The sequence below is a fragment of the Emys orbicularis genome, chromosome 17, assembly GCF_028017835.1.
Source record: "Emys orbicularis isolate rEmyOrb1 chromosome 17, rEmyOrb1.hap1, whole genome shotgun sequence".
NCBI lineage: Eukaryota > Metazoa > Chordata > Testudines > Emydidae > Emys > Emys orbicularis.
The window spans coordinates 23,419,747-23,480,694 of NC_088699.1; the positions used below are offsets into that span (position 1 = coordinate 23,419,747).

Below are 60,948 nucleotides of genomic sequence, written 5' to 3' on the forward strand. Positions count from 1 at the left end.
GGTGGTGAAGCACTGGAATGGGTTACCTAGGGAGGTGGTGGAATCTCCTTCCTTAGAGGTTTTTAAGGCCCGGCTTGACAAAGTCCTGGCTGGGATGATTTAGTTGATTTAGTTAGATTTAGTTAGCTTTGAGCAGAGGGTTGGACTAGATGACCTCCTGAAGTCTCTTCCAACCCTAATCTTCTATGATTCTATGAAACCCTCCTTGTTTTTTGCAGCGCTCCTGAAATGAACCGCCGGGCCCTGAAGCTGAAGGAGGAGGGTGAGAGTAAACTCCCTTGCGGTGGGCTGTAGCAGGGGCAACGCGAGCGCATCCCTGGGCAGTGGCACTCGCTGTGAGCGATGCTGGAGAGCCAGAGGAAGGGGTCCATGCATGGGGCCGGCCTTCCCCTCTGGGAGGGAACTGCTGTTGTAACGGAGACCATGCCGGGGGAAGGGAAGGGCGCAGGCCGTGGGTGACAGTGAACAAAGGGAAGGGGCAGGGGGAGCAGAGGGTAAAGCAAGGGGAAGGCACATTACAGTGCAGAGCAGTGGCTGCAGAGGCCAGAGACAGTGATTTAGGGAGCTCCAAAACGGGCCAGATTATTCCCCCTGGGACAGGTGGGGACCTAGATCTGGGATGTGGGGGTGTTGGGGGAGCTCCAGAGCCGTTGGGGGTGGCCAGGGGGCTCTGGGTTGGCTGTGAGGAGGGGATCCAGATCTGGTGTGGATGGGTATTGGAGAAGCTCTGGATCCATTGGGGAGATCTAGGGGGCTCTGGGTTGGATGTGAGTCCATGATGTACTGCACCCAGCGCCAGTATTAGCACTGATAAGTAACAATCCCACACGGGGACGTGTATCTCACCCTGTATGCAGCACACCCTGGGTACTGGTGAGCTTACCTGTCCACATTCCTATCAACACATCCCGCTGCTCTTTCCACGCTGCTGTTTGACTCCATCTGACAGCCCCACTGAGCCCCTGCGTCCCAGCCAGCCGGGGAGTGGGCAGGCCTCGGCAATCCATCAGCGTGATTCCCCCGTTGGCCGGCGGGAGTCGCTGTTCGTCCCTGGTAGCTGCTCCCCACCCCAGGATGGCTGTGCCAGGACTGCTGTGCCCAGGAGCAGCCTGTCTGATTCAGCGGCGTCTCCTTTCCCTCCCCTGCAGAGTGCGGGCTCTGCCACCGGGCTGACTCCGACCCCGACACCTATGGGCAGAAATGCCAGTGGGGTAAGCTGTGTGTGCACGAGAACTGCCTGGTGAGTAGCTCTCCCTTTCCCCGGGGGCTGATGGTTCTCCCGAGGGGCCGGGCTGATCCGCCTGCATCTCAATGACCCATTCGACGAGACTCCCACCACTCACCTTGCAGGGTCCCGGGGTGGAGTCCTGGCCCCACTGACATCCATGGCAAACCTCCCCCAGAGCCAAGTTTTCACCTGCTATTATTATACTGCACCTCCTTGGGCCACCGCTCAACGCTCCTGCTTGGGTGCATTCAGCCCTTTCCTGGATCCTGCAGCACAGAGAGATGGCTGCTCCCTTGTGATCGTCTCTAGGCTGCCCTCCTGTGTGCCAGAGAACGTCCCGGAGTTAATCCCTTTTTGAACTAGAGCAGATCTCGTGGAAACGTGTCCAATCTTGGTTTTAAAATTCCCAGGCATGGAGAGTCCATCCCAGAGCCTGGGAAGTTGCTCTGTTCATCTGACCTCACTAATTCATCCAGCCAGCCCATTGGCTGCTTTTCTCTGCATCACCCCCAGTTTGCCTCTCTCTGCCTGATGCTGGGCTGCCCTGACCTGGCTGTTGCATTCCAGCTGTGATCTCGCTGTGGCTGTACGGAGAGGAACGGCCATCTCTTTGTGCTGTGACCCCAGACCTTTGTATAATGCTGGCTGGCTTCTCCTGCTCTGAGCTCTTGCTCCTCACGGTCATTCCTAGACCTTCATTGTCCTCATGAGCGGCTTTGCTCAGACGTGGCTGTCACATGAGTTTCTAGGTGCAGCCCGTACCGTCCTTGGAAACATGCATTACAGACCCGTCAGTGACTGCCAACCCGAAGGGTAAAGGACCCTATTTAGCACCAGGCCGCCTGGCCTCCTAGAATTTCTACCGAACTTGTTCTGCTGCCCATTATTATTATGACCCCTTGTCGCCAGCTGCCTGTTTTCACGCCCAAGCCGATTCAAGTGGATTTTTGAATGGCGCGGCACCGAATCGAAGGATTTGTCGAATGCAGGCTAGGACAGCAATCCCTTCTTGTCACTGCCTCGGTAATTACATTGAAAGTGAGCCCAAAGTCACTAGTTAACCCCTTCCTTTCCAGTGCAGGGTTTTTACCAGGGCCGGCTCCAGGCACCAGCCGACCCAGCACGTGCTTGGGGCGGCACCTTGGAAGGGGCGGCCAATCTTGGGGTGGCGGGGGCGCTCGGAGTTTTTTGGTTTTTTTGGTTCGGTGGGGCGGCGCTCGAGGTTTTTTGTTTGTTTGTTTTTGTTTCAGCGGCGCAGCACGGGGGGGCGGGGGCTTCGGCGGCGTGACGCTGGCGGGGCGGGGGTTGGCGCGGCGCGGCACTCAGATTTTGGGCGGCCCGGCGCGGCGCTCGGGGTTTGGGCGGCATGGCGCTTGGCGGGGGGGGGGGGGGTGTTGGGCGGTGTGGCGTGGCGCTCGGGGGGGTTGGGCGGTGCGGCGCTCGGGGGGGCAGGGGTTTCGCCGGCCCGGCCCGACCCGGCACAGCGCTCGGGGGCAGGCGGGGGGTTCGGTGGCCCAGTGCGGCACTGGGGGGGGGCAGGGGTTTTGGTGGCGCGGCGCTCGGGGGGGGCGGGGGTTTCGGCAGCGTGGCGCGCTCGGGGGGGCGGGTGTTACGGCGGGACAGCGCTCTTTTTTTTTTTTGCCTGGAGCGGCAAAAAAGTTCGAGCCGGCCCTGGTTTTTACTCTTCATCACAGATCTGTTTTCTAGGGTGACCAGGGAAAATTTTCAAAAATGCCTGAGTGCTTTAGCATCATAGACTCATAGACTTTAAGGTCAGAAGGGACCATTATGATCATCTAGTCTGACCTCATGCACAACGCAGGCCACAGAAGCTCACCCACCCACTTCTGTAACAAACTCCTGACCTACATTGAAAGGCACCCAAACCTCCTGATTTGTTCCTCACAGGCACCCAAAGCCGCTTATTGCTCATGGTTGCATCTATCCTCTTGACACTTACCAACTTCCTCACATTTGCCCCCTTGCATAACTGGGATTTAAATTAGATTTACCACACAGAAACTGTCAGGGTTGCTCCCGGTACCCTTTTTCGAAGGTCAGTGTCATGTACATGGTAGATGGCAGGGCTGCTACTAGCAGGTCAGGCTTCTGCATCGGATATAGACTGAGGCCAGAGCTTCCTTCTCAGAGAGAGCCACCAGTTGTGTTCGCCGGAGGACCCTTTAATGCTCAGGCAGGTTGGCCGGAGGTTAGCCCTAGATAAGGTATGTCCCACACAGCGCCACCTAGCTGCTGACCAGTCTCACACAGGTTAGCATTCCAGGACAACCAGCACCCTCTTTGCTTTCCTCCGAACTTCAGACTGGGCCAGCTCCAGACTTCTCAATCCCGGGACTCTGAAATGAGCCCCGAAGGGCAGAGACTCTCCGAATGAGGGACACCCCTCGAAATGAAGGACGTCGCATTTTCAGCTGAACGCACTGTTTTATTAAAAATATATAACGAGATCCAGAGAGCCTGGATCTTCTTATAATGAACTTAAACAGCATCAGATTGTTAAGTGTCCCGGCTCACCTGGGAGAAGTCCCCTCAGCACGGCTCCCTTTCCTCCCTGTTCTCCCATCCAGCTGAGATGCAGTTCTGCTTTTGACGGGTGCAGAAGTTGCTGCAGTGAAGCCTTAGACCCCTTGCAAATCCCAGGCTTACTAGCCGTTAAGCAGCTCAGCTCATTTAGAGTCGTTAATTAGAGCTGGGGGGGGGGGGGGGGGTTATTCTGACCAAACAGAAAATTCATTGGGAAATGCTGATATGTGGAAACTTTTTGTGGCGACTTCTTGTGGTGAAAATGTGGCTAAGGAGGTTTCTCAGGTCCAGGCTGGAATTTCTGGGGACGAGAGAGAGGTTACAGTGTGCCAATGCTCCTGTGTTCCAGTACCACGCCAGCGGGCTGGTCCAGAGGGGGAAGGATGAGGAGGGATTTTACGGGTTCCTGTATCCGGACATCAGGCAGGAATTGAAGCGGGCAGTTCAGAAGGTGAGGCCGAGCCATGCTGTATTATTATTATTATCTAGCATGGTTATTACAGTAGTGCCTAGAGACCAGCCAAGAGCGGGGACAAACCCAGGGGAGTAGCTGGTCCCCAGGAGTGATAGACCTATCTCATAGAACTGGAAGGGACCTTGAAAGGTCATCAAGTCCAGCCTCCTGCCTTCACTAGCAGGACCAAGTACTGATTTTTGCCCCAGATCCCTAAGTGGCTCCCTCAAGGATTGAACTCACAACCCTGGGCTTGGCAGGCCAATGCTCAAACCACTAAGCTATCCCTCCCCCCTAATTAGTGTACCGACTAACTAGACAGGACAGGCCCAGGGTGGGGAGAGGGGTATCACACACAAGCAGAGAGAACAATGTGATGGTGGCAAATGTCGTGGGGGCTGGAGTTAGTTGGGAGGGGATTCGCTACACAGGGAAGGGAGAGAGGTGGGGGTCCAAGCAGGGGAAGAGGAGGAGGCTCTGGGTAGGGTTGCCAGGTGTCCGGTTTTCGACCAGAACACCTGGTGGAAAAGGGACTGTGGCGGCGGTGCTGACTGGGCCATTTAAAGTCCGGAGGCTGGGGCTGGCAGGCTCCCTACCTGGCTCCACGCGGCTCCTGGAAGCAGCTGGCATGTCCCTACAGCCCCTAGGCACAGGGGTGGCCAGGGGGGCTCTGTGTGCTGCCCCCGCCCCAAGTGCTGGCTCCGCAGCTCCCATTGGCCGGGAACCGCAGCCAATGGGAGCTGTTGGGGCAGCACCTACCAATGGGGACAGCGCACAGAGCTGCCTGGCCACGCCTCCACCTAGGAACCAAGGGACATGTCGCCGCTTCTGGGAGCCGCCTGAGGTGAGCGCCGCCCGGAGCCCTCACCCCCTCCCACGCCCCAAGCCCCTGCCTCAGCCCAGTGAAAATGAGCGAGTGAGGGTGGGGGAGAGTGAGCGACAGAGGGAGGGGAGATGGAGTGAGTGGGGCGGGGCCTTGGGGAAGGGGCAAGGCAGGGGGCGGGGCAAGTGTGTTCGGTTTTGTGTGATTAGAAAGTTGGAACCCTAGTTGCAAGGGGCAGGTGTGCAGAGACACTGAGGTAGGACATGGGCCCCTGGCTCCCAGCCCTCCTTCCAGCACAGGAGCTAGTGTGATGCTAGCCGAGCAAACGCTGTCTGACAACACATATGTTGGCTGGAAAATGCTGAGTTGACAAAACCACAGTGTTTGGTGGGAACGTCTCCATGTCACCCACATATTGGACGGGCAATTATCAAAATGTTTCATTTCGACTCTCCTGGTTTGACTTTTGTTAATGGCTAAGCTGGGCTGGGGAGGTCCCTTCCAGTCCTATATTTCTGTGACCCTACAATATAATCTAAGAGTGGCAAGGAAATCTTTCTGGAAGATTTTGTTTTGCGAATGATTCTGAGATTTCGACTCCCCCTCCCAATCTGGGACAAAATGCTGTTTAGAAATCTCAGCATTCCCGGGGGGAGAGGTAGCCTCTTTTCCCCCCAGCTCTGTGTGACATTCCCACCCCGAGACTCTTTGTGATCTTCACGGTTTCCCTAGCATGGCAGGGACAGTGATCCCCCAGGTGTGGATGTAGGACATGAAGCCGGTTGGAGGATTCCCTTAGTCTCCAAAGGGCTGTGGCGGGGACCTTGGGAGCTGCTGCCTGTTCTGCTCACCGTCCTGTTGTTTCCAGACCTGCTGTGTGTGTGGCTGCAAAGGGGCGTCCATCGCCTGCCAGGGCAGGAAGTGCACCAAGCACTTCCATTTCCCCTGCGGCTCCGAGAGAGGCTGCATCTATCAGTTCTTCGGGGAGTTTAAGTAAGTGTGGCTGCAAAGTCTCTGGTTGGAAGCCTACTTAGCACCGCTCGGAGCGAAGGGCTCTGTCAGCTTTTGCAGGGGACACACCACACCGGTCAAAAACACCCCTGGGGTAGCGGGTGTCTTGTGAAAATGCTGGTGACAGCACAACTGTGGGGCACAGGGGCCCTTCCAGGCCTTCCCTGGCACCAGGGGGGAGGCAGAGCCCTGTAGCTGGCATTACAGGGGCAAACCAAGGGATGGCTCCAGTACTGAGAGACTCCGATATCAGGAGCAGCCTTCAAAGGCCTGGCACGGATTCCGAGTGTAGGGGTTGGAAAATCTTTGGTTTTTCCCCCCTCTTTTCCAAAAGAATACAATTGCAGCCAAACTCCCTGGGTGTGTGGATTCTTGGCACCAGTGCTTGCCCCTGCACCAGAGGCACAAGGAGATTAAGAGCTCTAAAATGCTGCAACCGCTCCCAGTTGCCAGGTGTCCAGTTTTCGAGCAGACCACCCGGTCGTAAAGGGACCCTGGCAGCTCTGGTCAGCACTACTGACTGGGCCGCTAAACGTCCGGTTGGTGGCACAGGCAGGCTCCCTAACGGCTCCGCGCGACTCTCGGGAAGCTGCTGCCATCTCCCTCTGGCTCCTAGGCAGAGGGATGATCACTGGGTCTCTGCACGCTGCTCCCACCCCCAGCGCCAGATCAGCTGCTCCCATTGGCCAGGAACTGCGGCCAACGGGAGCTGAGGAGGCGGTGCCTGCAGGGAGCCACGTGGTTGCGCCTCTGCTTAGGAGCCGGAGGGAGATGCCAGCAGTTTCCCGGGAGCCACCCGAGATAAGCGCTGCCTGGAACCTGCACCCTGCACCCCCTCCTGCACCTCAACCCCCTTCCCCAGCCCGGAGCCCACTCCTGCACCCTGAACCCCTCATCTCCGGCCCCACCCCAGAGCCCCTACCTGTACCCGCAGCTGGACTCCTCACCGCCACTCCCCGCCGCACCCCAACCTCCTGCCCCACCCCGGTGAAAATGAGCGTGGGAGCGAGGGTGGGGGAGAGCGAGGGATGAAGGGAGGGGCAGGGGCGAAAGTAACTTAGATGACTTACCAGTACGCAGAGCAGCTGGGGTCCTGGGCAAGGCAGGGGTGGCGCTTGGCCCCTGGAAAGGGCAGGGCCTCGGACGAAAGGGGCAAGGCCTCAGGTGGAAAGGTGGGGACTGGGGCCAAAATCCCCCAGCCAGCCCTTCAGCGCTGCCCGGCCCACGCCACCCAGAGCTTCAGATTTAAAGGGCCCGGGGCTCCCGGACACTGCTGCCGCTACCACGCCTGCGGCTGGAGCCCTGGGCCCTTTAAATCGCTGCCGGGAACCCAGGGCCCTTTTAAATCGCCAGGCCCCAGGGCAGCTGCCACTTTTGTCCCCCCATCAGCGGCCCTGCTGGTACAGTCAACACTTTCTTGCCAGTACACCATACCGGACTGTACCGGCTTCCTTTAACCTCTGGGGAGGGGGATGGAGTGAGTGGGGGAGCATGACCTCATAAAAGGGGCGGGGCAGGGGGCGGGGCAGGGGTGTTCGGTTTTCTGCAAATAGAAAGTTGGCCACCCTACTCCCAGAGCAGTGGAGCTGCCACTGCAGCCCGTGGCCTCTGCAGCCCCAGGCATGATCTAGTGACTGTAGCACCTATCGGCTCTGTCCTCGTGCTGTCCCTATCCCAGATCCTTCTGCTGGAAGCACCGGCCAGTGCAGCGAGTGAGACGGCGGCAGCAGCAGGCGGAAACCATCTGCATCATCTGCTTGGAGTCCATGCCAGGCAAACCCTCCCACAGCGCCATGGTGTGCCCGGCTTGCAAGCACGCCTGGTTCCACCGAGGCTGCATCCAGGTGCGAATCCTTTTCCCGCGCTGGTTCCTGGGGGTGGGTTGGAAACCCCACGGCCACGAAAACCTTCGAGCCAAACCACGCGCGGGCTGTAGCTGTTAGATGTTCCCTCACTGATATTAATGTTTGGGGACAGTCCCTGGGGGCGCGGCCTGAGGTATCTGCCTGGCTGCTGCAGGAGGAGGGCTCAGCGAGTATTTATGGAGCAGTTCTAGGATCACAAGCCCTATTCAGGGTCCCTGGGCCCCCACAAAGTCCAGCAGTGGGGGAGGCTCGAACCCCTATCTGGAGAAACACTTTGGCAAAGGGCCAGAGCAAGGGTGGGGTGAAAGCCACCTAGGACCCAGAGTGAACCCTTCTTCCGGCAGCCGCCTACTATCACCCCCATATCCACCCTGAGCAGCAGCTCCTCTCCACTGCGTGAATCAGGCCCCACTGCTCTGCGGGCTATGGGCTGTCGGGCTGGTACAGGAGGGGCAGAGCCAGCTCCCCTACTTGGAAGGTAACTTCCAGGATGATTTTCTACCCTTCCGGCAGCCCATTTACTACCCTAGAGCTCGACTCGTGGGGCTGGGAACCTGCACCACCACCTCCTGCTCCGGGGGGATTTTCTCATTCCCGGTCTCGTTTCGTCCGCGAGCAGCACTTGCCGACACGAGCTAGTTGCGTGTTGCTTTTGCTCTTTGCTAGTCAATGGCTCATTCACAGCCCTGTCTCCCCAAGCTGGGTTTACGCCTCTTTCCTCTGCAGGAATGTGATCTCTGCTCCCTGGTTTGTGTCTATCCCGCAGGGACACGCTCTCCGCGCTGCCTTGTACCATTTCCGATGCCCCAGGTGCTGGGACATGGGGACATTCCAAAGAGAGATGTTTCGAATGGGCATCAAAATCCCTGACAGGTCGGTTCCCTTTGTACCTTCACAAAGAGCAACTCATAGAATCATAGAATCTCAGGGTTGGAAGGGACCTCAGGAGGTCATCTAGTCCAACCCCCTGCTCAAAGCAGGACCAATCCCCAACTAATTCATCCCAGCCAGGGCTTTGTCAAGCCGGGCCTTAAAAACCTCCAAGGATGGAGATTCCACCACCTCCCTAGGTAACCTGTTCCAGTGCTTCACCACCCTCCTAGTGAAATAGTTTTTCCTAATATCCAACCTAGACCTTCCCCACTGCAACTTGAGACCATTACTCCTTGTTCTGTCATCTGCCACCACTGAGAACAGCCGAGCTCCATCCTTTGGAACCCCACCTTCAGGTAGTTGAAAGCAGCTATCAAATCCCCCCTCACTCTTCTCTTCTCCAGACTAAATAACCCCAGTTCCCTCAGCCTCTCCTCATAAGTCATGTGCCCCAGACCCCTAATCATTTTCGTTGCCCTCCGCTGGACTCTTTCCAATTTGTCCACATCCTTTCTGTAGTGGGGGGTCCAATACTCCAGGTGTGGCCTCACCAGTGCCGAATAGAGGGGAACGATCACGTCCCTCGATCTGCTGGCAATGCTCCTACTAATACAGCCCAATATGCCATTGGCCTTCTTGGCAATGAGGGCACACTGCTGACTCAAATCCAGCTTCTTGTGCATTGTAATCCTCAGGTCCCTTTCTGCAGAACTGCTGCTTAGCCAGTCGGTCCCCACCCTGTAGCAGTGCATGGGATTCTTCTGTCCTAAGTGCAGGACTCTGCACTTGTCCTTGTTGAACCTCATCAGGTTTCTTTTGGCCCAATCCTCTAATTTGTCTAGGTCCCTCTGTATCCGATCCCTGCCCTCCAGCGTATCTACCTCTCCCCCCAGCTTGGTGCTCTTTGTTCGCCAGCTCAGCCACAAGATATGGGCTTGAAGCAGGACTCACCGTGTGATCTGCTCTGCCCTGATGCAGGAGCTCAGGCTGCATGATCACAGCCGTCCTCAATTGCTTAGAAAATGTGCCGTGAAATGGGAAAAAGAGCCTGGGGCTTGTGGTGCGGGCTCCAGGCCGGCCCCACTCCAGCTCCCAGCTCTGGGCTCCTCTTAGTAACACAGCACAGGCCTGTAAAAGGCTGCACCAGCCTCCGCTTTGTAAATTGCACCCCACTGGGAGAGAACCAGAGCTCCTAGACTGCAGAGACAGGGACACAACAGCCTCCTGCCTAGGCTGAAAGCGACGAGGGGGAAGAGTGCAGCTGTTCCAGGGCTTGGAAAGGGGCTAAGGCTGCCATGGGCCGGCGGGCGGGGCCCTGCCTGGCACTTCCAAAACGTGGCTTCTACTCCTGGCTTTACTACTAGCCGATCCCGGACAAGTCACTGTGCCATGGGGCTAACGGCACTGACCTCCCTGGTAAAGCATGCTGACGTCTATGGCTGGGGAGCGCTCTCGAAGAACTGCCGGGCGGCGTTATATTTCCACGTCTATTTTGGTAGCACATCTGATGACCTTGGAAACTCCAGAATAGTTCTCAGAGTCATTTTGTCTGGCTGAATCCGCAGCATGAGGCTTGCCATGGCAAGAGGGGGATTCACACTGACCAAAGGGAAGGTGCCCCAGAAGAGCCTGGATTCGCTGAGCCTTAGTATATTATTACTATGCTGATGATTTATTAGGTGTAAATAGGGGCCCCTATGACACTCCCAATGGTGGCAACACCAGGGCAGGCTGTAACCAACCAGGGCACAAACCCCTAAGTGGTTGCGAGTTCTAAGCTTAGGTTTCACCAACCAAGTGCCAACTCCTCAGGAACAGAGTCCCAGACAGTCCCCCTGGGTGTCTGGTCTGCCTTGCCTCCCAGGTGAGCACATCTCCGTGATAGATGGCCCCTTACACCAAGGATCACAGCAATAGTCAGTTACTCTGAGTCCCAAAGAACCAGTCACTTACCCCAGGTCAGTTGCACCTTAGATCTCACAGCAAAGACAACACTTGCAAGCAATCGTATAATAAACTCTACGGAGATGTATTAACTAGGAAAAGGAAATTAGAGAGCCGTTTACAAGATTAAAGCCAGTGACACTAGACACACTGATGAGTTACAGTCTTAGGTGTTAAAAGGGAACATGGGCTTCTATAATGAGCAAGCTCTATTTGTCCTTGAGGGCTAGCCCAGGCCAAGCAGCTGGGATCTCTTGCTAATGCTTAGAAGCCCCTTGCCCCACCCCCCAGAGTCCCAGCAACATAGAGATCCTACTTCCTTTGGTTTGGGGTTTTATCCCCCTCCTGCCATGTGTTGTGAGCTGCAAACTCAGCTGATAGGAGTCCACCTCCATGGCTCATCTTCATGGGGAGGAGAGCAGAACAAACAAGAGTCTTCAATCATAGAATCAAAGAATCTCAGGGTTGGAAGGGACCTCAGGAGGTCATCTAGTCCAACCCCCTGCTCAAAGCAGGATCAACCCCAACTAAATCATCCCAGCCAGGGCTTTGTCAAGCCGGGCCTTAAAAACCTCTGAGGATATCCTTAGAGTCCTTTTGTTGAGGGTTTCTCAACCCAGCTGTGGGGTGTTGTACGATCCGCCCAGAGCCCATCTGGGATGGATAGGTCTCCGCTTTTGGGAGACGTGTAACAATTTCTGTAGAAGAGCAGTTCTCCACACTAATTAGTGTCCCTCTCCTGTCTAGCGATTCAGACACTCACTTATCTCACACGACACCCGCTCAAATGTTACATTGCAATGTGGAACGCAGATCTCACAAGTCAGATCAATGCAGGCAGCAACGCAGAGCATCCGATAGACTCCGAACACTAACCACTTTCTTATAATTCTAACTGGATAAGTTCATGGAGGATAGGTCCAGCAATGGCTATTAGCTAGGATGGGCAGGGATGGTGTCCCTAACCTCTGTTTGCCAGAAGCTGTGAATGAGCGACGGGATGGATCGCTTGATGGTTACCTGTTCTGTTCATTCCCCCTGGGGCACCTGGCACTGGCCACTGTCGGAAGACAGGAGACTGGGCTAGATGGACCTTTGGTCTGACCCAGTATGGCCGTTCTTATACCTATTTTATCAATATTAACCCACAAGTGAGCCAGACAGATTCCAGCTCTGTAACTGTCAGTGCCCGGCTGGGACACGGGGACCTGGCATGAGCTGGCACCTGGCCATTACTCCATTACGCTAGGTGCTGTACAAACACAGATGAAAGAAACGGTCCTTGCCCCAGGGAGCTTACAGCCTGGTACCCAGCATTTGAAGTGCTAGCACCCTGTGGATGCCTGCTAGAGGAACGTTAATTCCCCCCATTGCTCCCTCAGGGACGCCGCCTGGGAGGAAGACGGCGCGTTCAGCGACCAGTATCACAGACACAGCCGCTGTGACGCCGGCTGCTGCCTGTACGTGGGCGGCAGAGAGCAATTCGCAGAAGACGGGTAGGCAGTTAACTTCCCAGGGCTTTGCCGCAGGCGCATTGTCCATGCTGCGCTGGGGAGGGGGTGGGGTTGGAGTCAGTCTAGGTCCCGCCCCTTGCTGGCCATTGGCAGCTCAGCTGTTGCCCAGCAGGCGTCACACAGCAACGGCTGGCGATTGGCGGATGGGGTGTGCCGGCCCGCGGGCGTGAAGGGAGGCGGGTGCCTTTGTTCTGGTCTCCGCCATCTCATTGCAGGGAGGAGCCGGGGCTGCAGCCCAGATCCTCAGATGTATTTAGGCTCCTAACTTCCACTGAAACCCAAGGGAGTTAGGAGCCTGGGGACCCTCAGAGGATCTGGGCCTCCAGCTGGGAGACGCCGACACCGACCTCTTTGCTTTCCCAGCCCGTGGCAGCTGCTGCTGTGCAACTCGTGTGGCTCCCAGGGGACCCACCGCCGCTGCTCCTCGCTGGGGGCCACCAGGGGCCCGTGGGAGTGTGAGGACTGCGCGGAGCCAGCAGGGGCGGGTAAGGAGCGTCTGGAACGAAGGCGCCCGGCACTAGTAGGAAGTGCTGGGCCCTGCGTTTGTCTGGAGGGGAACTCAGGGCTGACGACTGTGGCCGTTTCCCTCAGTGGGCATCGGGGAGGAGAAGGCGCCATGCTGGTAGGGCCTGGCCCAACGCCCATTGCAGTTGAGGGGAGTCCGTCACTGTCCTTTGGATCCCTGGCTGGACACTAGATCCTTAGGGCCGGCCCTGGGGGCTGGGCGGAGCCGCCTCACCCGTGGGGGGCTCCGTAAGCCCCGGGAGCGTGGGACTGGCCCCAGGCCCACCAGCAGGGGGTGGCAAAGGGGGCAACTGCCCAAGGGCCCAGACGATTTAAAAGGGCCCGGAGGCCCCTGCCCACTGCTGCGGTAGCCCCGGGCATGGGCGGCCGGTGAACCCCGGGTTTGGGGAGGCTAGCCCTCGGTCCAGACCACCCCTTCTGCCGGAGGCCCCGCCTCTCCCGCAGAGCCCCCCCTCCTGGCGCGGCAGCCAGCCCCCCCTACACACTCCCAGGCCGCCCGAGTGTCTCCAGCCCCGGAGTGCCGGGAGGGAGGGTGAGCGGGAGACGCGCCCCACGCCCATCCCCAGAGCACAGGCCGGTCCCCCTTAGCCCCCCAGCTTGAGGCCCCAGCCATGGGGGGAAGAGCCCCCAGCAGCACAGCCCAGGAAGCAGGAAGGGGATTGAGTGTGGGCAGGGCCACACAAGGCTGTTGGGGAGGTACATCCTCCCCCTGCCTTTGATACCCACCGACCATGGCCCTGGGCCCTTTTAAATCGCGTGGGTGGGCCACAGGGCTCCCAGGCATGCACAGGGTGGTACTGGCTGCGGCGAAGGCAGCCGGGTGGGCACGTGGACGCCCTGGCCGAGCCGGAAGCGCACGCCCAGCAGCGCAGCCGGCAGCACCGCCCAAAAACCTCAGCCATCCCTTTCCAGGGGGCCCATTGGCTGTTCTGCCGATTGCTGTCGGCCAGCCTGGAGATGGCATGTGCCCAGAGCTGGTCACACCTGTGCCCGGCCACCCGCCTGAGGGGTCCAGTTAGAAACGCCTGCCATGGGCAGGGGGCGGCGTTGGGCCAGAGCACCCTCCTCCCCGCTGGGAGAAAGCCCAGCACCACACCCATGAGGAACAACTCCTGACCTGCTCTGTCGGGGCGGGGTTAGCGCCCTCCATGGGACAGTCCCAGTAGGTCATGGGTCCTGTGGGACACTGGGGTCATCTGCATTGGGCTCTGCGCCCGGGCACCGGCTCTGGGGCACCAGCACCCCCACTTCCACAGAAGCCTGTCTTCAGCACCCCTTTCAAGGGGTTTGTGGGAAGATAGTGCTGCTGGGGGAGGGGCAAACCCCATGCACAGAGGTGCCTGCCCCTGTGGAGAAGTGGGGGGCATGATTGACCCAGTGTTGGCCAGGAAGTGCTAGCCAGGTCCCCAATCCACGGCTCTGCTCCCCTGGAGAGACTGACCAGCAGAGCAGCAGACTCTGAGAGCCCCATCCCTGCCTCTCCGCAGCATTGCCGCGACCGGCCAGCCATTGGGCGTTTGCCACGCTGCGGCTCAGCTCAGCTCCTCCAGCACAGGGTCTCTAGCTGCCCACTGGCCTCTCCTGCCCTAGGGCCGGGCACTGCTGGCTTTCCTGGGGCTCTGCAGGGGGCTGCCGGGCGGTGATGGTCACCCATCTGCCTCTGATTCCAGCATCCCGCCAGCTCTCCGCCCCAGGGAGACCAGCAACCAGCCAGGCTGCGTGTGGAACCACGGACGGCTCCCGTGCGTCTGCCAGAGTCAGGAGGCCAGGACCCACCACACTCACCCCGAGAGCCAGACTCTCCCATCCCCGCAAGTGAAGACCCTTCGCTGCCCCAGTCCCTGGCTCTGCTACCTACAGGTCTGTGAGCCCATCATTCCCTGGTGATTTATTGCAATGCAACCCCCCCTCTCCCGCCGCCAGCGCTCTCCTCTCCCACCTCTGCCGTCCGGGCTCTCCCTGGCACCCACGGGCTCACCTGCTTTCACAGAAGGTGGATCTACAGTGTGGATGTCCCTCGAGAGACAGGGCAACTCCTGAGAGCGCGCCCTGCGTTCCCTCACTGTCTCAGGCGGGATCTCAGTTCTCTGCCCATGGCTCCAGCTCTCCTTCCGCTCTCTCTCCTCCCAGCTTGGCCCCCGCTGCTGCTGTGGTGTCCTGCCGTTTATCCCCTGCTCTATGTCACTAGGGGAGGTGACAGAGATGGGCCCCGACGCTGTACAATACACATTCCTGTAGAACACTATGAACTCACTCGGGATGGCTAATGTTGCCAGTGATGTCTGAGAGGGAGAGCAAGTCACCATGCGGCACTTCCCCGCGGTTCAGAGGTTCCCGCGATGCCACCTCAGAGTACCATCAGCCTGCTGTGGCACCTCTTAGCACAGGGATCAGAGCCGTTTTTAATCCCTGGGCACGATTGGCTCAGACTCCCAGCCAAGACTTTCAAAAGTGCCCAGCGATTTTGGGTCCCTCGATTTTTGGGCCCCAACTGGACACCGTTTAAAGAGGCCCAATTTTCAGACGGTGAAAATAAGCACTGAAAATAAGGCCTCTTGCATGTGTCTGAAGATGGGCCCTCAAAATCACTAGTCATTGTATGAAATCTTGACCGCCTCCTCAGCTGTGGCCACGGCCTGTCTCACCTAACCCCCAGCGTTGTCGTTTGCTCATGGTCCCATCATCCTTGAGGCCTCCACGCATTATTTCTGCCATTATCTTACTCGAAATCAAAGCTAGATTTTCCAGGAGGGACTTTAAGGATCTCTCCTTACTGTATTTGAAGACTGGCAGCTCATTTGCTTTTCTCTTGGGCCTCGTCTACACAGGAACATTAATCTGGATCCAGTAAAGGTGTGAATTAAAACTGGATTAGTTAAACTGGATTAATCCCCTATGTTCACACTTTAATTTGGAATAAAATTGGCCTTAATTCAAGTTTAGTTCAGTTCACATCCTGATCCACTATAAGTATACTGGTATGATAATGCCAGTGAATCTCCCCCTGCAGACAAGCTCTGGGACTTTAGTTCCCCTGTGGCTTTTCAAAGCCACGTGCCATTGGGTTGGTAAAGTCAGTAGCTAATCTCTAAACATGCCGGGATGCCTTGGCCAGACATGCTGATTCATATGTAATCCAGCTTCCACGTGGTTCCTCTCACTGGCTTTTTGCCAGCCGTTGGTTAACGCAACCCAGTCCCAGTGGCGGTTTTCAAGGCTTCGGGACGTCCTTTTCCAATCTTTGAGGTTGAAGAGTGGCCCAGTGGCTTAGCCACGTTAGCCTCACGTGGATTGCTACCGGACTAACGGATGGGCTGTTGTGTGTTACAGAAATGTCCCCGCGAGCTCTCACAGCCTGAGCGACGCCAGCAGGAGTGAGAACGGTGTCGCCCGCTCAGGTGATCACCTCAGTGTGCCGCAGATCGCCCCGGGAGCACCAGTGGAGTTGTCTGCTAGAAAGGGGACTGATTTATGGCTGCTAATTAGGGGCTGGATTGGGGTCCGCCCCGGGGAGTGAGAGAGGAGGAGGCTGCCAGGAACAATGGCTTAGGGCAGCAGATTGTTCCCCTAGAGGCACATGGACAAAGTAGACAGCCCCCACCTAGCGTGGGGAAGGGACAGGGTCCTGGCTGTACCCGTTGGTCTGCAGAGGGGCACTGTGGGCAGCTGGATGGTGCAGGGAGCGTGCTGCGTGCCAGGCTGTTTGGGAGGGGTTTGCTTCCGGTATCACAGGCATCACAGCCCCGCACAGCCCCGACAGTCCAAATGGCAGGACCCAGCCTGTGGCAATGGTAAAAATGAATCTCAGCCTAAGTGTAAGGTGCTTTGGGCAACAGGTTCAAGGCAACAATACAATGGCGCCAGCGCCCTCTAGTGACTGCCTGTGTAAATACAGCGCATCTGCTGGCACTGCTGCCTCCCAGATGCAATGACCTCTGACACTGGTAGTACAAATTCTTTCCGGGCCTGCTGCCTTTGTGGTCCTTATGCAGCAGCCGTTAGCTGCGAGGGCACGAGCTGTTGGGGGCTTTTCCGCTCCCCCCGTCACCAATACTTTTTGCGAGCAGTGAGTTTAAGTCGCAATCGGTCGGGATTTACGTTCATGTCGGGATCCTGGTTTCTGAATTTCCTTAACTCTGTCTGAGCCAGGGAAAGTTTGCAAACACTTCCCACCAGCACCGGGCCAGCCCCATGGGTCATAGCGGCCGTGGGAGCTTGAGGGTAGGTGGGCTGCTGGCTTTTTTTACACACCGTGTTAGCTGTCCCTGCTCAGAGTAGGTATCATGGATAGAGCGCTTAAAACAGCGTTCGCAGCTGATATCCGAGAGACTCTAAAAGCAGGATTGGTCGCTGCTCATGTTAAAGGACCCAGCTGTGTTAACCCAAGTGCTGGAGGGGACGCAAACCGCTGTATATGGCCTGGCCACTAGAGGGGGACAGAGACACCATGTGACCGTGGGTTACGGTAGCAATAGTGCAGACAAGGCTGCAGCGGAACGGGCACCGGCACGGTTTGCGGCGTTCAGCTCAAAGTGGCAATGTTTTTTTTAACCCTTTAAGGAAGATCCCCGGGGCAGCCCTGCAATGACGTAGTGTAAGAACATCGCTGGGAGGCGGTATCGTAACAGGGGCAAAGCTTAGGTGAGACTCCAACTGGAGATATCACCAGAGGGTCTATTCATTTACAAAACCAGTGTCACAGCACGGGCAGCTCATGATTTTGGTGTTTTTGCTTAAAGCCCCAGCTCCCAGACTCCTGTGATCCCAGGGGACTCTCGGCTTTCGTTTTTCTTTGAAACGTGACCCCTCGAGGTTCAAAAGCAGAAGGCAAATAAAAGACAGCGGCGGTGGGCCTAGGTCAGTGCTCCAGCCTGGGACATAGGGAGACTGGCTTCAGGCCCCTGCGCTGCCGCAGACTCCCTGTGGGACCTAATTTCCATTGAGTCTAAACACCTTTGAGCGTCTGGGCCTTAGTCTGTCTCAGCCTCAGCTCCCCAGCTGTCCAATGGAGATACCAGCCCTGCCGCACGAGGTGCTGTGAGGGTAAATACTGTAGAGACTGGGGGATGCTCCAACACTACGGGGATGGGAGACAGGTGTAACTCTAAGAAAAAAATCTCATGGTTTTGAAGCCAGGCTGACTAGTGGTGCTCAAATGCCTGGGCTGAGCAATGCTGCGGTCACAGCCCCATCTACTGCTAAGGTTAGAAAACCTGTCTCAGCACCTCTGTAAACTGTTACCCCTACAGCTAATCTCTGTCATGCTGCCTGCCGGGCCCCAAGAGCCTGCGTACCAACCCCAGGGCACAAACCCCAAACTGGCTGTGAGTTCTACCCTTAGATTTCACCAACCAACCATCAAGTGCAAACTCCTCAGGCACTAAAAGAGCCTAACCATGGAGTCACAGACAGTCCCCGTGTGTACTCCAATCTGTCTTGCCACCCAGGTGAGCTACCCCTGTGATGGATGGTCCCTTACACCAAGAATCACAGCAATATTCCGTAAAAAGCAACAGAGAGTCCTGTGGCACCTTTAAGACTAACAGATGTATTGGAGCATAAGCTTTCATGGGTGAATGCCCACTTCATCAGACGCAGCAATATTCAGGTTACTCCCAGTCCCAAAGGACCAGTCACTTACCCCAGATCAATTGTACCTTAAATCTCATACCAAAGACGTTTGTAGACAATCCTATAATAAACTATATAGGGATTTATTAATAGGAAAAGGAAACTAGAGGGTTATTTACAAGGTTAAAGCAGGTAAACATACACACACAAATGAATTACAATCTTAAGTTTCAAAAGGTAATAGAAGTCTATAATAAGCAGGCTCTATATGTCCTTTAAGACTAAGCAACTGGGGATCTCTTGCTTATGCCTAACAAACCTTGCCCCCCCCAGACTCCAAGCAGCACAAAGATAATCAGTGCCTCCTTGTTAGGGGTTTTATCCCCCCTCCTCTCATGTGCTCTGAGTTGCAAACTCAACTGATGTGAGGAATCCAATTGCATGACTCATCTTCATTGGGAGGGGGGAAGAGCAGAGCAACAAAGTCTTTTGTCCTTTGTCCACAATAGTCCATCCGGTGTCAATGGGCCTTTCTTGCTAAGCAGGACGTAACACCTTCAGTTGTAGATCCGTCCATCACACTAGTTAATCTGTCTCTCCAGTCAGGTGATTTATACAATTACAGAGGCTTACAATATAACTGCTCAAATACTACCTTGTCATATAGGATACAGATGTTATACACATAGGCGTATAGGCGTGCGCAGCCCATTTCATTAGGGTGTGCACCCAGGGAGTCCCACCCTGCCCTAGCCCCACCCCCATCCTGCCCCCATCCACTCCCTCCTACTTCCCGCCCCCTGACTGCCCCCCTCAGAACCTCCAACCCCCCCTGCTCCTTGTCCTCTGACTGCCCCCCTAGGATCCTACCCCCTACCTGTCCCCTGACTGTCCCTACCCTTATCCACATCCCTGCCCCTAGACAGACCCCCAGGACTGCACGCCTATCCAACCGCTCCCCACCCCCTGACAGCCCCCCCCCCAGAACTCCTGACCCATACAACCCCCTCTGCTCCCTGCAGCTGCAGCTCTGAAACCTGGGCTGATTGGGGAAGTAGCCTCAGCTGTGGCCACACCCCAATCAGGCCACAGCTGGCCCTTATAAGAGGAAAGTGGGCCAGGAGCAGACAGACTCTCTCTGCCTCCAGGGAGGCTGGGGCGGGGCGGGGCGGCTTGGCTGCTGGGAAGCTCAGGGTACCCAGAGTGATGCAGGGCTGGGGAAAGGCCAGAGGGGCAGGGGAGCTCCAGGCTGACAACTCCCCAGGCTGCAGGGCCTTGTCCAAGGCTAGGGTTACCATACTTAAGGTTTAAAAAAGAGGACACTCCATGGGACCCTGGCCCCGCCCCTTCCCCTCCCCAACTCTGCCCCTCCCCCAAAGTTCCAGCTCCAACTCTGCCCCCTCCCCTGAGCATCCCGCATTCCCCCTCCTCCCTCCCAGCCATGCGAAACAGCTGTCGGAGCGCTACCGGCTTCACGGTTTGCCGGGCAGCCTCCAGACCCGCTGCGCCCCGGGCCGGGCGCTTCCCCAGCGCAGCCGGAGCCCGGGAGGGGAAGCGCCCGGCTGGGGACGCAGGGTCTGGAGGTCTGGGGGCTGTCCGGCAAACCGTGAAGCCGATAGCGCTCGGGCAGCTCAGCTCTTCAGCTGCACAGAGCTGAGGTGTCTGGGGGGAGCAGCAGCAGTCACCGGAGCCTGCTGTAAGGTAAGCCAGGGATGCCGGCAAAACTGGGAGTATTTTTCCCGGACATGTTCGGCTTTTTGGAAATTCCCCCCAGACGGGGGTTTGATTACCAAAAAGCCGGACATGTCTGGGAAAAAACGGACGTATGGTAACCCTATCCAAGGCCCCATAGAGGCACTGGGTTGCAGAGAGAGGCAACAGGTCCAGACCTGACCTTGCCTATGATGAGTGGCTGACACTGCAGCCCGCCCCAGGGCGCGGGGGCTAGTTGGTGACTGGCAGTAGCCCACAGTGAGGCAAGGTGGGGATTAGAGGGTTGGGGGTTCCCCAGAGAGGGGAGACCCAGAGACAGAGTGTGGGGGCATTGCCCGGGGGCAGCACCCCAGATAAAAGGGCACTGGGGTCTGGGAGGGACACGGGACAGCGGTAAGGCAGATCACTGGCCTGCAGAGGGTGCTCCGGAGGCTGGCGAGGTAATTCCCTGAGATGACCAGCAGGAGGTGCCGCAGGGGTGAGTCCCACATTGCTACAGCCCCCCCCCCCCCAACAATTCAGGTGAAAATGGATTTTTTTGCTAGAAAAAGGCCATTTTCTCTCAACAGAAAAAATCTTGCAATGGAAAATTTTGGACCGGTGTCCGTAAACTGAAAGGGTGGAAGTTGATAGTTTGTTCCTGTCCCAGTTCAGGGATGAGCTGCACCTCTCTCAGGTCTTGTCCACAGGGCGAGTTAGTGCACGGCAAGCCAGGGTGTGAATCTAGAGCATGCTAACGTCCTGCGCAATAACTTACCATGTAGACAATTTCCCTCCAGATTTAGGTAGGCCCGACTTAGCCCTGGTACCCCTGCTCTTCTGGGGCCAGCTAACAGTCTTTCTCTGCAGACCCTGCGTCTCTGTGAGCTTCAGGCAGGGCCGGCTCTAACTTTTTTACCGCCCCAGGCGAAAAAGAAGAGCGCCGCCCTACCGTAACACCCCCCCCCGCCCCCAGCACCACACCGCCCAAACCCCGCCCCCCCGAGCGCCACGCCGCCGAACCCCCCCCGAGCGCCACGCCGCCGAACCCCCCCACCCCCCCGAGCGCCGCGCCGCCGAAATCCCCGCCCCCCCCCCGAGCGCCGGGCCGCCGAAACCCCCGCCCCCCCCCGAGCGCCTCGCCGGGTTGCTCAAACCGCCCCCCCAGCGCCGCGCCGGGCCGCCCAAACCCCCACGCCCCCCCCCCGAGCGCCGCACCGGGCCGCTCAAACCCCCGCCCCCTCCAGCCACCCAAACCCCCGTCCCCCCGAGTGCTGCGCCGCCCAAACCCCCGCCCCCCCCCCGAGCGCCTCGCCGGGTTGCCCAAACCGCCCCCCCAGCACCGCGCCGGGCCGCCCAAACCCCCACGCCCCCCCCCGAGTGCCGCACCGGGCCGCTCAAACCCCCGCCCCCGACCGCCGCGCCAGGCTGCCCAAACCCCTGGAGCACCGGGCCGGGCTACCCAAAGCCCCAACCCTCCCGCAGCGCCGTGCCGCCGAAACACCCCCCGCGCTGCCCGGCCGAAACAACAAAAACTGTCACAGGATTGGGCCCCTACTGAAGAATGGAGAATTGTTGCTTTCAGTGGGACTGCTTTGCTTCAAACCACCAGGAGGAAGTCAAAGAGGGCTCAAAGTTTGCCTTCTGCCTTTCGTTGTTTTCCTGTTTGAATGAGATCTTGTGATACAAGATGTAAAGCTCCTTTTCAGCTGCCGACGTCTGACCTTAACAAAGGACCCGGCGATGCTATAAGAATGGGGAGTGTTAAGCTGGGGATGTGGTCAGCTCCTGCTGTGTCTGCCCCGCACCCTGGACGCAAACCGTATCAACGCAGACTTCCTTCCGGGACCTTCCCCTGTGCGAGTGTCACTCTGTGAACAGAGAGAGAACTGTGAGGCAGGTTCCCTTAAGAAATGCAGAGTCACACCCAGACTCTGCTCATGGCAGGCAGCCATGCGGCCAGGGCAGTTACTGTGAGCGTGCTGGGAACGAAGGCACTTGTTCCGGAAATGCTCTCCTCTTTGGAGTGAAATCGGGTCTCTTGAACGCAGGAGGCTGACAGAGCTGCCTGGGCCCAGGCACGGTGCTGCGGGGCTGCTGCTGTGGGCACTTGCCTCCCCCAGCTCTGACAACACACCTCAATCGGACCTACATCTTGTGCTATTGCAATCTGTGGTCCCCCAACACAGACTGGTCCATACACCATGACCATGGCCTGCCACGCTCCAGCTACTCCAGCACAGCTCCCACCCGCTCTGCCAATGCACTGCTGTCCGAGGTTGGAGTATCCCCTGCCAGTCCAATTCTCCTCCCTGCCCCAGCTCTGCCAAAGCACCTGCCTGCTGCCTGCAGGGCCAAGTCCTTGCTAGCCCAGCGCTGTGGAAGTACAGAAACGTCTCACTGCTACAGATATTACCATTAGCCAACAGCACCACCTAGCGCCAGCTGCCCCTTAGTAACTGTCTAGCCAAACCTCGTTAATTCGGGGAGTGACTATTGTTGTTTGGTTATTTGCTAATTTGCAAACAACCCCCGCTCCCTCCCCCAGTAGGGTGACCAGATGTCCCGATTTTATAGGGACAGTCCCGATTTTTCACATTTGCTGTCTGGTCACCCTATCCCCCAGGAAGTTGCACACATGATAAAGATAGGCGAGGCCAACATATCCCACAATGCACTCTGTTCCTTTAGGTTGATATATGAATGTTCCACAGTGTTTTTAGCATGATCTTAGCCCTGCGAGTCCTCACTACAGCCTCTGCTACTAAAACTCTGCTACCAAGCGGGACGGTTGGTGGAGACCAAAAACTGGGTCTGAGAATCATCAGGTTTGTGGATAAAGGGCAAGCGATTGTTTTGGTCAACCCGGTACGTCGACCACACTCTGATATTTACCTCCTGGCTGGATGGGGGCAAGTGGCACCCTGAGTAGGTCACTCGGGAAGCATTTGGTTGACGTTCTTTCTGGAACACAGGGGTCTTTATGGCAGTAGCTGGGGCTCACAACTGGGAGGAAGAGAAAAGGAATTAATACTAATACCTCGCTGTGATACAGCACTTTTCATCCATAGATCGCTAAGCAGTTTACAGTGGAGGTCAGTGTCCCCTTTGTACAAACAGGGAAACTAAGGCACGCAGCAGGGAAGTGACTTGCCCAAAGTCACACAGCTGGCTAGTGCCAGGACTAGAACCCAGGTGTCCTGCAGCTTAGTCCAGAGCTGTATCCACTAGGTGACACTGCCTCCGACAGGGCTTAGTGCCCTTGATAACAATGGATAGCTGCATGGAATGTAACATATGAACAGGTGGTTAAGGCTGTGCTCCTTAGTAGCCAAACTAAACGGGGGATACTCTGATGGTCACACACACTGCTTCCCTTCCCAGGTTAGTTGCTGTTTTGCATGGAAGGGGTTCTGCCTTTGTCTGGCACAAAGAAATGTCAGATTCCCAGAGTGACTGTGTGAACTCGGTTGAGTCATTTTGCCTCTTTGTGCCTCAGTTTCCCGGTCAGCAGCACAAGGCTCTGGATGCTACCACTCCTGACAAGGGGCGTGAAGCTTCATTAATGAATGTTGGTGAAAGCCTTTCGTCCCCTCAGCTGAAGGGCGGGCGGCTGTGGCGTTTGGTGCACTTTGGAGCACAGAATGTTTCCCCTGCTTTACAGCTGGCATCTGAGCGCCAGCCTGAGCATGTCAAAGCCGCCCAGCAGATTTTTATGTCCCTCTCGCTCAATTTAGCACCTGACCGAGCTGGGCCTGGCGCTGAGCAGGACACCGGCCCTTTGCCTGGACTAAAACATGGGCTGGGGTTTAGGTCAGGTGGATCTAATGTGGATCAGCTACACCTGCTCCTAGTGAAGATGCAGGTAAGAGCTTTAGCTCCGTTGTGGCTGGTCGAGGTGTGGCGTGGTCAGGAGCCAAGGCCGGACCTGGGACAGCTGAATCCAGCTCATGGGGTGGGGTGCAGAGGAAACGGATGGGGGAAGAGGAGCTGGGGAGGGGAGGGGAGGAAAGGGCAGAACCATTTTGGGGTGAGAGCAAGACAGGAGCTGGACTCTGTGGGACAGTGAAGGGGGAGAGGTGGATTTGGGGACTGGGGAGGAGGTGGGCTGGATGGACTGGGAGGAGGGGGAGTGTGGGGGGTGTCTGCCCCACCCCCATGTTAGAGGGGGCTGCAGCAGGCCAGTGGGCCTGTGCAGCCCGTCAGCCAATAAGAGAAGGGCTTATTGGGAGCCTATCAGGGCCCGGATTGGAGACAGCCAATCCGGGCCAGGCTCAGCCCTATAAGAAGGCTGCTCAGAGAGAGTAGAGGCAGTTTGTCCCAGGTCTTCGAGAGGGGAAGGTCTGGCTTCAGAGTTGGGAGACTAGCACCCGGGACAGCGCAGGGCTGGGCAGGCCCGGGGGAGCAGAGGGTAACTCCAGCCCGGTGTCTGCCAGGTTGCAGGCCCTGAGGGGAAGGGCCTAGCCGGTGCGAGGGGCCGAAGGGGAAGCGGCCCAGGGACGTGGACAGATGGAGGGAGAGAAGGAGGGCAGGACGGCTGCCACTAGAGGGTCCCTGGGTTGGGACCCAGAGTAGTGGGTGGCCTGAGTCCCCCTTTTCCCCCCCTTGCAGTACACCCAGCCATCGACCATAGGGAGCAGCCAGTATAGACTACACCAGATCCCTGACAAGAGGGATTAGACTTTGGGGTGTGTGGTTGGACATGGTGGTGGGGGCATTGACTGCTGATTGACCCCCCCGCCTCGGAAGGGGGTGTGGATGGACTAAGGGGCACTGCCGGAGGGCAGTGGTCCAGAAGAGGACACCGTGAGTTGGGAGCGACGCGGGCTCAGAAGCCAATCGAGGGCAAGACGACGGACGGGACACCACCAGGAGGGGGCGCTCCACTGGACAGAGCTAATTCCTGAGACAACCAGTAGGAGGCGCTGCGGTGGTGAGTCCCCAACCCCGTCACAGGGAGGTAGTGAGAGCCAGATGGGGTCCTAGGGGAGGGAGGGATTTGGTCGTGGTGGGAGGCCGAGGACTTTGATTTTGTGGTGGGGAGAAAGGAGGGAGGGGTTATGGCAGGGGGAGGGGATGAGGTGAATTTTGTGGGGTGGGGGGAGGATGGGCTGGGTCCATCTAGTCCCCGCCCACACACCCCTTCCTCCCATCCTGACCCATGCCCCCGCCCACACCCCCCTTTCTCTCACCGAGCCCTTGACCACATCTGCCTTCCTGACCTCCAGCTCCCTGCCCAGACCATTTAGCTACCTGCCCTAGCTCACAAGCCCCTGAGATGCTCTGGGAACCTAGGGCGTCCTCCCCCCCGCCCCCAGACGAGACCCCCGCAGTAAGTTACTTAGCTGATGTCTGTGCCGGTGGGATGCGCTCCCAGCTCCTTGCTCTGTGGCTCAGCCTTCAGGGGCTGTGCGTCGTAGCCGCCCTGTGCGTCCGTCTCTGGGGATGCTGCAGAGAGACGTCTTCTCATCACCTTCCTCCCGTCGATAGGCCGGAGTCCGTGTGCGTCTCTAAGGATGCAGATCTGCTACCGACCCTCCATACGTCTGGGCGGTGGCCAAGGCTTTAGGCTGGGTCTCGGCAGGGCGAAGGCTGGCTGATGTCGTCAGTTCTTTCCCTGTCCCTGGTGGCTGGGTGCGGTGCGGCCAGAGCCCTATGGCGGGGTGGGGCTCGGCGTTGCTGTCTGGGGCTCTGCTGGCATCCGGCAGGGCCTTGGTGCGGGGGCTGCAGGTTGCTCCTCCGGCCGGGCTGGGGGAGGGGAGGGAGCCTGGCAGCTCCGGTTTGGCCTGTTGGCCCCGGGGGGGAGCCTGGTGTAGATCTGGCGCGCTGGGCTGGGATGCCGTTGGCTTGGCACTGCTGGAGCTGCCAGTTCTCAGCCCTGATGCTCGTAGCGCTGGCGTTTCCCAAGCAGGGGTCCGGGTGTATCACGGCGAGTCCCAGAGCTCGTTGTCCTGGCCTCATGTGAAGATCGGGTCTGGCTGGCAAGCCGGCAGCGGGCAGGGCTTCCTAGCCGGGGGCAGCGACTGGCGTGTGTGCCCAGACCCGCTGCTGGCTGTGGTCGCCACCCTGTGTATTCGGGTCTCTGCTGGCAGAGTCGTCTCTGGTCTCAGCCAGCAGCTGGGCTCCCCCGGCGCGTCCTTGCAAGGCCTATCTGGCAGCCTTGCGTGGGCGCCGTATCTCTCCCCCACACTTGCTGCACTCGCGGCCCCCACGTCGCCGTCTCTTCCGGGGCGGCTCTCCCGCCCTGAGCTGCCCCAGCACCCGGTAGTAGACGCGGCAGCTGAAGCCTTCGCGCAGCCCCTGCTTCACATGCTGGGTCAGGGCCTCCAGGCTGGGGAAGACTCGGCAGCAGGCCAGGCAGCGCAGGCCCTGCTCGGGGGTGAGGAGCCACTCAGGGGGCACTCCCATCGGCTGCTGCGGAGCCTCCTCTGCTGGCCCCCCCACGCCGCTCTCTGCCTCGGGGTCCACGTCCCCCAGCTCGGACCTGGTGTGGGAGCTGCTCAGGTCCGAGCCGGCAAAGCTTTCTCCTCCGCTGTAATTGGCCTTAAAGATGCGGGGGCGCTTCCTAATGGTTCCAAAGCCAGCCCCGGTCTCCCAGGCCACCGAGACGCCGTTCACGGCCCTGATCTTCATGTAGAACAGGGACTTTTCTTCTCCCTCCCCCTCGGCCTCTCTGACACGGGCCGAGCGCTTTCTCTTCACGCCCGCGCCGGGTGGATCCCCTGGGGGCTGTGCACACAGGCGGTTGGAGGCCGCAGGCTGCACGCCGCGGGTGGAGGAGTGGCTGGTGACGGATGTGGCCGTGGAGGTCTGCTGGCTTGGGTCCCTGGGGCCTGCAGAGGCAGAGACCCCCTGCTCTGCTGTTTCCCCAGGAACGGGGCTCCCGGCAGAGACCCCCTGACGAGGGGGCGACTCCCCTGATCTCTGCGACTCTGAAAGCAGAATGAAAGCCCAACTCCTGCGGCCATCGCCCCCTGCGGTGCGTCCCCCTCCGGCTCCCAGCCCTGTGTCCCAGGCCCAAAGGGGCCCCCCGTGGGCAGGGGGAGGGGGTGGGGAAGGGGACTCACTGAGTACGAATATCAGGGGAGCGACCAGTCAGGGATCTGACACGCTGGCCCCAGGGAAGGGCCGGAGCCCCCTTGCTTGGCACACTGGCAACTAGGTTGGACAGAGCCCTAGACAACGTCCTGTCGGTGCCGATGCTGCCCTGGCCTGGGGGGGATGGACACTCTGCCCCATTGGTCTGCCCCAGCCCTGACATCTATGACCCTGGCATGGTTACCAGGAGCAGCCTGAGACCTGGCTGTGCCCATCTCCAAGGCCCCTGGCTTAGGCTCGTTCCCCCACGGGCCCAGGACTCTGCACTGGCATCTCTACATGGAAGAGCCATTTCGTGCCCCCAGATATCTCCTCTTCCTGGTGTCTCCTTCACCCTTGGGGGGGGGGGGTGTCTGTGTCTCCCCCTTCCTCTTTTCCATTTAACCATTTAGAGGGCTCTGTCTCTCCCCACTTGGAGTCCGTTTCCCCCACTATGCCCTGGTGGGGTCTCTGTTTCTCTCCCCCTCCCCCTTTGAGACCTCCCTGAGGCAGGCAGAGAGAGAATTTGAGTTCATCCTTGACCTAGGACCCCTGCCAGCCTCTCCCCCGAGTGTCCTGTGGGCCCAGGGAACGTCCTGCTCACCTGACCCTTCCTGGGCAGCTCCAGGATTCGTCTCTGGGGCTTCAGCAGGAAGCCCCTGGCTGTGCAGCATGGTCCTGGCTCTGGGGACTCGGGCCAAGGCTGGTGCCTGTCACAATCCTCGAAACCTCCTGGATTCTCTGTCCACCACCAGCCAGGAGGTCCGGGTCTCTGCTGGGGAAGGGATGGCGGTTCTGGTCCAATTCTCCTGCTAAATCTCCAGATCTCACAGTGCAGGCAGCAGAGACAGGATCACGATTGACCTGAGCCAAGGGTTTGATCCAAGGGGCACCAGACTGTTGTGGTCTAAATAGTCCTGGAATGTTCTGGTCCCAACGGCATCAGACTGTTTGGATCCAAACGGCATCAGACTGTTTGGATCCAAACGGCATCAGACTGTTTGGATCCAAACGGCATCAGACTGTTTGGATCCAAACGGCTCAGAAGTTCTGAGCTGGGTGAGGTCATTGTCATCCCAGCTGGCAATGCTCAGTTCCGTGCGAGCTGCTCTCGGGTCCAGCCGACCCTCCTCGAGTCCCGTCCAGGGAGGGCCGAGTTAATGAGGTCCCAGCCAAACCACTCAGCTGGGTCTATGCTGCACAAGCCCCGGGCGGGCCCATCCGGGGTCCGATCAGGGAGGGTGGAGCCATATCAGCCTCTGGCTTTGTGCTGGCACAGACCGAAGAGCAGGACCATTCATATTAGTGTTGATTTGTGTTACGGTAGCGCCAAGAGGCCCAGTCAGGACCAGGGCCATTTCTGGGCGCTGCCCACACCAGAGTGAGAGACGGTCCCTGTCCCGAAGAGCTGCCAGTCTAAACAGACAAACAGAAATAGACAGACAGCGACTCCGAACCCAGCACACCGTAGGCAGCGCGGCCCCAGCACAGAGCTCCTTTGAAATGCCTCCCCCAGCCTGTTTTAATCCCCCAAACCACCACTCCCCGCTGCCCACATGCCCCAGGCAGGCCTCCTTGCTGTGTTGCCATTCACCGCACCCTGACCCCACAAATAGAGCTGCAGGCTCCATGTGGGGAGGAAGAGATGGGGGGCAAGCGTACCCCGGTCAGGAGTGTCTAATGGTGGCTCCTGGCTGTGTTTCTTCCTCCCCCTGGAGGCCTCTGAGACCCCCACCAGGATCTAGCTGTCCCCTAAAGAGACACCAAATCAACAAAGGCCTCTCAAGCCTTAACTCATGCCAACCCCAGCCAATGCCGTGTAACTGCCACCTGCACCCAACCCCACCTCCACTTCCAGTCCCAAGGGACCTGAACCCCTGCTCAGAGGTGTGATGTCCACCAGTGGCTCCTCACACCCTGATACACCTGCCCCCCTGTCCCTGAGCTCCCCAGCCCTGGGCACTCTGGGCCATGGATGGCCCCATCGCCGACAGAGGCACCAAGGTCTCCCCAGACTCTGGGACGTTAATACTGAATCTTTTCCTCTTGGTAGATTCTCTCCTTGCAGTTCCCATCCAGCCCTGTTGTAAGTCAGAGACCGGCCAAGGCCCCTGGGGCAGAGCTGTGGGGGGGATCCCAACCCAGCTGCCTCTGGTGAAGGGCAGGTCTTCTAGCTGGAGGGGCCTTGTCCTGGGCACCCACCAGGGGGCGCCTTTCCAGCTGTGCAGTGCAGCTGTTCTCCTCCCCCCGTCCCGCCCCCCCACAGCCAGGCTGCAGGGAATGGAGGTGGTTCTGAGGGGAAAGTGCCAGAATAAATGCTCTGGGTAAGAAGTCGGTGATGCATATCCCAGCCCCTTTCTCGTTGCTGATGGCTAAGAGCTGTGGCATCGCGGTATCAGCCGCATGTAGGGCAGGCCCTTGGGGGCCACCAGCTGGTGTATAGTCACTTTCTGGTGTGAAGCTGGGAGAGAGCTCCCGCCCCCCCATGCTACTCAGCACAAATCTGATTGGCTGGGGAAGTGCCACTCAAACACACAGCATTAACTCTGACCCTGGGGGTGGGGGGGTTGAACAAATGGTGTGGGGCAGCCTGGGAAATTTGGAAAGAAAGCGAAGAAGCAGCAGGACAGGAGCCCTGAGCTGGGGCAGGGCGGGAGCTGCTGGCAGGAGAGCCGGCTGCTGTTAAAAGGGGATTTGTGTAAACTCTCAGCCTTCAGCAGACGGGAGCTGAGCCCACTAACCAACCCACCACGCTGAGCTCACCCAGCCCACCAGCACCACCCAGAGCACAGTCCAGCTGGGCTGACCCCAGGGGGAGAGGGTTGCATTGGCACGGGGCAGAGAATTTGTGTGTGTCGAGCCAGGCTTGCCCCTACTGGGGATCCTGGCCTGGGTCTGCTCCGGGCTTTGCCCGGGTCACAGAACAGTGTTGTGCTGTTATGGGGACAATGTAGACAATGTAGACATAATGCTGTTATGTGTGATGGTCGTTCCAGGGGTTAACTCTGACCCCCTAGGAGTATGTACCTTTAAGTAGAAATGAGAAATGCTGCGATCCAGGTGTCAGGAAAGCTGACATTAAGATAGAACAATTGCTCCACTTAAGGGCAATTGGTGAAGCATTAGCCTTAGATGGATAAGAGTTAGTAAGGAAGCAGGATATGCATATTGTGCCCCAGGTAAATTTTACAATTTTGCTCTCTTTGTTCCTTTGTTTAGTTCGCGCCCTTTTATCTGTATAAATAAGACTGTTTGGGTCTTGCATGGGGGCTCACATTATCTGAATGTATTAGCAGCGCGCTGTGCTAATAAACAGAGTGGTCTGACAAATTCTGAGTCCTGAGTCTGACTTTGACAATTTGGAGGTCCCACTGAGATGGCAACCGTCTTCACTGGGGCTGTGTGATTCCTGACCGTTTTTGTAGGACGACCGTGGTAGCCGGCACCTGGGCATTTGGCCCGAGCAGTCCTCCTCCTGAACGGAAGGGCGCACGACCACAGTGAAGTCTACGCCATTGAACCTGTTGGTTCCCACTCTGTTCTGGTTAGAGATCCCAGGATCTGACATCAGGAATCTGGTCAGGTAATTATTTCTGTGTTTTGTCCGGACTGAGGACTGTCCTGTCTCTGTGTCTATCCGTCCTCCTGTGGAGTGTTTGAGTCTGGGTGCCGTCTCCGTCCGGGGATCGGCTGACCAAGGGGTTCCTGTCCCCGCGGCCTGAGTGAGTGAAATCTGCACAATCGCAGCCACACCGCACCTTGGGTGAAACCCTTGGTGTGAAAGCAAGGGCGATTGAGGCAGTAGCCTGTGGGCTCCTTTTGTATGTTGCACCGGGCATCGCTCTGACGGACCCGAATTTCCTTCTTGTGTGATTGGTGTGTGTGAAGTCCTCCTGTATGGGTAACCAGACGTCTAAGTCGGGACAGTTCCCTAAAGGAACGCCGGCTCATTTTATGTATTTTAGGAAGGGTCTGGACTCCTGTAAATTTCTGGAGAAATGGTCTAGGCTAACTCAGGGAGATCCCAAAACTCAGTGGCCACTGTTAGGATCTTGGGACAAGGACTGAGTGGACGTCTTAAAAGACAAACTCGGCCAATCTAAAACTAAATTGGCTAAAGGAGAGGTTGATTATTTCATGCAATGATGGGAAGAGGCAAATCGTAGGTGGACAGAATGGAAACTCATTTCTCTCAAATATTCAAATAATAAGTTAAAAGCTTTATTAAAAGCCTCCTCTCCCACCACCAGACCGAGCACTCCCCTTTACCCCGTTCTCCGAGAAGACTCGGATCGATCCCAACCCCCTTCATACTCCCATCTCTTTGTAAAAAGAAAGAAGAAAAAAAGCCCCATGTTCTGTTCCCCTTTGTTGTCTGCCTCAGAAACTGATTCTTTACTGTTCCACTATCGGTTCAGCAGGGAGGGTGGGCTCCTCGGCTGGCCCCACCCTTTCTGGTCCCTTTCCTTGGACGTTTCTTTCGGAATTGTGAGGTGACCACAATATCCCTCACAAAAACGGTTCATTGGAAACAGCAGGATCGGGCCCAGGCAAGCAAGAGATAAAGGAACTGAGAAACAGGTTGGAAGCCCTAAGGGCATAGTGTCAGGAGTAAGAAAAGGCATGAATCCCTGGAACAATACTTAAAATGGTGAAATCTGGGTTGATAAAGGTGTCATTTTGGGAGATAAACAAGTGATTTAAGGAAAGAGTGAAAAGTTAACTCTACAGAGGCTGGAAAGAATTAAGCAGTTAAACCTTGTAAAAATGTTAAGGACCATGGTTTTTTTTTTTTTAAAAGTCTTGGTTTCTTTGCAGCCATTCTGAAGGGAAAATGGGCCCTTTTCCAAAAGAATGTCTGTAAATAATCCAAATAAAGAGACACTCTGATTGAAATCATTTGACTATGGACAATTTAGTCAAATTTGCTAGAACATGGGCCGGGGGTGGAGTTCTACTGGAACTTAACTGACCCAAATGTATAAAGGGAATATCATCTATATACAGCTATGTAAAAACAGAACAGTGTAGAAGGAATGTTAAGGAAAAGAAAATGTGTATGTTTCTGTCTGTAGAAATATGTGAGGTTCTAAGAACCTAAACCAACTCACCTGGTTTGTAAAACTCCTGTTTTGTAGGTTGAAGATAAATCGGTTTTGTGTTGTTTTGAATAATGCCACTAAAAATCCATTTGACTCTTTAATTCAAAGTTGCAAAACTGACAAGACCTTTTTGCCAGACACAGGTAATCAGTGTTGGTTGGCTTTGGGATTTGGCATTTAACCCTTACGGGGTAACTTGATTCTTTTACAAAATTTAAAATGGTTTTAAATAAAGACCAAGTCATGGCTGCAGCAGGGCAGTCAAAATCAGGAGACTAGGGAGAGATTCTGGATTCTTTTTTGTTTGTTTGTTTTTTTGTAACAAAATAGCAGATGAGCTGTAGTAAAAGGATAAAGACAGTGCCCCTCTGAAGCAAGAGCAGGGGTGAGGTGCACAAAACAAAAAGAAGCAATGTTAGAAACACTGAGCCTTGGGATGGCTCTGTGTAATCAGACTGTCACTTTGATAAGGGTACATGATTGATATGTGTAGCCGTTAAACTATAGAAGGAATGTGCATTTTCCCCAGGACATGTGCAGTGTCTATTATAGAAGGAGTGAAAGAAATGCAAGCGAAACATGCTACTTAATTAAAATCCTATCAGGGCTCCAATGGAGCCACAATAGATTGTGTTTTCTTTTTCAGATGTGTGTGTGTATTGGAAGCAAGAGTTAAAAGGAATCAAAACTCTGGTAAACGTTAATTGTGTCTGCTGATGGCTTTGAATCCAAAAGCTAAGTCTGTGTTCATGCAAATTACCTAACTGATTGATGAAGGGGAGTGGGGGGTGGGGGGACTACCAGCACAAAGAAGCTACAGATAAAGGACATACCTGGTCAGCAAACAAATTGTCTAAATAAAAGGCATGGTATAACAAGATACCTTTAATTGAAATGAGTTGAATGTTAATAAGTACCCCTGTAACAATGTATAGTGTGTAGGATTTTTGGAAAAATCCTTTTTGGTAATGATGCTTCTCAGCTATTACCTGTAAATAAACTTAAAGCTTAACACAGCAGGAAAAACATTACAAACTTGGTCTGCTGTATAAAAATTAAAACTGAGGTACACATGGATTTAATGACTGAACAGTAAAATAACTTCCCCATAACCCTTAAAAGATAGAAGCCATTGAAACCTGGCCTGCCTATAGACCAAAAACACAGGCAAATATGGAGTTAATTGCTCTTGTTTTGCCTGCAATCAGCAAGGGTATTTGTGCAAGAAAGGAATATTTTAAGCAATAATAAATGCCACCCCAAAAGGGGTAGAAAAATGTTATTGTCTTTCAGAAAAAGCTGATACCAGCTACAGGACAACCTAATACAGAAACAAATAAAAAAGTCCGAGAAGGAGCAGTAGCGAGCCTAGCGCCTGCTGCCTGGCGGACATAAAACCGTGACTGCGGTTCCCTCGGTTGAGGTTGTCAGAACCAGAAGGGCCTTGCCTCCAACATGCGCCTCTGGTGGCGCCTGTTCCTCGGCTGCTGGTGTCTTAAGGTCTGGGGAGTCCACAAAGACAATTCTTTTATCCAGCAGCAAGTGTGGATAGCTCAGACCCTTTAATATTTCTAAATGCTGGGTCTGCAGCCACATAGCCCACTCTCAAGCTGGTGTTCCTGTCCTGGCAATCCCACTCAATTCCCCAGACCTCACTGGAGGACCTCGTCCGTCCGTTTAACACAACATGGAACAACAATGACACTTGGGAAGCAGTGGGAATAAATGTATCTAAATGGATAAGTGTGGTGGAAGGAAAAGGTCATTGGTGTTGGGTGTGTAATGGGACAGGGCTGGATCTGGGAAAAAGCCATTGCCTTCAGCATATTGTGGCCAATGGTGTATGGGATTATTCGAAGAAAACTAAAGAGTGGCGGGCCGGGTATGGGGATATGAATTTTTTTCTTGACCTGGGATCAAATAAAAAAATCAATCTCATGTTCCCCCTACAGTAATCTTAGTGAAAACAATACAATCTTTCAATGCCATGCAAATAACACCACTCCTCGTAAGGAGAATTACCCTGTGCCCTTTGGAGGATATTACTCCTCCTTTGCAGGCACCTATGTGACAAATGGGTGCAACCGACCCTTCCCGGCCTTAATAGGCCATCATTGGGTTTGTGGGACCAAAGCTTATACTGTGTTACCAGCTAACTGGTCAGGTATCTGTTATCCCGCCCGAGTCTTCCCACAATTCCGAGTGCTAGGGTCCTTCCCACAAAAACGCCTCCGTAATTTCAGGCGAAGAAGAAGGAACTTACCAGATGCCCAATGGTATGTAAATAACATAAGCCCCTTAACCTGGGAAGAGGCCATTAGCAGTTCCCTTATCCCACTTGGGGGAGTAATACACCATGCAAAAAGGCTCCTGAGGTTACAAGCAGTAGTTGAAATAATGGCAAATGAAATCGGAGAGAATTTAAAAACCCTGGCCAAAGAAACAGGGGCGATCCGACAGATGGCCCTCCAAAACCATCAGGCATTGGGCATAGTGCTGGCGGCCAAAGGAGGGACCTGTGCTCTCATTGGAAAAGAATGTTGTGTGTTTATATCTGACGACACCAGTGAGGTAATAGATCGCGCTAGCCACTTAGAACAAATCACATATCTTCCCCATGAAGAGCCAAGAGGTTTATGGAAGTGGCTAAGTAACCTGTTCAATTTCTCTGGCATAGGAAACTGGTTGTTTCAGGGAGCCCTGACTATCCTGTTTGGAATCCTAATGATTTTTGTATGTTTTCAGTTAATCTCCTGTTGTATCCAGAATTGTGTAAGGTATGCCACCCAGGTGACTGCCCCAAAACAGTGTGCTAATATGATGATGATAAATATCACTGATGAACGAAGAGATAAAGAACGATTAATATGTGGAACCCAGTAATTGTTGGTCTTTGCGTAAACTTGACCAAAAGGCGGGATTGTGAAAGTGAAATGAATTCTATTAAAGAAATAGAATGAATTAAAGAATGCTGTATGTACCTTTAAGTAGAAATGAGAAATGCTGCAAGCCAGAGGGCAGGAAAGCAGACATTAACTGCTTAATGAATTGCCCCAGGTAAGGGCAATTGGTGAAGCATTAGCCTTAGATCGATAAGAGCTAATAAGGAAGCAGGATATGCATATTGTGCCCCAGGTAAATTTTACAATTTTGTTCTCTCTGTCCCTTTGTTTAGTTCGCACCCTTTTATCTGTATAAATAAGACTGTTTGGGTCTTGCATGGGGGCTCACATTATCTGAATGTATTAGCAGAGCGCTGTGCTAATAAACAGAGTGGTCTTGACAAAATTGTGAGTCCTGATTCTAACTTTGACATGGGCAAGCAGAGTCTTTTTATGATTAACTTTCATTAAACTGTCTGTTTCCTCTTAACATAATTTTTTTGCGTCTTTTCATTCTACCAATTCTGCACCCAAGGTCTAAATTCTGGAAAATAAAAAAGAAACCTATTCAAGATTCAGTCATATTTTTGTGTATATCTGTGGTAACAAAACAGTTGTTATTTCTTGTTATGGCAAAATTAAATGATTGACCATATGCAGCTTTCACTCTTTAAATATTGCATACTGATATGTCCTGTGTTAAAATGTCCTGTGTCTTAAACATTGAATTTAAAACCACTTCATAGCAAACGTCTGTACTATGGGAAATGACTTACCGATATTTGGATATTTTAAAATTTATTTAAACATAACTTGTTTCATTTTCAGAACAGAAAAAACTAATTCCAGTGTTGTTGATTCCAATGACAATTTCCAACAGTGAGAAAAGTAGCTGATAAACATTTCAGATAAATGATACTGGTCCCGTCAACAGCACCAGAGTTCAGCCCGTGAGCTAATGAGAACACAAGAGCAAAGAAAGAATAAAATTATGCCACAGACACAAAGGAGCAGTGCAAACGGAAGCTCAAATTTGGGCTGGAGCAGTGAGACTCACGCGAGTCCCTTACCAGTAAGCAATGAACCAAGTCCCAAAGGGACTAAACTGGCCACTTTGTCCTCTGCTGGGATGACAGCCACAGAGACCAGCAGAACCAGAGCTGGGAAAGGCTGCCCCTTCCCCGACTCCTCTCCTCTCCTGCCTCATGCTTTGGGTGCGCCTGTCTCCCACTCTCAGCACACGCTGCAGCAATGAACTGCAGCCACTAGGGGTCAGCCTGTCACTGCAGGCAGCAGTACGGGATCCCCAGTGCCCACCCTGAGCTCCTGGCAGGATCTGGGCCCAGGCTACTTTCCCTCCCACACGCCACCTCCCCCATCGGGCACCGCATCCCAAGCGTACAAGGAAAGGGGTTTTCCCAGAAAAGCACACATAGAGATGTGGCAATTGCCAGCCTGGCTGTGACCCAAGGTCCACCTGGGCCAGTGACCTTCTCAGACAGCGACCAGCACTGGTTGCTGCACCGGAAGAGGTGAGAACCCCACTGGAACAGATGTGGGATGATCTGCCCCATCCCAGGCCCTTTAGTTAGAGCTGGGTAATGCCCTGACCCAGGAGGAGCAGGGGAAACGCCAGACCACAGCTGAGCTGGGATCCTTCTGGTGTCTGACAACGGCCAGTACCGGATGCTGCACAGGAAGGTACAGGGAGGTCCTAGCCAGAGACCAGCTAACGTCCCGGAGCTGGCGGGTCAATGTCCCTTCCAGGACGTGCAGCAGTAACGCGTCCAACCCTGGAGGTTCTGGCTGGGCACACAAATGTCCGATCCCTTATTGAGCCTGGCGGTGTTCCTGGCCTCAGCGGCTCCTGGGGGTGAGGAGTTCTGCACAAATGCCACGAGAGGCTCAGATGAACGGTCCAAGGACCGGCTGCTGTGGTTATCTGGACTGCAACCGTGAGCCAGGCTAGGACGTCGATCCCAGACTCTAGGCGCTCTGGCCTTCAACTCCAACACCAAACCCAGGTAAATACGGAACTGCAGCACATCTGTCTATCTGACCGGCTTTGATCAGGGTGCCCACCACCCTAGTATCTGATACTGCCTTCCCCGCTACAGTCCCCAGGCAGTGGAAGAAAGAAAGAAAACTGCAAATAAAGCACAACTCTGCCACCCCTAATCTCCCAAAATAGACTCTGCCAGCCCCCCCCCCCCAATCCCCTCCTGCCTCAGCCCTCCCCGAACGCTGCGCATATAGACAGGCTTTGCAAAGGGCCGGGAAGGGCCACCCATCTCTGACCGAGAGGGGAGGGAGTTGCCAAGCAGAGGCACTTTACACCGTGAGCTTTAATGTCACCAGGACACACAAATCTCACATGTTTGCCTGCTCTCAGGCAGGTGATGAATCAGCCGGTGCCCCATCTCTGGGACTCGTTGGAGAGGAGAAGCCTGAATGTGTCTGGGGCACTTGATGGCTTTTCCTGACCATGTGGGGGTCAGCTGTGGGCCAGGCAGAGAAACGGGGGCCCGGGGAAGCTGGCGGTGGCAGGGTGCATCTGCAGTAGGGACCTGTCCCAAAGCGTGTAGGGTGCTGGGAGCCCGTGGCTCCTGCTGGGTCCTGACTGCGTGGGGCTTGTAACACAACTTCTGGGGTCTGCAGGCCATAGGGGATGGGCAGTGGCACCTCTGTGGGCTGGAATGTGCAGCTCTAGTTTTGTTTATTTAAAGCACCCAGCAAGAGAACATCCTTCAGCCCATTAGAACCCGTCAGCTACGGCAGGGGGAGCAACAAAACCCAGCCGTTTGCAGGCGTGTGTCACCCATTTGGCCTGTTCGTGTCACACATTGGCAGGAATAATGGTTGAGTGGTAGGGCCTTGGCCTGGCCCGGGCACTACCAGCCCTGAGTTCTGCCCTGCCCTGGCTGCCCCGGGTGTTACCTCGGAGGGAATTATTCCAGATTCCAATGGGTGGCAGGTCTGGGAAGAGCCTTATCTGGGGGGAGGCTGTACCAGACCCGCCCGAGCCAGGCAGGCTCCCAGGTACTCTCTGCTCAGGGCTGATAAGGCTCCTTAGCAGTTTCTCTCCAAACAAATTCCAGTTCAAGACAGCTGACAGCTCCACAGCAGGGCAGCATCCCCAGAGCGCAGCAGGGCGGGGGTTAGGGGGAGCAGTCGGTAGCAGCACCTGCCCCTCGTACAGCAGGAGCTAGAAGTGCCAGCCTCTCTGCACAGAGCAGCAGCGTTCAGCCTGGGCCAGACGTGCTGCGGGGAGGTGATGGGTAAGAGCAGGCTCGGAGAGCCAGAGGGTCTGGGGGGCAGCGCTGGGCCCTTCTGCTCCGCACTAGGGCCGGGTGCGCGTGTTCAGCTGGGATTGGAACCCACCAGCACTTGTGGGTGCGAATGTGGGGCTGGAACTCAACGTGGGGCACTCCCACCTCGCCTGGGGGCGACTGGGGGGAAGGGCAGAGAGACACCTGGGCTGAGACTCAGGAGCAGAGACCCCAGCTCCAGGGAGACAGTCACCCCTGCCCAGCCAGGTTAAATTGCCCAGCTGTGTGACAGCCCCCCCCACCCCCGAGGGGTTCCCCCCCCCCGGTATGTCACAGCAGGGTAATGTGCATACTGAACGGCAGGGGTTGCCAGAGACTGTCTGGGAGAGGCCTTTGGGGATGGAGGAAGCAGCACTAAGGTACATGCCAACCTCCCTACAGAGGAGGGGCCGTGCCCTGCAGATGTGGGGCAGGGAGCTGGGACACTGCGCGGTGGGTCATTGTCTGGCCCAGGCCCTTCCTAGCCGGAGGCCGAGGCCGAGGCATTTCCTTCAGGTCACCTTCCGCTGCAGCTTGGCCACGGGCCCCCATAGCCACTAGCCCAGCCAGGGATCCCAAGTGGGGATTGTCACGGCTGGCTCCTCCCTGCCGCCAGCAGCTCTTCACTGCCAGGGAATTACTGAAATCCTGTGCGCCCCTCCCCCACCCACCTCCTGGGGCTGTGAGTGCCCCCCCGGACAGCCCCCCCAGGCTCTGAGTGCCCCTGGCCAGTCCCTCCCCTCAGCCCCACCTTCCGGGTCTCTGAGTGCCCACCCTGGACAGCCCCCCCCCAAGCTCTGAGTGCCCCTGGCCAGTCCCTCCCCTCAGCCCCACCTCCTAGGGCTCTGAGTGCCCCTGACCAGCCCCCCCTCCACCTCCTGGGGCTGTGACTGCCCCCCCTGGACAGGACAGCCCCCCCCCCCCCCAGGGCTCTTAGTGCCCCTGGCCAGTCCCCCCCGCTCAGCCCCACCTCCCGGGTCTCTAAGTGCCCACCTAGCCCCACCCCCACCCCATGATTCCCTTCCCTGGGACTCTCAGTGCCAACACAGGCCCCACCCCACAGGCCCCCTCCCTGCAGCTCTCTGTGCCCAGCCACACCACACCCCTCAAGGCCCCCCCTCAACGGAGCTCTCAGTGCCTACCTAGCCCTCACCCCCCTATAGGGCCCCCCTCCCTGGGGGTCTCAGTGCCCACCCAAGCCCCACCCCTCAGGTCCCTTCTCCCAGGGCTCTCAGTGCCCCCCCCCCAGCTCCAATCTCCATTTTCCCTTTCTCTCACCCACTCTCCCGCCCTCCCCTGCCCAGTTATTTCCATGGCACAGGGGTGTCTCTGTGGGGTGGGAACATTTCTCCAGGGCGAATCCCAAACTCCCCAGCACCCCTCGCCCTCCTGGGAATCTCTGTCCCAACGGGGCCGGTTCCTAGCATCTCCTCTCTGCCCCGTGTATGCCGGGCCAGTGGCCGGCTGCCCAGCCAGACTGACGGGCGAGGGCGGCAGTGCCAGGCTGTGCTGGGCGAGGCGGGAGGTTCCAGCAGTCCCAGCTCTCGGTTGTGCTGTTCCCGGGCAGAGGGAACTGGGAGTCGCGGCTCCTGAAGGGCGGGTTTGTGTTCCCAGCTTCTCACCGGCTCTTCCCTTTTGCAGCTGCCCGGTGCCCTCGTCTCCTGCTCCTCACCGGCCTGCTGGCCCTGTCAGCGCCAGTTCTCACCCTGGAAATACACAATCTGAACATCTTAAAGGGACCCACCCATGCAATCAGGAACATCCACCCAAAGCACCTGAAGGCAGGTGTGTCATGTGTCTGCTTCTATAGCCCTCCCCCCTGGCCCTAGGGGTCCCTGCCAGCCCTGGGGCCCCAGAACGTCACTCACTGGCTGCCTGGGGATTATGGAGGCCTGAAGCCACTGGGAGAAATTACAATCCAACCGTAGCTCTCTGTTCAAACCACGCTGAGTTCTTTGGCGGTTTGAGGGAGGGGAGGGAGGGAGGTTCGGGGGCCCACAGGGGCAGTGCAGGGAGCAGCATGGGACAAAGCCAGGAGGTGCTGGTTGCCTTGGGCAGCAGAGGGGGCGTGGAGGAGTGAACTGGTGCAGCGCGGGCCCGAGCCAGGCGGGGCAGACGGGATGAGATGGGGGTGCTCAGGCAGCAAGGCGACTGGTGCAGAATTAACACAGAGCTCAAGCTAGGCAGGGCAGGGCTGTGCAGAGCTCGAGGGGAGGCGCGGGGGCTGGAAGCTGCTGCAGGAGGAGCTGTAGAGCCAGGGAAGGGACTGGAAGGCACAAGGTGGCGTGGGCAGAGCCAAGGGAGCGGGCGGTGAGGTTGGTGGCTGCATTTGGGCCAGACTGGAGGGGAGCGGCCAGGAGCCAGGTAGAGCAGTGAGGGGGAGTCTGGGTTAGTCTAAGGCATGACACCCCCACTGGACGGATCAGCAGCATGCTTTGAGGACTGGCCCTGCCTCCATAGCCCTGATTGGCTGGGGATGGGCACACAGGAGAAGCTGGCCTCCCGCCCCGTCCCTCAGAGCCCTGGCTGGCTGGAGAGCTGGCAGGAAATCCTGCCTCTCCTGCCTGCTGCCAGCCCTTCTCCCACCCTTCGAGAAGGGGCTGTCGGAGAGACATGTGCTGCCACCGCAGGGACACAGTAGGGCCCAGGGGAGCCTGAGCTCAGGGCTGGGAGCTGGGAGCTGGGCCCAGGGAGCCGCCCTGCGCATGTGCGAATGGGCCCTGGCCCAGAGGGAAGGAGCCTGTTGGTGCCCGATGCAGGCAGAGCCTCTCAGGCCTCTGGGATTGGTGCCCGGCCCCCTCCTGCTGATGGTTCTTGGCAGCGACGCGGGGCTGTGGCCAGGCTGAGCAGGGTACCAGGGTGGGTCTCTGCTCTGGAGGGATTCTGGGTGAATTCCTGCCTCCCTGCGGGTGTCAGAGTTTGGAGCAACCCAGCAGGGAGAGGCGCCCCAGTGCCCAGCGGATAACTGAGGCCTACAGCTGGGCCAGCGGAGGGACAGGGAGGCGAATGTGCTGAGAATACGCCCAGCTGTGGAGCTGGGAATATCCTCTGTAAAGCCCTCACGTCACTCGGCTCTCTCCTCCCCACACAGATCAGGGGAAAGGGAGCCTCCGGCGCAGCAGAGCCAGTGACATGCGGATAGCCCAGGGTAAGTGGTAAATGTGTCCCGCTTGCATTGTCACCCCTCACAGGGGTCACACACACACACACACATACACACACACACACTGCAGAGATCTGGGAGCAGAGTGCCAGCGGTGAGAACTCCTCAGACACAGCTATGGGGACATCAGTCTGGCGCGAGGCTAGAGACCAGAGCTCACCTCCGGGACTCCTCAGCGCAGCCTGATCTGGCCAAGATGCAGCTGCTATTCCTCGGCGGAGGAGTTGGGAAGGAGGCCAAGGAAAGATTTTATGGAAACTCCACTGTGATCGTAACTGTGAGCAGGGTTTTGTTCCATGAGGTTTTGTTCTTGACAACTTGTCTCGTTTTGCCCACAGTCTGGCCCAAGGACTGCAGCGAGATAACCTGGAACAGGGTCAGTGGCGTCTTCGTCATCCAGCCCACAGGACTCCATCAATTCGAGGTCTACTGTGAGCTGAACAGCACCAGCGAGGGCTGGACGGTCCTCCAGCGGAACCGGCACGACACACAGATCACCTGGGCTGAGTCCTGGAGCACCTACAAGTACGGCTTTGGCAACGTGCACGATGACTACTGGCTGGGGACGGAGTACATCTATCGGATCGCCAAGCAGAAAGTCTACCAGGTCAGGTTTGTCATCCACGATTCATCCGGCACCATGAAATACGCAGACTACAACCTCTTCGGTCTGGAAGACGAGTCCAAAGGCTACAGGCTGAGGCTGGGCTCTTACACTGGGACTGCAGGGGACGCCATGGCCCCAAACAATCCTAGCACCGTGCATGACAACATGAAGTTCTCCACAAAAGACCTGGATCAGGACACTTCCAGTGGGAACTGTGCGTCTAGCTCTGGTGGGGGCTGGTGGTACTCGGCTTGTCATTCTGTTCGACTGAATGTCAAAGGGAGCATCACTTGGGGTAGTTTCTGTAGTGGGAACTGCCAGGCCTCTGCCATCCTCATCAAACCAGCATCCTACTGTTAGTCACCCCTTCCCCACCCTCCTGTCTGCAGTGAGACCAACCCCTGCTCCATGAAGGGAGGGAAAAGGGTCAGAGTGTGTCATGGCCAAACCTCCCGCCCGCCCTCACAGGCCTTGCTGGGGGAAGTATCAGGGTTACCCAGGAAACAGGGCCACTTTCCTTCTCCTCTCCCTCCCTGCAGACTTTCTGAGCTTTTCTCCACTGGTCCTTTCTGCGCTGGGCTGACTCCCGCGCACCAGCATTCGGCTGGAGTGACTCTTCCGCGTCATTTTAGCTCGGCGATGCAATGAGCAGGCCTAGAGGTCACTGGAAAGGTGAAATCCCAAGCATGGCGGGAGCTTCTCAAACACCCTCTGCATGGCCCTGCCTGGGGATCCAGGCTTTGGAATAAACACACACTTCTAAGCAGTGAGGTCTGCAGCTGGTAACTCTGTGCCCTGCTGTCACTGTCTCTCCGGGTGCTCCCATGGGCACCACGCTGCTGGAGAACATGCCTGGCATTACCAGGTTCACAGGCAGGGCATGCGGGGCTGCTGGGATGGGCCCTTTGCTCCCCGCAAGAGTAAATCTCCAGGCCAGCAGCCCTTCCGTTTGGGGTCGGGGGGAGGAGAGACGGGGGCCAGAGGGATTTTCTGGGGGAGGAGAAAGGAGAGGTGAGCGGGAGGAGAGACTTGGGCCCTTAGTGCTGGGAGAGAGGAGTCCTTGGGCCCCCTGCCCTCCGGACCACATCCAAAGAGCCTGTAGGGCAGAGGCAGCATCCATCCCTCTCCCACTGCAGGCGGAACCGCTCCTCGCCTGAGACTGAAAGCTCTGCCCGCAGCTCTGCCTGGCCACGTGCAGACCCCTGGAGCAGGAGCGCGGTGCTTGCCTCATACCAGGGCATCCTGTGGCAGCCCCCATCTATAGGGTATCACGCTGGGCCTAAATGCTGCGGCCAGGTCCCTGGATTCTGCAGCACTTCGTTTATATTAAAGAATGGTGCCCAGGGGCTGGGGCCGAGGGCATCTTCGTGGGGTAGGACCCTGCTGGCTGGAGCCATGTGCCACCAGGGAACGGGTGAGGAGGCCCCAGACCACTGGGCTGGATGCATCCCACTGCTTGTGTGGTAAGATGCAGCCCGTTTCCCCAGCTAGCACATGCTCCCATGGCAGCTTGCACACTAGTTAGCTAGGAGTCTGGCCGCACGCCTTGGCGAAGGACAATGCCCCTATGGTGGCCCGCAGGCCTGGTGCAAGGACTGGTCCCTTTCCCTAGTGCTGTCTGGGCCCAAGGTAGGAACCCTGCCCCACTCCTGCACAGACAGGGGGAGGGGAGGAAAGAGGCCCCTGGTGCTCCCATGCCACCTGGCACAGGGCCTGGCTCTTCATCTCTACATCCGTCCTGCCCCTGCAGGCAGCAGGGCCCAGTTCTCTGAGGGGATCAGTGCCCCCTCCCTCGGCATCACCGTGGAGCTGCTCCGTGTGACACCATCATTCAGCTTGTGCCGATCAATCCTTTCATAGGAAACATTTGAAAATGCTCTGGTTTGAAATCTCCCGGCTCCCTTCCAATACGGGGCTCCTGGCCGGCCCCTGCCTGTCGCCACGGGCAGCTTCTCACACTCCCCTCAGAGCACACGGGGGGATGGGGACCTGGGACGTTAGACAGTGGTCTGGCCAGCGAAATCCCTGGTCTTTGTTCCTGAGCCGCACCTGGCACCGATGCCAGTCCCATTCCCAGGCCGTGAGGTTACACGCAAGCTGCCAACAGAAAAGGGGCATGTTCATCTTCCCTCTTCAGCAGCATTGGCTGATCCCACTGCGCCCTGCAGAGCCACTGTGAGCCAGGGATGCTGGCTGGGCAGCACGGGGCGTGGGCTGGGCCCTGGGAGACAGGCCATGGGCGGAGCAGGGCTGGGGGCAGGCAGGGCTAAGCAGGGCTCTGGAAATCTGGGGGGAGGATGTCTGTGTGTAGGGGGATGGACGGGGGAGCCTGACTGTGGGACTGGCCTGAGCTGGGAATCTGGGCTGGGCAACAGTGACTGTCTCCACAGCAAGGCAACTAGGGCTTCCCATAGGGCTGTGCCAGGGAACAGAGGCTGCAGCTTCAAGCAACCATGCACGGGGCTCCCCAGAACCACAGGTTGCCCCCACAACCCTGGTCCAGTCCTCCAGACACTCCTCCCCCAATGCTCTTCTCTCCCATAATTCCCCTTACCCCGATCACCACCTTGCCCCCACATTCCCAATCGCCCCGCCTGGCTCCCCAGCTCCCCTCCCCTCTGTGCTGCTGTGAGCGCGGAGCAGCGGAGCGTGCTCTTAGCTGGCTGCTCCAGGGGGCACTGTCCTGGCAGAGGGAACTGGGAGTCGCGGCTCCTGAAGGGCGGGTCTGTGTTCCCAGCTTCTCGCCGGCTCTTCCCTTTTGCAGCTGCCCGGTGCCCTCATCTCCTGCTCCTCACCGGCCTGCTGGCCCTGTCAGCCCCAGTTCTCACCCTGGAAATACACAACCTGAACATCTTAAAGGGACCCACCCATGCAATCAGGAACATCCACCCAAAGCACCTGAAGGCAGGTGTGTTGTCTTGTTGTCACATTCCCAGCTTTGCCCAGCTGGCAGAGGGTTTGTGGCTCCCAAGCGCTGTCTCTGTGTCTCACCCGACATTCATCCAGCAGGGATGGGGAGCAGCTTGTGGCTGTGGTCACCGTGTGATTGTGCTCAGTGGCCCCTTGGCCTGTGGTTTGGGGTCCGGCCCTGCCAGCATCTCCTGAAAACTGACAGGAGCCAAACCCCCTCCAGGCCAACCATCTTTGTGGGGGTCTGTCCCCTGGAGGGGAGCCGGGGGGGGGGGGGGGGGGACAGGCCAGGATCGCCGGGCCATGAGGCTGGGGTCAAGTCAGAACATTGGTTATATGCCCAGTGCTCGGCCCTCGGCTGACAGTCAGATCCAGGGTGTGCCCAGAACAGGGTGGCCCGGGTGGGCTCCATGTGGCCAGGAGATCTCACACGCATGTGTCCCTGGCACTGGTCACACGGACGCTGAGCTCCCCCAGGATAACAAACCTGCGGGATTCCAACCCCATTAGACCCTGTGGGACACAAGCAAATTCGCAGCATGCACCCCCCCAAAGCCGGAGGACAGATAATGATAACACGACTCAGACAGTAATAACAGCAACCCGTGACATCTTCCTACTGCAGCGTTACCCGGAGGCCCCAGTTGTCACGGAGGATGGGGGAGTCAGGGCCCTGCACCCCCCACTTCCTGCACCCCCCACTTCCGGGAGCCCTGTGGAGCCAGGGTAGGCAGGGAGCCTGCCTTAGCGCCGGTGTGCCGTTGACCAGGAGCTGGCTGAGGTAAGCGCCGCCTGGCCGGAGCTCGCACCCAGAAACCCTGCCCCAGGTCGGAACCCCCTCCCACACCCAAATTCCCTCCCAGACCTCACACCCGGCACCCCAACCCCCTGCCCCAGGTCGGAACCCCCTCCTGTCCCCTAATCCCTCCCAGACCTCACACCCCCACCCCCACCCCCACCCCAATCCCCTACCCCAGCCCTGAGCCCCCTCCCGCACCCAAACTCCCTCCCAGAGTCCGCACCCCAACCCTCTGCCCCAGCCCGGATCCCCCTCTGGCACCCCAAACCCCTAATCTCCAGCCCAATCCCAGAGCCTGGAGCCCTCACCCCCTCCCTGCACTCCAACCCCCAGCCCCAGCCCAGTGAAAGTGAGTGAGGGTGTGAGAGCGAGCGACTGAGGGAGGTGGGCTGGGCTGGAGTGAGTGGGGGTGGGGCCTTGGGGAAGGGCATGAAAGGGGTTGGGTCAAGGACGTTTGGTTTTGTGCAAGTAGAAAGTTGGCAACCCTACTTAAGGACCTTTGAAAAGCAGCCTCCTTAGCACGGCTCCTGATACCAGGGGCCAAGGCGCCCCTGGACATGAGAACCACAATAGGCCAGAGCAAAACGCTGCGTTAGAAATCGGAGCTCAGGCTGCCAAGCGGATGATAGCTGATAGCTGACAGACAGGAGATGCAGGAATTAAGGTTGTGCCTTCAGCCAGCAACTGGTGTTCATCCGTTTGCACCACACACACACCTGTAGCCAGGGCCACTGTTTCCTTGTCTGTCTGCCTGTTTAACTTCTCTCGGTCCTTACTGTGCCCATCACCGTGGTGTCTGAGTGGCAAACCAAGGGTTTGACGTGTGCATATGAAACTGCCTGACTGGAAGGACGTGGTTTGGTGTGGATCAGTGACTGCTGGGGCGATTGGTGGCAGAAGGCTCTGAGGGCCTGGCTCATTCCGACCTGGCTCATTCCAATGGCTTCTACAGCTGAGAGCAGCCCAGTCTCCTGCCTGGGTCCGACGCAAACCAGGAACTACAGGACCACGGTTAAAAAGAGCAGCTCAAAAGATCATTTTCGCTGAGCCCAGCCCTGCACAGATTTCCAGCTTAGATGTGCATTTTCAGCAAAAGTTCTTGTGATTATTTTCCCCCACCCCGTCAGTCGCATCCTGGGGCGCTCCAGGGACAGCGTGTGTGCGTGTATGTGTATGTGTGTATATATGTGTATGTGTACATGTGTGTGTGCACATGTGAGTGTGCGTGTGTAAGTGTGTACATGTACCCCAGTCAGATGTATCAAGTGCAATGGCACAGCACCCAATTCCTCTGCCCCCCAACTGCCTTCGCTGCTTTAACGTACAACCTGCTCTGCCGGCACCTCTGACTCCTGAAAGCCCTAACGCTCCAGGGGAGCAGGCCGTGCCCTGCCCTGCCCTGGCTGCCCCGGGTGTTACCTCGGAGGGAATTATTCCAGATTCCAATGGGTGGCAGGTCCAGAGAAGAGCCTTATCTGGGGGGAGGCTGTACCAGACCCGCCCGACCCAGGCAGGCTCCCAGGTACTCTCTGCTCAGGGCTGATAAGGCTCCTTAGCAGTTTCTCTCCAAACAAATTCCAGTTCAAGTCACCTGACAGCTCCACAGCAGGGCGGGGGTTAGGGGGAGCAGTCGGTAGCAGCACCTGCCCCTCGTACGGCAGGAGCTAGAAGTGCCAGCCACGTGCTGCCTCCAGCCCCAGAGGCCAGGTGAGAGTGAATTCCCACGTCCCCGCACGATTGGTTCCGTCACTCTTCTACACTTATATGGATTTCCAATGTCAATGTTTCTAACATCAGGTTTGCCAGCTCTCCTTACACCTTTGTCTGCTAGAGCCAAACCCGGAAATGCAGCTACCTCCTCCTGCTGGGTGACTATAGACCTTAAAGACAGACCTCGGAACCGCTTCGTCAAGCTGACTAGCTGCAGCCCCTCGGGTTGCCCGCTCGAAGGTGTGCTGGCCAGGCCCCAAGTCATTTCTGTGCCTCTTCCCTGCTCCTTCTCAGCATTTGAACATCATTTGACTAGTGTGAACAAGAGAGCCCAGGGTGAGCGAGTCACTGGACTCTGGTTATACAGTGCTCTGTCGCGGCTCTGAGGGGCAGTTAACGTCACTTGCTGCACAAGGAACCAGCCCCAGAATCTGAACCAACTGTCCATCAGTGAGTATTTGACTCCCTCTGTCCGGGATGGGGGAATTGGGATTCTTGGCCCCCGCATTTGTGTTTCAAGCTTCACTCCGGCTCATCCCTTTTCAGCTGCCCCGTGCGCTCATCTCCTGCTCCTCACCCAGGAGCGCCGCCAGCTTTTTTGCCGCCCTAGGCGGCGGAAGGTCCCGCCCCCTAAATGCCGCCCCCGACAGAGGCGGCGGAAGGTCCCGCCCCCTAAATACTGCCGACGACCGGGGTGGCCAAAGATCCGTCCGCCGCAGTCGCCGCCCCCCAAATGTTGGCGACCGCCTAGGTCGCCTAATGGGTTGCGCCGGCCCTGTCCTCACCTGCCTGCTGGCCCTGACAGCCCCAGTTCTCACCACAGACACACAAAACCCGCCCATCTGAACGGGACTCATCCATGCAATCAGGAACTTCCGCCCAAAGGAACTGAAGACAGGTGTGTCGTGTATCTGCTCCTCTATCCCTCACCCCTGTCCCTGGAGCTCCCCAGGATGTGACTGACGGGGTGGCTGGCTATTATGGAGGCACAAAGGGGTGGGAGAAAATAACCAACATGAACTTTTGCTGAAAATGCAAACCTAAGCTGGAAATGTGTGCAGGGCTGGGCTCAGCGAAAATGAGCTTTTGAGCTGCTCTGATTAACCGTGGTCCTGTATTTCCTGGTTTGTATCAGACCCAGAAGCAGCAGTAGCATGAGGCTTTCTCCCAGGATTTCCATTAAGGCCAAACCCCAGATACGTCAGTAATTGGTGAGAAGGGCTGACTTTACAAGGGGAGAGGGATAGCTCAGTGGTTTGAGCATTGGCCTGCTAAACCCAGGGTTGTGAGTTCAATCCTTGAGGGGGCCATTTAGGGATCTGGGGCAAAAATCAGTCTGGGGTTGGTCCCCCTTTGAGCAGGGGGTTGGACTAGATGACCTCCTGAGGTCCCTTCCAATCCTGATATTCTATGATAAGATTTCCAGACCAACCACTTCCTACTTATCTTGAGACAAGTATCAACAGTTTGGATGCCTGTCCCAGCTGAACCTCTGCACTATGGAAATTCAGCACCAGCAGGGCTGGAGTGGCAGGTGCAAAGGTGCTAGGCCACACAGTTATTGACCAGTGCCCAAAATAAAGCCAAGCCCTGCACAGTCTGAGCACCCTCACCTCCCGCCAAAGTCACTGAAGCTCGTAGGATTTAAGGTTGCTCAGCAATCCACAGCCTTGGTGCCAGTGGGAGGAACATGCTGAGATGGCAGAGAAGAAATAAAGCAGGTGCAGGGCCCCGGGGGTATTGCAGAGGGGAGGGAAGAGGCCCCATGGCAGGAGCGGCTGAAGAGTCTTTACCAGGTAGATTTTTGAAAATCCTGTTATTTGGCATCATCTGGGGCATTCCAAAGGCAACAGCAAGTCCCTTTGATGGGGTGTGTAAACCCCACCCTGGGCCAGACGGGCTTCAGGGGCAGTTCTGGGCCACGTCAGCACCAGCAGAGTTCATCTCTCTCTAACCACAAACCGCCACTCAGAGCCCTCTGTCTGCCCCTCCACTGCTGCGTCCCATCCCCAGTGGCAAACCCTGAACAGGGCAGTGCTGGCCTGGAGCCTGAACGTTCACCCTGCTACAGGCAACAAAGCTCCTGTTCTGTCTCCGGCCTCAGACAGTGTTGTTGGATGACAACCTCTCCCCCGAGAACTGCTGTGACTTTATAAACGAGCATCAGAAGAACGGGGGTTGGTGGGCAGGAAATGGTTCTGATGGTTCGCTCTATCAATTCCATGGCTCCTGAAATAGAATGATAGAAATGTCGGGCTGGAAGGGACCTGGAGACGTCATCTAGTCCAGTCCCCAGCTCTGAGGCAGGCCCAGGTAAACCGAGAACGTCCAACCTGTCCTTAAACGCTTCCAGTGATGGGGACACCACAGCCTCCCTTGGTGACCTGTTCTGACACTTCCCTGTCCTTAGAGTTACAAAGTTTCCCCAATATCCAACCTAAACCTCCTCTGCTGCAGCTTCAGCCCATTATTTCTTGTCCTACCTTCAGTGGACATGGAGAACACCTGATCCCCGTCCTCCTTATAACAGTCCTTAATGCGGGTGCAGACTATTGTCAGGTTCCCCCTCAGTCTACTTTTCTTGGGACTAAACACGTCCAGTTTTTTTAACTTTTCCTCACAGGTCCTTTTATCAGTTTTGTTGCTCTCCTCTGGACTCTCTCCACAGACCCCCAAATAACCCCCCTTCTCAGCCCACACCCATCCCCCACCACAGACCCCCCCCCAAAACCACACATCCGCCCACACCCAACCCCCCCACAGACCCCCAAATAACCCTCTTCTCAGCCCACACCCAACCCCCCACCACAGACCCCCCCCCCAACACCCCATGTCAGCCCACACCCAAACCCCCACAGACCCCCAGTTAACCCCCCTACTCAGTGCATACCCAACCCCCACCACCGACTCCCAAATAACCCCCCTTCTCAGCCCACACCCAACCCCCCACCACAGACCCCCCCCAAAACCACACATCCGCCCACACCCAACCCCCCCACAGACCCCCAAATAACCCTCTTCTCAGCCCACACCCAACCCCCCACCACAGACCCCCCCAACACCCCATGTCAGCCCACACCCAAACCCCCACAGACCCCCAGTTAACCCCCCTACTCAGTGCATACCCAACCCCCACCACCGACCCCCAAATAACCCCCCTTCTCAGCCCACAACCAACCCCCCATGACAGACCCCCCCCCAAAACCCCACGTCAGCCCACCCCCAACCCCCCACGGACCCCCAGTTAACCCCCCTCCTCAGTGCATACCCAACCCCCACCACCGACCCCCAAATAACACCCCTTCTCAGCCCACACCCAACCCCCCACCACAGACCCCCCCAAACCCCACGTCAGCCCACACCCAACCCCCCACAGACCCCCAGTTAACCCCCTTACTCAGCCCACATCCAACCCTCCACCACAGACCCCCAAATAACCCCTCCCTCAGCCCCCAGTCAACCCCTGCTATAGTCCCCCAACCCACCTGCCCAACTCCCACCCACCTCTGCTTAAACCCCCTCCCACCGCCCCATCTAATCTCCAAATAATCCCCCAGCCACCCACTTCAATCCATCCAACCCCCCACACCCTCTCTAACTAAAATCACCCCAAAACCCCAAATAAATCCAACTCCCCCAAACCTCCTGTCAGACCCCCTCCCTCCCATCGCCTCTTCTCACCACTCCAACCCCAGCTCCCCGAAAAACCCACCCCATTGCACAACCCCCCAAACACCCCTATAAAACATCACCCTGCCCAGACCCTCCCCCCACTCGCCAAAGTCCCACAGCCCCCCCACACCCTCCTCGGCCCCGTTCCCCAATAACCCCACCTCTTAACCCCCCCCACTCCTCACCATTCCCAACCACTTCCTTCCCCCACCCTCTTCTTCACCCCTGCCTTGTGCCCCCTGCCACTCCACCACCCCTTGTGCCCCCAAGGCTCTTCTGATGCCCCCAACACCCACGTCCATTTACCCTACAGAGCTGCTCAAAGCCCCCAGCTCCCGGCTGCCCCACCCCCTTCTTCCTTCCTCAATTCCCCCACTCCCCTATGGCTCCCCCAGGAACACCCCCACCCCAGGACCCTCACCCCTTTGGCGAGGCAGGAGCGTCCCATCTGCACTTTGGAGAGTTACTCAGGGTGGGGACCCCCCCAATGTCCCCTCCGGCTTGTCTTCTTGGCGTGAACAGATGGGTACGTCCCCCTCCCCCATTCAGAGTAACCCACCACAGCAAGTCTTCGAGCCGCTAGAGCGGGGCCCAGCCCTGCAGGACAGGAGCCGCTGCTTCAGGGTGCGAGAGCGAGGGGAGCTCACCCTCCGACCCCCCCACCCCTGAGGCCTCTCCTCCACCTCGGGCCCGGACAAAAACAGCGACCCATGCACACTGGGCAGCGGAGCCTGGCAGTTTCCTCCCCTCGCCCCCAGTGTATCACTGGCCACCTATGAGGGCTGAGTGGCCTGGAGCATGTGGGGTGGGGTGGGGGGAGAAGGCAGGTGGGGAAAGACCCAGGCTGTGGCACTATGCACTGTAGCCCCACAGCCCTGCTCATCAGCCTGTTCCCCTCCAGGGGTTTACAAAGGGCTTGTTCCCGATGTTAGTCCAGTATCTTCCCAGGCCTCGAAGTTGGGCTGACCGGTCTGGAATTGCCAGCTCCTCCTTGCTCCAGACAGGTGCTGTGTTTGCCCTTCGCCCGTCCCCTGCGCCCTCACCCGTCCTCCAGGAGCTCGCCAAGAGACTCACTGAGATTGGGTCTGAGATCGCTCCAGCTAGATCCTTACGTATGAGGCCCACCCGTGCAGCTGCACCAGGCGCTGCGGCCCCTCAGTCACACTTCTGGAGGGAAATGATTAATGATTCCATAGCTGTAAATGGTATGTACCAGCCGGGAGCATCTTTCCCCTCCCGTCCCGACCCTGCCCCTTCCGTGCTGCGGCCTGAGGGCAGGTGCCACCCCTACTGCCCAACAGCAGTGCCCAGCACCCGTTCCCTTGCAGAGACAAGGGCAACAAGAGCCTGGACTTCACCCCCCAGACCGAGCCAAAGCAGGGGCACCGCTGAGGGATGGCTGAGGTCCCTCGGTGCTGCCCATCACCCGTGGCAGGCGCGGCACATTCCGCTCAGCCCTGGAACTGCCACAGCGCCAGGGCCTGGTTCTCCTGCAGGCCCCTCCAGCTGGGGAGAGACGGGGCAGAGAAAGGAGCAGGCCCTGTTACCCCAGTCACAGCCGGGGTCCAGCCCCAGAGAGCGCCAGCCTGGCCCTGGGGCAGGGGGGCGTGACACGGAGAGCAGTTTGGTCCGATGCAGGGCACTGCTGCCAGGTGGCTCATGGGGAGGGGCGGGGGTGGGCTGTGGCGTATGAAGAGTTCAGGTTGTTTTGGAAGGGGAGGGGTAGCCATGTTCCGGGGGGAGTTGGGGTGTGGGTGGGACCCCAAGTTGGGGGGAATGGTGCAGGGGAACCCTGGGTTTGGCAGGGAGCCCCCAGTCAGCAAAACGGCTGAGCGAGCTGGCTGTCCGGGACAGGCTGAGGATGTCCCCGCTTGCAGCGTCATGCTCCAGCCTGGCGAGGGATGGCTGGCTGGGGAGGGCACCAAGCGCAGCCTGCAATTCGCAGAGCGGGGGCTGGGGGTGGCTCCCAGCACAAACAGCGGAGATGGGAGGCGGGAAGGGGAGAGGTCAGTGCCCTGGGGAGGGGGATCCCCCGCTCCCCCACTGCAAAACAGCACACCCCCACCTCACCACCAGCAACCGAGATGGAGGGGACAGCTCAGTGCACGGGGGGGAGGGGTCCCTGATACTCCCAACTGCAAAATAGCAACCCCCTCTCCCCTGTCTGCACCCCAGATGCAGAGGAGGGAGGAGGAAACCTCAGCGGCTCCCAGCTTCCCTCCCCCTGAAAAAATCCCTCTTTCCAAACCTGCCCCCCAAACTCCCCCCTACGCACGGTCTCCACGCAGGCTCTGTCAGGAAGGCCAATTAGACAGGGCCGTGTGTCCTGGGGATGCACTGAAGGGCCATGGTCAGGAAGGGAATGGAAAGATGCAGTTTGGGGGGGGGAGGGCAATGCCCCTTCACATTCCCCCCCATCTTCACCCCTGCCAGTGGACCAGCCAGGACTATGTCATGGCCCATCTTTGGGCTGCGGCCCACGATTTGGGAGCCCTGCCCGAGGGTGAACTTCATCAGGCCCAGCTGACTTGAATCCATGTCGTTAATCTTTAGCCTGTTCTTTCCCTGTTCCGGGTGGTGCTCCTGCCCCTGGCTGTTAGCATTAATGGGGTTCAGCATCTGGTCACAGTGAACTTTGATTGAAGTGAAGACTGAAGCCAAACAGGTAGGAAATGCTCAGAGATGCTCAGAGGACGTCAACCTGACAGATAAATACACTGCTAGGAGCTGGATTATACCTTGTTATGGGTGGAGTTAAAATCTCATTGACACAGCTGTGAGGATGCACTCTTCATTTAAGACAGCTGGAAGCAACAGGTAAGAGGGCCTCGTGTAGAACAAGCCATGATGGCGTGTGCCCAGAAACTAGCACCAGGTGGGCAGAGGATGCCACCGAGTATCGTTCTGAGCTGGTGCGTGTGTGAAAGAGACAAGCCGGGGAGTGCAGCCAAGACACGGAGGCAGAGCAGGAAAGCCGAGCAGAGCCTGTGAGCATGGTGTGATCTTGGGAGGAGCATAGAGAGCTTTTGGGCCAGGTGCTGGCTAAAGAGGCTTGGAGCTGAGAGCAGGGAGGCTAATCCCTGCTGTTGGTTTCTGCTGTGTTTGGAGAAGCAGGACCATGTATGTTCCTTGTAAATGAACAAGACATCAAAAAATTACCAGACTCCATTGCCAATTTCTGCTCCCCACTGGAACATCCCCAGGGCCCCAAACTTTGACTAGCCCCTTGGGTTGAAGAGGGACACCAATATCTTTATTGTGTGGTTTAGTTGCATGTCTATCTAATCTCAGTGGTTTATCAGCAACTAATTACTGTTGCAATGTTTTCTCACGTAATAACCATATTTATTAAAAACACAGAGGCCAGGTTTTTGAACTCAAACTCACCACTGCTAATACATGCAGGATTCAGATGTAAAGTCCTGGCTTTGAGTCATCTCCCATTTAAATGCTCAATAACAGTTGCTAGAAATCCAGTGTCATGATTCATTGATCACTAATGCCAAGGGGCAGTGGCAGGGCTGGGAGAAGCAGAGGTAAATGTGGGTCTAAAGTCGTAGTGAGTGACATGGCTTCCAGCGAGGCAGAGTGGAAGTGGGGGTCCAGTTATACACACCAATCCCACTCTTCGTGCCATTCGAACGCACCGGCGGGGTCAGCTCTCAGCGTTTATTCCAGGGGATTTACCGTGCAGAAGCCAACAGGGAAGGGGGTGAGCAGAGTGGAGGCATTGCAGAGACTGCACTGATTATGTGGGGGATGGCGCTCCGTGTCTGATCTAATATTGTCTCCCCTTCTCAGCGGCGCCGGCTCCCAAGGAGGATGGGCTCCTCCTGCCGGACCCAGCACACGTCTGTTGGCTTAACCAGGATGAGGGAAGACTTGCACTCCCCACTCTTACAGAATCCTGCCCAGTAGATGTAGCCTTTCCCATTGAGCAGGACGTTCTGACACTTGTCGTACCACCAGCCTCCATAGCTACTTGCGCAATTCCCACTGGTCTGGTCCTGATCCTTGTCAGTTGTGCTGAACTTCATGTTGTCGTGTATGCCCCCCAGGCCGGAGTGGTAGGTGGTGAGATAGTCCTCGCCGTCCCCAGAGTACCTGCCCAGCCTCAGCGGGTACCCGCTGGGCTCATCCTCGACACTGAAGATGTCGTACTCTGCGTAGCGGGTGTTGTTGGATTTGTCCTCCACAACAAAGCGGACCTTGTAGGTGTTCTGCCGCGTGAGTAGGGACAGGTACTCGTTGCCCAGCCAGTAATCCTGCTGCACATTCCCAAAGCCGTACTTGTAGGTGCTCCAGGACTCCTTCCAGGTGATCTCTGTGTTGTAAGAATTTCTCTGGACAACGGTCCAGCCTTTGCCTTCGGTGTCCATGTCACACCACACCACTCGAGGGGGAGAGCCTGCCGGCTGGATGACATGGACCCCGCTGGGGCTGTCCCTGGGAATGTTGCTGCAGTCTTTGGGGAACCCTGAAATGCCACGAACATCAGGTTAAGGGGGCAGGTGGGGGGGGGGGGAGAGAGCGAGAGAGAGAGCGCTAGCTAGCTCGATCAAATCAGCCTGGGGTAACTGGAGGCTGGGTTTTTAGAGGCAGGTCCTGTGTATTTCACAATACTACAGCCACAGAATCCGCCCCAGCCATTCCTGGCCACAGAATCCGGCTCCAGATCTTACACTTTCATTTGACCAATAAAATAAAATAAGAATAGTTTCTTGCTCTGCTGGTTTTGAAGAAACCTTGAAGAGATGAATCAAGTGTAAACCAAGGCTCTGTATCCTTCCTGAGGCCGTACTGCTGAAGAAATCGTTTGGGGAGGGTGGGGGAGACGCTGCCAGATCCATCTCAGCGAATGTTAATTATGAAACCCATCGGTGACAATTTAAATGGGAGTTTTCAAAGAGCCTAAGGGAGTTTGACACCCGACTGTGATTGGAATTCAGTGGGATTTAGGCCCCCAACTCCCTGTGGCGCCTTTGAAAAGTCCAGACATCCTATCGAGGGGCTTGTCTTTGGGGCGGAAATTGTCCCGAACTATCCTGGTAGAATGAGAGCACTGTGGTTATACTGCCCCTCCCCTCCCCAGGGTCCTCCCTCGAGCCTGAGCCCCCCAGCTCCCCTACCCCCCCGACAATCCCCCTGTGTGCCCCACCAGCTCTGGCCCCCTCCCCCATCGCTGAGCCTCCTTCCTGAGCCGAGGAGGAGCTGCTGAGCACTGCAGGGGGCAGGGGCTCAGGGCCACCTCTGGAGCTGGCTCAGCCCCTGGCCTGCCTGGGCAAGCCCCTGAGGAGCTCCCAGAGCCGCTGGAGGTGTGGGGAGAAGGGAATGAAAACCCCTAACAAGGAGGAACTGGCTCTCCCTGCTGCCTGGACAATACTACAGCCACAGAATCCGCCCCAGCCATTCCTGGCCACAGAATCCGGCTCCAGATCTTACACTTTCATTTGACCAATAAAATAAAATAAGAATAGTTTCTTGCTCTGCTGGTTTTGAAGAAACCTTGAAGAGATGAATCAAGTGTAAACCAAGGCTCTGTATCCTTCCTGAGGCCGTACTGCTGAAGAAATCGTTTGGGGAGGGTGGGGGAGACGCTGCCAGATCCATCTCAGCGAATGTTAATTATGAAACCCATCGGTGACAATTTAAATGGGAGTTTTCAAAGAGCCTAAGGGAGTTTGACACCCGACTGTGATTGGAATTCAGTGGGATTTAGGCCCCCAACTCCCTGTGGCGCCTTTGAAAAGTCCAGACATCCTATCGAGGGGCTTGTCTTTGGGGCGGAAATTGTCCCGAACTATCCTGGTAGAATGAGAGCACTGTGGTTATACTGCCCCTCCCCTCCCCAGGGTCCTCCCTCGAGCCTGAGCCCCCCAGCTCCCCTACCCCCCCGACAATCCCCCTGTGTGCCCCACCAGCTCTGGCCCCCTCCCCCATCGCTGAGCCTCCTTCCTGAGCCGAGGAGGAGCTGCTGAGCACTGCAGGGGGCAGGGGCTCAGGGCCACCTCTGGAGCTGGCTCAGCCCCTGGCCTGCCTGGGCAAGCCCCTGAGGAGCTCCCAGAGCCGCTGGAGGTGTGGGGAGAAGGGAATGAAAACCCCTAACAAGGAGGAACTGGCTCTCCCTGCTGCCTGGACTCTGGGGGCAAGGCTTCTAGGCATGAGCAAGAGATCCCCAGCTGTTAGCCTGGGCTAGTCCTAAAGGACAGCTAGAGCTTGCTTAGTATAGGAGTTGGTGAGATTTAAGTGTAGAACTCCCAGCCAATTTGGGAGGGGTGCCTGGTTCCCACACGCTGCCCTGCGGTTGGTACCAGCGCTCTTCAGTCACTGCCGGCGGCTTGGCAGCCGTTACCAGAGAAAGGGATAGCGAAGCTGTGTAAAGCAAACAGCCAGTCGAGCAGCACCTCCCCCACCCCGGCTGGCCCATTCCCAGGTGCTGGAGGCCTCCAAATGGTGGCGGGGGGGCTGGAAGGTGCATTCAGTGGATATAGGGGTGACCCCGGTATGGGGAAGAGGAGCAGAATCAGGCCCACGATGCCCTGATCTCGGATATGGCAGATGATAGAAGCTCTCAGACGGGTTCTCTACTCACCCCTCTCGACCTTCTTGTGGGCCAGGGCCCCGTTGCCCTGCACGGGGGCTCCGCAAAGGAGCGCCATCATGGACAGCGCAGACAGAAGCAGAAGAGAGCTGGACTGGAACTCTGCAGGGGACAGAAACCGCTGGACATGAGACCAGGAGAGAGTTTCACAAGTGCCTAAATCCCACTAGAAGTCACTGGGATTTAGGCACTTAAGTGACTTAGCCACTCTTGAAAATGTTACCCTTAGACGCTAAGGCCAGAGTTTTCAGAGGGCTCAGCTCCCAGGTAGGCACCGTAGGACATGGCTGGATGTTCAAAGGGGCTCAGCATGGGGGGGTGGGCCCAAGTCTCTGGAGAGGGGTTAAGCCCACCATTCACCTCTCCCCCGGCCCAGCCACTGTCTCCGTCTCTGCAGCCGGCCCGATTAGCACACAGCGGGGACCCAGCTGCATGCTAAAAACCTTCAAAGATGGCGACTCTGATTGCCTGGCTCCCGGGTCCCGGGCGGGTCAGGGCCGGCTGGAGCGCTCCCTGTGTGGGGAAGGAGCTGCCTCCTCTCTCCCCGCACTGCACCGCTGCAAGGGGAGTGCTGCTCGGAGCAACCCCCTCTGTCCCAGCTGCCTCCCGTCCACAGTCACTACCACCAGCCGGAGGGCAGTGCCCACTCACCCACACAGAGACAGCAGCTGGGCAGCCTCCGGCAGGGCTCTGCCCCCCTCAGATGAGCTCCAGGTGAGAGGTGCCCATGGCACAGAGCTGCTGTGTGCCCCACGCCAGGCATGCTGCCCCCTGCCCTGCACCCCTGCAGCCCAGCAGCCCAGAGGGGGACACGCTGCTGACACTGCAGCTGTTCTGTGGGCCCAGCTCAGGCCAGGCTTAAAGTGGGCAGAATCGCCAGGGGCCACAGTCCTGGCCAAAAAGAGTTCAAAATGGAGCCGGGTCCCTGAGGGGTGCACTGTAAGCGCTGCCCTAGCAAGGGCATGGCCATTTATTTCAGCCGGGATTATCATAGACACCCCTCCCTCTCCCCACACATGCTTTTCCCAGGCCACCTTCAGCACTCAGCGCAGGGATTCACAATGACCTTGCCAGATCAGCAGCCCAGAGCAATCCAGACTCTTGGACAGAAACCGGCTCATTCACACCCCCCCTACCCCCAGGTATATGTATCATGGCCCTGGTATTACATATTGTGTAGCTACAGCCCACATAACGCAGAGCACTGCATATGCAGCCCCCAATGGTAAATAGGTTGAGAACCCTACAGCAGAGGCTCATGTGTTAAGCTCCAGAGGTCCCAAGTTTGATCATAGCTGCCGCCGGCCCATTACAGTTGCAAAATGGCAGCTTTCTGTGGGGTGGGATGGGGCGGGGCGGGCAGGGTGTGTGTGTGTGTGTCAATCCAGAACAGGCTAAAGCCACACTGGAGTCTGGCACCGTGCTGTCTGTCAGCCATCATTGTATTCATGTGGTGTTGCAAAGTTAGAAAGTCCACAACTAACCCCACAAGTGACCGTGATACAAACATGCAAATGAATTAGAGAGAGAGAGAGAGAACACGGTGTAAACGACACACAGAAAAACACTGTTCCAATGGAAACACTTTGCCCAGACATGATCCACAGACAGATTTCGTTGGAAACACCTTCTTTTTGGAGCTGGAACCCAAATTCTTCAGACAATGTCACAGCCCAAGTAACTGTGACACGCTGCCAGCAATCTCAGGTATCGTTGTGAGAGGGAGGAGAGAGGCGTAACCCCATGGCAGGCAAAGGGTTAAAGCTTTAAAGGAGAAGGATTTCAGTGAGTCTGACAAGCCAGAACTACAATGTTTGGAACTGAAGTGAAATAACAATCTGGAGTCACTCATCCTTGAAAACACACCTCCCCTTCTCCTGACGCCCCAGAGGAGCGGGGACGCTGCCAGCTAGCAACCGTTCACACACTCTAATAGTCTAAGAACAGAGGGCCTGAGTTCGACCTGTGACCTTGGAAAACTCATTACACTGCACCATACCTCAGTTTCCCCATTTTAAAAACATGGCTTATGCTAGTTCCTTTGTGTTCTAAAGTACTTTGGCCCCAATGCCCAAAGGTACCTGAGGCAGGGAGGGAGGATTCCTGCCTAGGGTCCAGCAGAGCGCTGGGCAGGGGATCCCCGCCAGGCTCCTGGTACCCCATGGCCCCGGGGACACTCTTTACCCACCAGGAGGCACTGCCAGACTCCTAGCTAGCCAGGCTCATGCTGCAGCATGCACTTGCTGGGGGAAATGCTGCTCCGTTTCAAAGGAAAAGCAGCATGTACCTCACTGCGCCCCCATCCCTTGTGCCTCGGCCAGGCAGGGTCGGGAAAGCAGAGGACGCACCAGGGCTCCCCTCCGCCTTGTGCACCTGCCCGGGCTGAGGGGCAGCACTGAGAGGAGTGCAGGCTGCCCCTCTCTATGCGGTAGTTACTGCGTCTGTCTGGGCACGTTCCTTCCTGTGCCCGGGCACTCAGGGCACATGGTGACCCACAGAGGCCACATAGCATGCCCTGCCACTGCACCTCCCCCACGTGCCCACACTGCCTGGGCCTCTGGTGCCCACCACCAGGCTCTGGCCCTACATCTCAATAAAACTCACCCATCCCGAAGCTGCAGCTGAGCGGACGAGTTAGCAACCTGAAGCGTCCCACTTCCACATCAGAAACCAGAGCCGGGGCTCCATGCCTTTATGGGGAAAGCGCCACTCCACACCCAGCTTATCTTGCTTTTTCAACTGCTGGCCTCAAGCCTGGCATGTGGGCAGGGAGGGAGCCCCCTCTGGAACATCTGCCCATCCTTTATTTACCGCAGATACCAGATTTCTTGAGCTCCCTCCCTCCTCCCCGAGAACGCCAACGTTTCTGAAGCCGGGCAGGTGTGAGCCAGGGATTTAATTTATCAGTGGGACTCTGCAGCATTACCGTATCATCGGCCTTCCGGACGAAGGACGCACTAAATGGAGAGGATCAAGCCAGAGGAGATGGCAGGAACGGGGGTTGTGCAGAACGTGATGGGAGTGTAGCGCTTGTGCCAGGTGGTATTGGCAGTGACAAGGACTGGAGTCAGGA

The 60,948-nt window shown here is 57.0% G+C and overlaps 3 protein-coding genes across 4 annotated transcripts; 1 reads left to right on the forward strand and 2 right to left on the reverse strand.

Annotated features, from left to right (window-relative positions):
* Positions 1-26,191: 26,191 nt before the first annotated feature.
* On the reverse strand, positions 26,192-30,689 carry LOC135891048 (protein FAM170B-like). Its single transcript, XM_065418537.1, has 2 exons — positions 30,536-30,689; positions 26,192-26,976 (listed from the first exon to the last, which is right to left on the reverse strand). Exons 1-2 carry the CDS (start codon positions 30,687-30,689, stop codon positions 26,192-26,194), a joined length of 939 nt encoding a protein of 312 aa, XP_065274609.1.
* Positions 30,690-38,206: 7,517 nt separating this feature from the next.
* LOC135890751 (fibrinogen-like protein 1-like protein) lies at positions 38,207-42,949 on the forward strand. 2 transcript variants are annotated; one of them, XM_065418164.1, is made up of 4 exons: positions 38,207-38,383; positions 40,055-40,198; positions 41,505-41,561; positions 41,915-42,949. In XM_065418164.1, the coding sequence occupies exons 1-4, from the start codon at positions 38,380-38,382 to the stop codon at positions 42,541-42,543; spliced, it is 834 nt and encodes a 277-aa protein (XP_065274236.1). In that variant the 5' UTR covers positions 38,207-38,379; the 3' UTR covers positions 42,544-42,949. The 2 variants fall into 2 exon arrangements, with proteins under 2 accessions (XP_065274236.1, XP_065274237.1); XM_065418165.1 differs by lacking the exon at positions 41,505-41,561.
* A 12,122-nt stretch (positions 42,950-55,071) lies between these two features.
* Positions 55,072-59,473, reverse strand: LOC135890949 (fibrinogen-like protein 1-like protein). Its single transcript, XM_065418427.1, has 3 exons — positions 59,432-59,473; positions 57,867-57,975; positions 55,072-55,751 (listed from the first exon to the last, which is right to left on the reverse strand). Exons 1-3 carry the CDS (start codon positions 59,471-59,473, stop codon positions 55,072-55,074), a joined length of 831 nt encoding a protein of 276 aa, XP_065274499.1.
* Positions 59,474-60,948: the final 1,475 nt, after the last annotated feature.

Coding starts and splice junctions, on each gene's coding strand:
- LOC135891048 (XM_065418537.1), bottom strand. CDS start 30,689: ATGTCAGATCCTGGGATCTCTAACCAGAACAGAGTGGGAACCAACAGG. Junction 26,977..30,535: donor ACGGTCGTCCTACAAAAACG/GTCAGGAATCAC, acceptor TTCTGCTTTCAG/AGTCGCAGAGATCAGGGGAG.
- LOC135890751 (XM_065418164.1), top strand. Junction 40,199..41,504: donor CCCAAAGCACCTGAAGGCAG/GTGTGTCATGTG, acceptor CTCCCCACACAG/ATCAGGGGAAAGGGAGCCTC. Junction 41,562..41,914: donor TGACATGCGGATAGCCCAGG/GTAAGTGGTAAA, acceptor TTTTGCCCACAG/TCTGGCCCAAGGACTGCAGC.
- LOC135890949 (XM_065418427.1), bottom strand. CDS start 59,473: ATGTCTGGGCAAAGTGTTTCCATTGGAACAGTGTTTTTCTGT. Junction 57,976..59,431: donor TTGGAACAGTGTTTTTCTGT/GTGTCGTTTACA, acceptor TCCCCTGCAGAG/TTCCAGTCCAGCTCTCTTCT. Junction 55,752..57,866: donor CCACAAGAAGGTCGAGAGGG/GTGAGTAGAGAA, acceptor GTGGCATTTCAG/GGTTCCCCAAAGACTGCAGC.